We start from the raw sequence: 72,089 nt of genomic DNA on the forward strand, positions 1-72,089 counted from the left end.
ATTGATATACCCTGGGACTTCTTCTAGGTGAACCTGTAAGAAGAATATTCCCATATCTGTTCATCTATTCTCTCTCTCTCTCTCTCTCTCTCTCTCTCTCTCTCTCTCTCTCTCTCTCTCTCTCTCTCTCTCTCTCTCTTTCCATTTATCCCTAGTCTCTTTCCTGAGCTCCAGATCATAACAACCACCTAAAGGACTTTTCAGAGCTCCATAGGTATCTCAAACCCAATAGTTCCAAAACAAAATATTATCTTTCCTTTTTTTTTTTTTTTTTTTTTTTTGTTTGTCGCAAGGCATTGAGGTTAAGTGACTTGCCCAAGCTTCACAGCTAGGTAATTATTAAGTGTCTGAGGCTGGATTTGAGCTCAGGCTCTCCTGACTCCAGGGCTGGTGCTCTATTCACTTTGCCACCTGACTGCCCAAAACATTATCTTTTCCCCAAAACTTAACCCTCTTCCAAAATTTCCTATTACTGTCCAGGACATTATCATTCTTTCCGTTAAGATTCATGACCTTGATGTCATTCTCCACTCCTTATTCTCACCCATTCCATGCTGCCAATTGGTTTACAAACTTTGTCATTTCTTTCTCCACAATATCTTTCATATACAGTGCCTTCTCTCTACTCTCACCACTCTAGTTTAGCCCATCATCATTTTTCACCTGGACTAAGGCAATCAACTGATCTTTTTGCCTTACATATCTCTTCTTTCCAACTCATCCTCCCCAGTCACCAAAGTGATTTTCCCAAATTGCAGGTCTGACTGTGTCATTTCCTGATGTAGTAAAGACTACTAGTTAGCTTCCTATTATCTCTATGATCAACATGAACCTTTCTGTTTGACATTTAAACTTCACCGATTTTTTCCTACCTTGCCAGTGACTTTATGTAATATTCCCTTCCTTGAATTCTAGGATTTAGCCATATATAGACCCATTAGCTATCCATAGCTCCAACTCCTGTCTTCATGTCTTTGCACTGACTGGCTAGCTATCTCCCATGCCTGGAGTATTTATTCTCTCTTCTCCGCTCTGCCTCTAAAATTTCTCAGCTTCCTTCAAGACTCAACTCAAATCTGATCATTTGTGGAAATTCTTGACCCTCCCATCTGCACCCCTAACAGCTATAGAATGCCTTCCCCTCTACACTTACCTTGTATCTACATAGGTTATATGTAGGTATTATGTATTCATAAATGTTCATATCTTTCATACCCTTCATTAGATTGCAAGCTTCTGGAGGACAGGGATTATTTTTACTTTTTTTTTAAATATGAAGTATTAATACTTGCCTGGAACATAGTAAATTCTTCATAAATGGATGATGATGGATTGATTAGTTGGATGTTTGTGAGTTGGGAAAAACCTGTATTACTGAAACTCCCACTATTTGACAGCTCCTTAAAGGAAAAACTGTCACTACTTTCTAGCTAAGCCAACTGATGAATAAATGATTTTTTGTCCCTATTTTCTGAATAGTTTATTTTCCCCTTCATGAGGATCATAACATAGCTTGGACAACTGGAGAAGGGACATTTTAGGAAATATATATGTGTGCTCTAGGGACCTTGACCAAATGAGTGTTTTGGGATATTGATGAACATTGTAATTCAGTATAAGAGATCAGGAAGCAGGTGCAGCCCTCAACAACAATTTTAAATTGAGATAATTTGCTTCTACTGGTCTCCCACTTCTCTCTTTTCCTCTGCCCAAGTTCTTCAAAGGGTTTACTCGTGTCCATTCACGCTTTCAACTGTTTATCAACTATTGTAATCCCTGCAAAGATAATATATGTGTATTCCCACTGCCTAGCACAATGGGAAATATTACATACCTTAAAAATGTTTTTTTATTCTTGTTGAGTCATATTTTCAGTTGTTCTCAACTATTCATGACCCCCCTTTTTTTGTTTGTTTGTTTTTTTTTTTTTGCCAAAGGTACCAGAATGGTTTGTCATTTCCCTTTCCAGCTCATTTGACAGATGAAGCAATTGAGGTAGAAGGGATTAAGTGACTTGCCCAAGTTCACACAGCTAGTTTGTGTCTAAGGCTGGATGTGAATTTAGGAAGTGTCTTCCTGATTCCAGGTTCTCCCTTCTATTGATGGTGCCACTCAGCTGCCCAATAAAAGCTGCTCCTTTGAGTATTGGATTTTGAACCTGGAGGAAACTGTGATTTGGCACTTAAGAACATGGCAAGGTGTGAGTGAGCTTGTTCAGGATACTCCCAATCCATAACTCCCATGGTCTTGGATAATCTTTTGATTTTCCTTGGGGATCAATTTGCAGCCATCTTAAATTCTATGAAACAGGTTAATTCTGGGAGCTTAAAGTCCCACCAGAGTCTTTCCCTTTTTCCCCTCTGTATGCACAGACTGTGGCAGTCTCTAGGAAAGGGTTCTTAACCCAGGGTCTGTGAGTTTGGTGGAAAAAAATTGTTTTTGATCATCATGTTTCAATATAATTGCTTTTTTGTAAGGCAATTAGGTGACTCAGTGGATAGAGTGATGTGCTTGGAGTCTGGAAGATTCTGAGTTCCACTCTGGTCTCAGACACTTAATAGCTATCTGACCTTGGGCAAGTCACTTGACCCCATTTGTCTCCATCAAATGAACAGGAAGAGGAAATGACAAATCATTCCATTGTTTTTTGAAGAAAAAAATCCCCACAAAACTCATATGGGTCATGGAGACTCAAAAAAAAGACAATTTTATTTCATGAACTTAAAAGGGAAAAAGACAATTTCATTTCATGAATTTACAAACATTATTCTGAGCAAAGGACCATAGGTTCCACCAGATTATTGAAGGGGCACATGACGCAAAAACAGTTAAGAACAGCTGCATTAGGAAGCTTTTCTTTTTGTACATTCACTTCCTTTCCCTGTCCTAGATTTAAGGCATATTGAATCTGGCAAGTGATGATTAATTATGAGAAAAGATACCATTTACCAATATGAAAAATATAACTGAAAATTAGATCAGTTATCTCAGTCCACTGACCATTCTTTGCCTAATCTAAGCTCTTCTCATCCTGATTCTTGTTCAGGTTCTCCAGGTGACTCTGGGGGTTCAAGCTTGACTAAATTCTGTTCTTGGATTACTGCCAGGTTTCCATCTACATGGACCCACTGCCCATATCTCCCTAACATTAGTGTTAGTATAATTCTTTTCTGACAAAGCCACTGATGATTACCACACTTATCCTCTTCTAAATCCTTCCTCCATTAATGAATCAGCATCTGTCAATGGGCATATTCAAGGCAATAAAAATGACATGTTCATATTGTCTGAAGGTAGAATTAGTAAGTGGTGAGTTTTCTGTCAATAGAAATAATCTAGCAGAATTGATAGTTCTTTTTCAGAGATATTTGTTGTTACTGTCATCATTGAGTCATTTCAGTTGTGTCTGACTCTTGGTGATCCTATTTGGAGTTTTCTTGGCAAAGATACTGGAGTGGTTTGCCATTTCCTTCTCTAGCTCATTTTGCAAATGAGGAACTGAAACAACTGAAGAGGGGGAATTTTTCTTCAGGGAAGTTTTGGGCTGGTTAAGTTCTGGGGCTGCTTTTAGTGCAGTTATTTAAAAAAAACTCAATTCTATAACTCCACCATTCAAGTATATAAGAGACCATTTCATTATAAGCCCATCCTAGGAAAGTTTCTATTTTTAAGAGATGCCTAAAAATTGAAATCCTTCTAAAGTCAAAGGAATGAATGAATCCCTAATGGTCATTTCAGCCACTCCACCAATCAATAAGCATTTATTAAGAGCCTACTATGTGCTATTCTCTATAGCATGTGGAGTAGAAAGGCAAGCATGGAAAATATAAAGCACTAAGGATGCAAAGAAATGCAAAAGATAGTCCCTGCTTGGGAAGGCAACATATAAACAATTTTGTACAAAACAGCTCTTTAGGGGCGGCTAGGTGGTGCAGTGGATAAAGCACCGGCCCTAGAGTCAGGAGTACCTGGGTTCAAATCCGGTCTCAAACACTTAATAATTACCTAGCTGTGTGGCCTTGGGCAAGCCACTTAACTCCATTTGCCTTGCAAAAACCTAACCCCCCTACCAAAAAAAAAAAAAACCCAGCTCTTTACAGGATTAAGTGGAAATTCTCACTAGAGGGGAGGCACCAACCATTAAGGAGGAATTAGGAAAGAGATAGGACTTGAAAGTAGCCAGGGAAACTAGGAGGGGCAGATGAGGATGGGGAGAGTTCCAGATAAAGGGAACAACCAGTGAAAATGCTTAGAAATGGAGATAAAGTATCTACTTTGAGGAAAAACAATGCAATCAGCAACACTGAATCAGAGAGAGAGAGAGAGAGAGAGAGAGAGAGAGAGAGAGAGAGAGAGAGAGAGAGAGAGAGAGAGAGAGAGATTTTTTAAAAATTTCTTTTACTTTTTTATAAAATTGCCCACCAGGGGCAATGGGGGTTAAAGTGACTTGACCAAGGTCACACAGCTAGGCAGTTATTAAGTGTCAGGCTGGATTTGAACTTAGGTCCTTCTGGCTCCAGGGCCAGTGCTCCATCTAACTGCCCTGTGAAGAGATTTTTTAACCTAGTTGGTAGAAGTGTCAGAGAAGAAAAGAGAATGTACAAGAAATGTTACAAAGGTAGAAATGATCGATGCTGCCAGCTGATTGGATATGAAAGGTGAAAGAGAATGAAAATTCATGGTTCTCATGTGGGTTAATAGCCTGGATGATAGGTAGGATCTTGGTACCCTCAACAGTAATAAAGAAATTATTAAAAAGAGAGGATTTAAGGGGAAAGATCATGAATTAGATTGGGACATGAGCCTGAAGACTTGGGTCAGTTCACTCTCAAACAACAGTGATACTCATTTTGCTTTCCATTTCTGAAAAGCTGCATGTTAAATTTTGGTAGATTGAATATGGTCTTTCCTACTGGCTTCTGTTATAATCCTCCAAAGTGCTTGCTCTTTACTGCTGATGGGTTTTCAATGAGAGTAGCTCTCAAACACTTCTAACATTATGCTTCTCCACCCATCCTTTCCTTCCAGCCCTTTCCTCATATTAGCCTCTCTTAATCTCTAAAAAAGCAATGGAAAGCCTCTTGGGAACCAGCTACTTAAAGAAGCCCTGTGGCTATTTTGGAAAGTATTCCCTCTAGAATGTGGACTTTCTACCTTGAATTGATATGTCTAGAAAATTCAGAGTTTGCAAATTGAATTTTCTTAAAGTGATGGTTACCTGCCTTGTCTTATAGGAATGGGAAAGGAAGCAAGAAGAGCCTCCGGATTTTTCTCGATGAGATTTACATGCCTTTGGGCAGGAAGATTTCAGATTAGAAGAGTCATTCTAGTCCTTGGATAAATCACTTTGGGTACCTGTCTCCCATCTCCTTACCTGGAAAGCAATATAAATGAGTCACTAGAGAAGTGGATTCTTAACCTGGGGTCCACGAACTGTTGTGAAAACTGTATTTTGGTAATTGTATTTCTTTTTAATTGGGTTTATTTTATATATTTTATACATAATAAAATATGGGGAAAGGGTTCTTTATTTTCATTATATTATTATAATAATTAAAAAAGGTTCCAAACTCCTTTGCTAAATAGACATAAAATCTTTTGAAGGATTTTTGAAAGATGATTAGAGTCAGCTCTCCACAATGTTTTTTTTAATTCCTCTGGCAAAATGAACTTCTTGAGGTAGGCAGTGCCTCATTGAATTTGGCATCATTTGAGTTTGAATCCTGGGCCTGCTACTTTTTTTTTTGTTCAAACTCCACGGCTCTTTATCTGGATAGAGATGGCACTCTCCTTTGCAGACAGCCCAAAATTGTTCCCGATTGTTGCACTGATGGAATGAGCAAGTCCTTCAAGGTTGAACATCATCCCCATGCTGCTTGCTGTTAGGGTGTAGTGTTTTTCCAGTTCTGCTCATCTCAGTATCAGTCCATGAAAATCCCTCCAGGCTTCCCTGAAATCCCATCCCTCCTGGTTTTTAATAGAACAATAGTGTTCCATGATATACATATACCACAGTTTGCTAAGCCATTCCCCAATTGAAGGACATTTACTTGATTTCCAATTCTTTGCCACCATAAACAGGGCTGCTATAAATATTTTTGTACAAGTGATGTTTTTACCCTTTTTCATCATCTCTTCAGTATATATACCCAGTAGTGGTATTGCTGGGTCAAAGGGTATGCACATTTTTGTTGCCCTTTGGGCATAGTTCCAAATAGCTCTCCAGAAAGGTTAGATGAGTTCACAGCTCCACCAACAGTGTAATAGTGTCCCAGATTTCCCACAACCCTTCCAACAATGATCATTATCCTTTCTGGTCATATTGTCCAATCCGAGAGGTGTGAAGTGGTACTTCAGAGAAGTTTTAATTTGCATTTCTGTAATAATTAATGATTTAGAGCAGTTTTTCATATGGCTATGGATTGCTTTGATCTCCTCATCTGTAAATTGCCTTTGCATATCCTTTGACCATTTGTCAATTGGGGAATGGCTTCTTGTTTTAAAAATATGACTCAGTTCTCTGTATATTTTAGAAATGAGTCCTTTGTCAGAATCATTAGTTGTAAAGATTGTTTCCCAATTTACTACATTTCTTTTGATCTTGGTTACAGTGGTTTTATCTGTGTAAAAGCTTTTTAATTTAATGTAGTCGAAATCATATAGTTGGTTTTTGGTGATGTTCTTTAACTCTTCCTTAGTCATAAACTGCTCCTCTTTCCATAGATCTGACAGGTAAACTAGTCCTTGATCTTCTAATTTGCTTATAGTATTCTTTTTTATGTCTAAGTCCTGTAACCATTTGGATCTTATCTTGGTAAAGGGTGTTTGTTAGGTGTTGGTCTAATCTAAGTTTCTTCCATACTAACTTCCAATTATCCCAGCAGTTTTTATCAAAGAGGGAGTTTTTATCCCAATAGCTGGACTCTTTGGGTTTATCAAATAACAGATTACTATAATCGTCTCCTGCTTTTGCACCTAGTCTATTCCACTGGTCCACTACTCTATTTTTTAGCCAGTACCAAACAGTTTTGATGACTGATGCTTTATAATATAATTTTAGATCAGGTAGGGCTAAGCCCCCTTCTTTTGCACTTTTTTTCATTAAGCTCCTGGAAACTCTTGACTTTTTATTTCTCCATATGAATTTTATTACAATTTTTTCTAACTCATTAAAGTAATTTTTTGGAATTTTGATTGGTAGAGCACTAAACAGGTAGTTTAGTTTTGGTAGAATTGTCATTTTTATTATATTAGCTCTACCTATCCATGAGCAGTTGATATTTGCCCAGTTATTTAAATCTGGTTCAATTTGTGTGAGAAGTGTTTTATAATTGTTTTCAAAAAGTTTCTGAGTCTGTCTTGGCAAATAGACTCCCAAAAATGTTATATTGTCTGAGGTTACTTTGAATGGGATTTCTCTTTCTAGCTCTTCCTGCTGCATCTTGCTAGACATATATAGAAAAGTTGAGGATTTATGAGGGTTTATTTTATAACCTGCAACTTTGCTAAAATTGCTAATTGTTTCCAGTGGTTTTTTGGATGATTTCTTGGGATTCTCTAGGTAGACCATCATGTCATCTGCAAAGAGTGAGAGTTTTGTCTCTTCCTTCCCAATTCTAATTCCTTTAATTTCTTTTTCTTCTCTAATTGCTTAAGCTAACCTTTCTAATACAATATTGAATAGTAGTGGTGATAATGGGCACCCTTGTTTCACCCCTGATCTTATTGGGAATGCCTCTAGCCTCTCCCCATTGAATATGATGCTTGTTGATGGTTTCGGACAGATACTGCTAATTATTCTAAGGAGCAGTCCATTTATTCCTATACTCTCTAGTGTTTTTAGTAGGAATGGATGCTGTATTTTGTCAAAAGCTTTTCCAGCATCTATTGATATGATCATATAATTTCTGATAGGTTTGTTGTTGATGTAATTGAGTATACTAACAGTTTTCCTAATATTGAACCAACCTTGCATTCCTGGGATAAATACTACTTGATCATAATGTGTTGTCCTAGTGATAACTTGTTGTAATTGTTTTTCTAAGATTTTATTTAAGATTTTTGCATCTATATTCATCAGGGAGATAGGTCTATAATTTTCTTTCTCTGTTTTAACTCTTCCTGGTTTAGGTAACAGCACCATATTGGTTTCATAGAAAGAGTTAGGCAGAGCTCCATCTTTCCCTATTTTTCCAAAGAGTTTATATAGAATTGGAACCAATTGTTCCTTAAATGTTTGGTAGAATTCACTTGTGAACCATCAGGTCCTGGAGATTTTTTCCTTGGGGAGTTCAATGATGGCTTGTTGAATTTCTTTTTTGGAGATAGGGTTGTTTAGGTATTTAATCTCCTCTTCATTTAACCTGGGCAACTTATATTTTTGTAAATATTCATCCATTTTACTTAGATTAACAAATTTATTGGCATAGAGTTGGGCAAAATAATTTCAGATTATTACTTTAATTTCCTCCTCATTGGTGGTGAGTTCACCTTTTTCATTTATGATACTAGCAATTTGATTTTCTTCTTTCTTTTTTTTTTAATCAAATTGACCAGGGGTTTATCAGGCCTGCTACTTTTTATGAAAAAAAAAACACAAGATCCCAGAATATCAGAACCAGGAAGGACTTTAGAGCTCACCTAGCCCAAAGTTCCTCACGAAACCCAGAAAGGGGAAGCAACTTCCCCAGAGACACCCAGTGAATCTCTACTCAAGTGTCCCAGTTTTAGAGCTAGCAGGACCCCTTTCATTTTACAGATGAGGAACTTGAGGTCCAGAAAAACAGAAATGACTTGTTTAAGATCACATAGGTAGAGTAAATTCTCAGACTTTCAAGCTACTGCTCTAGAGACACTGTCCTGCTGACAAGCATTAAAACTGAGACTCAGTCCCAGATTTCACCACTCCACATCCAGGACTCTTTCCTTACATGCCAGGCAAAGAGGTTGTGAGATTCTATAACTGAGAAAAACACAGCAGGGCACAGTGACATCTTCCCAACACATCAAAGAGTCAGGATGCTGCAGTTGGGAAATACTACAAGATTAAAACCCTTGAAGGGCTGGCTGCCTTGGGCCCACTGGCAACGGCTTTATCATTTGCTCAGCCAATTAAAATAATATCTAAGGCAGGGGCAAGTCCTGGAAAGGGCTTACGGAGTCCTCGGCGGCTGCTGCTCAGGGTCCTGCCTCCCCTTTCCTGGCTGATCGGCTCAAATGGTGTGCTTGAAGTACTCCAAAATAGGAGTAATATCCTGAGCTTAATTATCGTTTAAATATAATAGGAATCTGATGCCCCACCAAGTGAATGTGTGCCAATCAGCCGGCAGTCAGCACCACATTCTTTAAACAAATCGTTATTAACTTTAATACGTCGCAGACGTGTAGTGAGCTGGATCCAATTTTAAGTGAAAATTAATGGCAAATTCTTGTAACCACATTAAGAGCCATCTTAGTTCAGTTGAAATCAGTTAAACATGAAAACAATATGAGAACCATCTTGTGTGCATGGAATATAAATATTTGTCTATTTCTTTGCCAGAGCCCCAGAGAGATTAAGAGATGTTGGCATGTAAGCATTCTATAAACATGCTCACAAAAGGCGGACTCTTGATGGGTTAAACTGTTTGTCAACTTTTCCATTTCCTCAGTCAAAACGTAATTAAACAGTAAGCAGATGTCAGTATCTAATTGGTTCAAGGGAAAAATTGCTCAGTGACTTGTGTTGCTTGTAAACCTTTATATATGATCTGTAAACAACCCACTGGATGCAAAAAAAAGAACTAGTCACCAAATTTGTCCATGGGGTGCTGGGAGGCTGGCTCCTACCTCCCTGGGGCTTGTTGTCAAAGCTTTCAAGGATCACACACAAGCAGGGGGGACATCCCCTCAGGAGCACTGTTCCTAGATGTAGAGTGAAGCTCTAATTTTAGGGATAAAGGAAGAAGGAACAAGATTCAAGGGGGGAAAGGAGAGAACAGAGGGAGATGGAAAAAGAAAAAAAAGAAGAAAAAGGTTAGGAGATAAAAGAATGAGAGAGAGAGAGAGAGAGAGAGAGAGAGAGAGAGAGAAAGAGACACACAGAGAGAGAGTTTATAAGCATGAATTACTATATACGACATCACTTCTCAAAACATCTAGGGATAAGGTGTTTCTAACCAGAGTCCATAAACTTGCCCCCCCATTTTGATCTGTATTTCAATATGATTAGTTTCCTCTGTAATCTTACGTTGTTTTAAAAAACCCTTTTTAAATTTAATTTTTAATTTATTTTTTAAGTTTTTTTTTGCAAGGCAAATGGGGTTAAATGACTTGCCCAAGGCCACACAGCTAGGTTATTATTAAGTGTCTGAGGCCAGATTTGAACCCAGATACTCCTGACTCCAGGGCCTGTGCTCTATCCACTGTGCAACTTTAAAAAACCATTTTTTAAAACATTATTCTGAGAAGGGGTCTTTAGATTTTACCAGACTGCCCAAGAAACCCATGGCATAAAAAATATTGAGTATACTTGATCTAGTGGAAGGCTTGATCACATATTCCCAGGAGGGCAAATTTTTTAGGCTGGATTACAGATTTTCTTTTGGGTGGGATGGGACTCTGTGTCCTTGCAGGCTATAATGTACTAGGAGAATTCAAGTTTGTAGATTTTACCAAGTCTTGCCAAGTTTTGAGAGGCTTAATGTTAGGTAATTGGTCATGAGATAATTAGTTTTTCCAGCTTCTGTAATGATGAAGACATTCTGCTAAGGAATAGGAGAATTATAGTCCATGGTAACAGTAGGGTAGTCACACTGGTGATCTCAAGGATCTTTGAAGAGTTGAAGTATGATAATAAAATGGTCTGCTATTGCTTTCTTACAAATAAGTCATATTTCTCCAAATAGATTAGAAGTACCTTGAGGGACAGTGCTGAGTTGGGGATCAATAAAAATCTTATTGTTTCCATATTCCCATTCCCTTGTCTTCTTCAGCAATGCCATTTCCTATGCTTTTTGTCTTTTTAAATCCTACCCATTCTTCAAGTTCCAGCTTAGGCACCACCTCCTCCACAAAGCCTTCTTTAATGCCTGCAAACTGCCTCCCATGAAACTCTTTAACTACTTGGCCTATATTGTCTTGACTTGCCATGTCGGCTTTGTTTGATAAGTTGCTCCACTTCTCTGGCTCCATTTTCCTCATCTGAAAAATGAGACTGATTCAGTGATCTCAAAGGTTACTTTCAGTTCTATGAATTATAACACATCTCTGGGCCTCTTGTGGGTTTGGAAGGAATGAGAGGATACTGAATCAGGCCAGAGATTTGGTCATTGGATCATAGACTTAGAGGAGGAAGGGAGTTTAGTGATCATAAAGCCCAACCCCCTTACTTCAAAGTGAGGAAACTGAGTTTAAGAATTTAAGTGATTTGTACAAAGCCACACAGGTATTAAATGGCAGAGCCAGAATTTGGAACTTGAGTTCCATGACTTCATATTCAGCTCTCTTTTATCCAGTCTGTTATCCACAAACATGGCTTGATTTGGCTCTCCTAATTTTATATTGTGAAGCTCACTGGACAGGTCAAATAGATGCTGAAGGGCCACTTCCTTCACAGAACCCTCAAGGCCACATGGTTCCTTGGGCAGTTGGGTGGCAAAGTGCTTTGACTGCCAGACCTGGAGTCAGGAAGACTTGAATTCAAATGTGACCTCAGATACTTACTAGCTATTCTTGGGCAAGTCACTTAACCCTGTTTGCCTCAGTTTCCTCATCTGTAAAATGAGCAGGAGAAAGAGATGGCAAACCATTCCAGGATCTTTATTAAGAAAACCTTCAAATGAGGGTCACAATGTTGGATTCAACTGAAACAATTCAGCATTATCACTTTGCTGCCTCTCTTCTTTGAACTCCTTTAGCACCTATTATTGTATCTTAAAATCTGAAAATGATGCTCATTGGGATTAATAGTGACAAAATTCCTGAGTTGGGAGGGAAAAAAACAACTCTGGATATATTAAGACAAGTGAAAATCATCTAATTTAATTTTCTTCCCCTTTAGTATGTGCCCTTGTGTTGATGTTTGGAATAGTTTGTTTTTTTTACCCCCCTTATCCTCAGATTAGTTTGAAATGTCTAAAATCTGCTCACTAGACTCCAGCCATGCTTAAAGGGCAACTTTGGTGATTGTGTGGGCAAATTGTTTTATATCTCTGGGCCTCAGTATTCTTATCTGTCAAATAGGGATAATGATACTCATCCTACCTCTGGCAGAGTTATTTTAAAGAAAGCACTCTGGGACCTGTAGAGTGCTATCGGATCAAAAGAACTTTAAAAATTCATGTAGTCCAACCTCCCTCATTTTATAGAGTTGAAATATGAGATCCTTGAGAGGGAAAGTATATTGCCTACCCCCATAGTAACTGGCAGAGTTGGGATTAGAACCCAATATTTCTGTTTCCATATGTATCATCCTTTATGCAGCACCACACAACTACCTAGAAATGAAAGCTGTTACTATCATCTATAGCTATTACTATGATCTAGGGTCAAATTAGCTCTGCTATATCACTCACCTTGTCTTGGTGTAGTTGTGAGATGGGGGGTTGTATGTGGAGGGGATGTGTAAGATTGATTCTAATCAGTTGGTTATAAAGGTAACTTCATCTCATTTCTCCACAACATATAACATGCACCAATCAAGTTGGTCTCCTCTTGGTCCCCTGATCACTTCCGCACTCACTGCAGCCTAGGATGCCTTCCTTTTGTTACCTCACCTTTCCAAATCCTACCCCTTCTTCAAGATCTACTTCAGGATCACTTCTTCCACAAAACCTTCACTCTAGTTTACACTGATTTTCTCTTTCTCTGAACTCCCCAAACATGAATGTTTGGAATGTATAGTTCAACCTTTGAATCTTTCTCATGGATTTAGTCATGTTTCCTTACCTAGAGTGGCAAATCCTTGAGGATGGGTACCATAGTTTTGTATCCCCCATGTTAGTTTTGGGAACTTGGTAGATGCTCAGTATTTCTGTGTTGGTCGGGATCTGTGTTGGAGCCTCACTGCTCCTAGAAAACAAACAATTATCTTAACTTGGTAGAATCAGATGCTTAGAATGGTAGGGACATTCAAATGAATCTCATCTGGGTTTCTCTGAGACCAGGAAGCCATCAGTCTCCTTGTTGAACCTTAGCTATGTATCTTTCTTTAGTTTTTCATTCTATTCTTCTAAGACTTAGAATGCTTTTATCCCTTGCCAAATAGTCAACATAAGGAGCGAAGTTTAGAGGTTACCCAATTCCAGATCAACAATCTTCAGTTTGAAATTTCTAGGGAGGTCCCCAGAGGCTAAGAGAAAAGGGTACTAGACAAGAGCATCAAATCAGGAGAGATCTGGATTCAAAACCTGCCTGGGACACTTAGTTCTATGACTCTGGGTTTATTAACTTCTCAGTCTCAGGCTTTTTTTAATCTATAAAATGAGAATATTAAAACCTTTTAAAAAAGTCAATAACTATCCCATCCTCCCATCAATTGACAGAAAGGCTAGAAATGCTTTGCAAATCTTAGTTACTATTGTTATTATGTATAACTTGCTCCTGAGCAGATGAGAAACTTGTTCTCTATCGCCCTCATCTCTTTCCCCTGGCGCTCTCTCAGTTAATTCTGGACACCTGGTCCAGCCAAGCAGGAGGGCTGTGGCCTCTGGCCAAGGGATCCATCCATCTCCAGAGATCTGGGTACAATTTACCAACAGAAATGGCCAATGGGAGAGACCATGCCATAAATCATAGCAGTCCCTGGAAATTGCTAACTGAAGAGCCTTAGCTGGAAGCATGTTACCTCTGGGGTTCACGCCTCATACTGACTCTGCGGCTGGGGATAAAAGCATTCCAAATCTGGGAAAGATGAAAAACAAAAGAAAGGAAAGAAAAAGAAAAGACAATTTTAACCAAGCTATCCATAAAAGACATTTCCCTATGTCTCATCCTGCCTTTCGAAATGTATTATTTTGAGAAAATCTCATTACTGGAGGTGGGTTTGGTGCATGATGGTGGGAAGAGGGAGGGGTTGGTGGCTGGGGACCGGAAAGCCAATGAATTTGGTATTGTCTTTACAATCCAATTTGTGGTGGTAGGAGCTCCCTAAATAAATCTGTTTTCACCGTCGGTTGCCTTTCATTAGGTCTAGAACTTCCTTGGGGGAAACTGAGCAAACTCTGTGTTTGTTAAAAAGCTACAGCCAAGGTTGATCTACACTGAGCAGTGTGAGGCTTCAAATACTCTCTACTTCATTTTGTATGCCAGATCATCAGCACCTCTTATTTGGGTATGACAGATTTTTCCTATAGTCCAAACCAATGCCTTCTTTGACATCGTCAGAGAATCATAGACTAAAATCTAAAAGGAAATTTAGAAAGCATCTGGTCCAAATCCCACACTTTATTGTTGAAAAGAGTTAAATGGTTTGCCCAAAGTTACATAAGAAGTAAGTGATAGATCATTTATCTCCAGGTCTCTTTCCAAGATATCTTCTGCTACACCACAGGCTGACAGTGATTTCTAAACTTAGAGGTGAAAGAAAAAGCATGTATTCCATGTGCTTTAAGGGAAATTGGAAAGACCCTCCTGACCCAGCTATCTCTAGGGCTGCCACAGACTTGAATATTTTCCATTAATGACTAGTTCCTTGAGGAATCTTACTTTCAAATGCAAATTTGGCAAAAACACATATTAGCAGCATGAATAAAGGCAGTTAGATGGTACAGTGGATGAAAATATGGGCTTGAAATCAGGAACAGTCATCTTACTGAGTTCATATCTGGCCTTAGACACTTTCTAAGCTGTGTGACTGAGCAACCCTGTTTGTCTCAGTTCATCGTCTGTAAAATAAGGAGAAAGAAATGGCAAACTACTACAGTATCTTTTCCAAGAAACCTCTAAATGGGATTGTGAAGAATTGGATAGGACTGAAGTGACTGAAGAACAATAATAACAGCTTCAATAAATTTACTAGCCAGTGTTCTCTCAGATTATAATAATAATTGTCCTTTATTCTCAAAGAAGACCATGTCATCAGGAAGGTACTGCCCTGACAAGCACATGAATTTGATTTGAGTGAGGGAGGCCTGTACTAAGTCACTAGTCTCACTTTTTCCTTCCAGAACTATCTGGGTCCAGGGGCAAGGACAATTGGAGATGGGGACCTGGACAGTATCAGATCAGCAAATATCTAGGAGAGAGAGAGAGAGAGAGAGAGAGAGAGAGAGAGAGAGAGAGAGAGAGAGAGAGACAGAGAGAGAGAGAGAGAGAGAGAGAGAGAGAGAGAGAGAGAGACAGAGAGAGAGAGAGAGAGAGACAGAGAGAGAGAGAGACAGAGAGACAGAGAGAGAGAGAGAGAGAGAGAGAGAGAGAGAGAGCTGAAAAGACAAAAGACTTCAAAAGGAGAGACAGGGATTCTAAATATGAACTTAGACATTTTAGTAAGTCTGCTTTGATCTGGTCTAAACTCTTAAGTAGTCTTTGGTAGGTTATAAAGAAGTAGTGTTGCTGCTGAAGCAGACCTTGGACTAATCATTTAATCCAATAAATAATTGAATACACATTATTAAGCCTACTATGGGTCAGGCAACATACTAAGGGCTGGGTAATCTCCATGAACCTGTTTCATCGTTTATAAATTGTAGAGAAATTGGATCAGAAGAATTGTAAGGTCCTTTTCAGCTCGAAATTTATAATCCTAAAAATATTTACTAGGTGTTTAGATCTAGAAGCATTATAATTTTTCTTTGGGTTGTAGAAGACTAACTGGGGATGGGAATGGAAATGAAGTACTGAGTTACCAAGAGTGGAAATGCAGTATGGTAGAACTGGACTTGGTGTCAGAAGGTTGAAGATTGTATACTGGCACTGCTAACTGGGAGACAATGAGAAAATCCTGAATTTGGGCTCACTCATCTGTAAAACAGGAGGTTTAGACAATGAATTCTACCCTTCTAGCTCTAACATCTTGCCGTTCTTCAAATCTATGGATTGGTATTGAAGCTGAACAGAACAAAGCTAGAAATGAATCCAAAGGACAAGGGTTTTGAGAGAGTGGTAATTTTGTTCTCTGGGAGGAAGGTGGCTGACAGCAGCAGTCACTTTTATGTGTTTCCAGAACTCTGATAAGCAATATGCAAAGGTGAAAAGAGTGCTGGCTTAGAAGTCTGGAGACCTAGGTTCCAATTTTGAGTCTGTCTGTCACTAATTATCTGAAATGACCTGGGAAAATCACTTCTCCTCTAGGGCCTCAGTTTTCTCATCTATAAAATGAGTGTGATAGAATCTGCCCTGCCTACCTCATCAGGTTGTTGTGAGGATTAAACCAGATAATGGATGGGAAATCTCCAAAAGGATAAAGGGCTATGCAGATAATAGAGATGATTGTTGAGAGACCAAGAGGCCCTTTTGAAACTCACAGGCAATAGTTTTAAGACAAATAAAAAACAGTCCTCTTCCCAGCTGGAAGAAAATGTATGGAACGCATTAATCCAGAAGGTGCTTCAGGCAAAATACAAACAGATTTCAAAAGGGTGCAGGTAAAATGCCTGAATGTCAGATCCCTAGTGGGCTATTTAGAGAATTAGAATATAGACATTTAGAGCTAGGAAAGACCTTAAAAATCTGATGGTCCAAGTTAGGATGTTTGCATCCCCCCAAAGTTTAGTCATATGCTGGATTTATAGTCAGATTTCAATAGTCCTGTCTCAGACAGTTTGGCATAGCGGAAAGATTATTGGTGTGTAGACAGGAGCCTAATTTTAAATCCTCTCACGGTTAGTTACTAACCTGTGTTACCTTGGGCAAGTCAACTTCTCTGCCTTTGCTTTCTTCATTTGTAAAAAGACTAAAAGGCCTCTGTCTCATTCATGTTCTAGATCTATGCTTGTTAATGGATCTAGCATGGTTCTTTGGGAAGAACAGAGTGATAGATGGCCCCACCTTTGCCAATGAACTCATCTGTGAGACCTTGAACAAGTAATTTCTTTCTGGGTATTAGTTTCTTCATCTTAAAATTGTGACCAACAATATTTGCATTGCTTTATAGGGATATCATGGGAAAAGTGTTTTGTGAACTTTAAAGTATTATAGAAGATTGAGCTGCTGTTATTACTATTATTTATTATTATGATTGGTATTGTTTTCTAGTATGAGTTATCCTTGTCTTCTATGTGGGCTTTCCAATCTAAAAAGATTCCTCAAGTTCAAGTTACTCTGTGGTTTGTAGCTACTTAAAATCATGGTTGTATTTATTTTCACTAGTCTGCCAGAGGATACAATTCTTTCAAAGCAAACTCATTTAATGATATATCATAATGAGAAAAGCAGTAATAAAATATTTCTCCCATAATTTGAGACACATATAATTAGTGAGAAGAGTGAACACAGCTAAGTAATACCCATGAAGGGTCTGCACAATGGAAATACATGTCTGGGAACACTGGTGAAGTGTTAATTCAATCCTCAAATACTACAGGACTTGGGTACCTACTGGTGATGCCACAGGCCATACCCATTGGGCATGATTCCTTGGTTTCCTGGGACATGCAGGCTCTGTTAGACATGTGGAAGTGGCAACTAGTTTTGGCTGGATCCTTTGTTACTGCTGTTTACTATGGAGCATCACTCCACTGCCTCCACTAGAACTCCCCTCTGACCCTACTTTCTAACTTTACCTGTAGTGCTTTTATCAGTTGCTATCTCTTCCCCATAACAGAAGGAACAGATTCTAACTTTTTGAAACTTATATATCATCCAAAGATGATGGCAGATGATAAATTTAGTTGTCAGTGTCTTGACTATGATTCCTAAGTAATACCTGTGGCATAAACTTGTCTTCAGATACCCTTCATTCTGCTCAGCAAATGCAAGGTCTTTGTTCTAAGCCTTCATTTGACTTAGGGTTGGAAAATCCTTGTACTATCTGCTTGATTTCTGATAGCCCAACTGTACTCCTTCAGTATCATATCAGAAGGCTATCCTTCGAACAAATATCAAAAGCCTAAGTCTAAGGTTCTCCAGTTTAGTTGTTGTTGTTTTTTTAATCCCAGACTTTTTTGGTCTCCTATATGGAGATGAGGAAATGGAAGAAATGTAAAGAATAGAAACCCCTAGAAGCATGGAAATATTTACATGAACTGATGCTGAGTGAGATGAGCAGAACCAGAAGAACATTGTACACCCTAACAGCAACATGGGAGTGATGATCCACCTTGATGGACTTGCTCATTCCATCAGTGTAACAATTGGGCACAATTTTGGGGTATCTGTGATGGAGAATACCCTCTGTATCCAGAAAAAGAATTGTGGAGTTTAAACAAAGACCAAAGACTATTATCTTTAATTAAGAAACAACTGTTATATTATTATATAATTTTGCTATCTCTTATACTTTATTTTTTTCCCCTTAAGAATATGATCTCTCTCTCTCATCACATCCAACTTAGATCAATGTATACCAATGTAAAGACTAACAGACTACCCTCTGTGGGGGGTAGGGGAGGGAAGTGAGATTAGGGGAAAAATTGTAAAATTCAAAAATAAATAAATAAATTAAAGAAAAAAGAATAGGAAACTCCTAAGTAGCACTGCTTGGAGACTTCTATCCTTTCTTTCAAATTTCTGTCTTTGTTATATACATATATACATGGTTTACCACATGCCATCCTATGTTATTATCTTTATCTCCATCACAGGTTTTTCTAAGGAAAGAACTTTGTAAGCCCTAAAGGACTCAATGAATGTGAGTTGTTGTTATCCTTCATAAAGAAAGGCAGCACGTTCCAGTGGCTAGAAGGCTGGTCTTAGGCCCAGGAAGTTTTGGGTTTAATTGTCCTGACAATGGATCTGTTGGAGAAGTCATTCTTCCTCTCAATGTCCCAGACACCCTTTAGGTTGCAGAGTAGTTTCCAATTTGAATTTCTAGAGGGAGTTTACTATACTGATGAAAAACATGTTGGTCAGTCATATTTGACTTTTCATGACCTGACCCTATTTGGGGTTTTCTTGGCAAAGATACTGAAATAGTTTTCCATATCCTTTTCCATCTTATTTGCTAGATCAGGAAACTGAGACAAACAATGACTCACCAAAGGTCACACAGTTAGTAAATGTCTGAGGTTGGATTTGAACTCAGGAAGATGAGTCTTCCTGAGTCCAGGGCTGATCTTCTATCTGCTCTATCACCTAGCAGCCCAGGATGAAAATCACAGGTCTCATTTAAAAAAAAAAAAGAATGGTTTTGCAGCTCATGAAGTATCACAGTCTCTGAAGAATAAAAATTACAAGTCACTCAGAGGGAAATGGAAAAACATACAATGAGTGTCAATAGATTGTAGTATATAAAGTTTTATCAACAAATATTTATTAAATACTTACTAGGCAATAGACACTATATTTAGCTCAAAGAGACATTAAGAAAGTCAAAAACAGTTCTTTTTCTCAAGGAACTTATATTCTAATGGGGAAATAGCATATAAATAAATAGCTACACACAAGAGATCTATGCCTAGAAAAGGTGATGGACTAGTTACATTGTGAGACTGAGGGGTTATTCATGAACAAGCAGTGAACCCATGATCCAGTGACTTAGAGACAGTCTCCCAAGACATTAGGTGATCTCCATTTGCAGATTTTATGGGAAGACATCACTAAAATTCATGGCTCATATGGTGAGATAGCTCAAGTGGGTCACCACACACATTTCCAGGAATAACTGAAATCAAGAATTCTTCAAAGTATTTGAATCCAGGTCTTTCTGACTCCAGGTCACTTACCCAGCTGCCTGGAGGGTGGAAGCTACTTATAACTGGCTGAATTTCAGACCCAGATTGAGGTTTCTGAGACAGAATCATTGTCTGGATGGTCAGTTAGGGAGGGGAACTTTTGTTATGCTCATGTCTGGATTTAAGTGGGAAAACAAGGTTTTCCTTAGACCCCATTCTAGGAAAGTATACTGATTTAGTTCCCTCTATCACTGATGGTGATAGGTGGTGCAGTGGATAGGATTCTAATGCCAGACCTAGTGTTAGGAAGACTTATCAAATTTGGCCTCAGACTCTGACTAGCTGTATGACCCTGAACAAGTCACTTAACTCTTTTCACCTCAGTTTCTCATCTTTCAAATGAGCTGGAGAAGGAAATGGCAAACTACTTAAGTATCTCTGCCAAGAAATCCCCCAATAGGGTCATGTACGACATAACTTTAAAATGACTGAACAACAAGAAATCACCAGTTACCTGCTGCCAACCTGCTTCTGCTTAGTTCATCATCCAGAAAATACTCTCAATTGTCAATTACACAGATGACACAGTATATCCTTATTGACTTTTGCTGGTTGGAGTCAGATTTGAAACCAAAAAAAAGATGGAGAGAGTGATCGCTGGAAAAGTGATTTCATTGAAAGATGCTTGGGCTTGGTTTGTAAGGCAGGCACTTGACTCTGTTCTACTTGCCAGAAATTCTTTCTTCCCTATCAGGCTGTACTACCCATAGAATCACAGATTTATCAACAAATTCATCTAGTACAACCCATACCTGAAAAAGAATCCCTTCTGCATCTTATGGAAGTTTGACTTCCAGATCAGCATGTAACCTATCTATCCAGACAGTGCTCTGGGCTTCCTCTAAGGTGTCCTCCTTCCCAGTCTCCTGTTCAGATGTTTTTCCTTACATCAAGCCTCTTAGCAAGGTGCATTCATTGCTTCTGTTTCTACTTCTTGGGACCAAGCAGAACAAGTCTATCTGGCCTCCACAGGATTGCCCTTCAAATACTTGAAGACAGCTATCCTATCCTAACACTGAGCTTTTTATTTGTCTTACTAAATATCCCTAGTTCCTTCACTTTCACAGGGTATGAACTCAAGGCCCACTACCATCCTTGTCTTCTGTATAATCTTTCAGATTTTCATGATCCTTATCTTTTTCCTGGTCCAAATGATACTTTAGTATAAGTGATGTTGAATAGGTCCAAAATGTCTGACCCTCCTGGTTCTGGTGATGGTAGATGGAATGGTAGGGAGGGGGAGAGAAAGGATTGGTTGCTATTTAATAGAAAACAAAATTTATCAAAAAGGATGAAACTCTTTTTGGTGGACTTTTTAGACTTGTACACCAGGGTAAAAATTGGCTTTAACTAGACAAAATATGCCTGAAATCACTCCTCAATGACTGTCTTTTAGTCTCCTGTATGCAAAGATAAGGAACTTAAGGAAAAGCATCAAACCCCACCCCCTCCCCACAGTCTGTTTCTAGCAAACTCTGACCTGAGTAACTACTCACTTTTGAGCTTCCATTTTCCACAACTTCTAGTTACCTTGGGTAAATTTACCATTCCCTAGTCACAGGACCTCAGCTCCAGCAAATACTTGTTTTTTGGCCATCTTTGTATACAAACCCTTCCCTCTCTCCATCTCTATGTTGTTCCAAGATGGCATGAATGCCAACCCCCTAAGACACTCAGGCCTTGAGCCCCTTTCCAAGTGCATTAGTTCAGCCTCCCCTTTCCTCTTCTCTTTTTAGTTTCATAGCAGGGACTGTTCTCTCTTGCTCTGTGATATGTTGACCTTGCTTAGTTCTCTGCGTGGGTTCACCTGACTGGGGCTCTTGCCTATTAACATTACTCAGAGCCTGCCATTTTCTTTGGGGCCCTTTTCTGTCAGGTCATTGCAAAAGCAATAACAATATAACTCCACATTCTCCACCTCCCACCTCCATTCCCCACCCTCAACCTGACAGGAAAAGGATTTAATTTACACAACCATTGGGACAGTTTCCCACTGCCTGTGCAGAACAGAATGGTAGGGGTGTGTGTGTGTGTATGTGTGTGTGTGTGTGTGTGTGTGTGTGTGTGTGTGTGTGTGTGTGTTTGTATGTGTGTGTGTGTGTGTGTGTGTGTATTACTTTCAAGTGAATGGAAGACATTATGTTATTAAATCCCACCCTGCTTCTCTAGGTGCTTTTAATTTGTATGTTTAGGTTTAAATTTCTTCAGGAGTGCCAAGTCTTATATTTGTTTTCCTCTGGCTGTTTTCATTAAGGGTTTTGCTTAACTGTCAGAGCTAGAGGCTTAATTGTAGCTCGGGAGGTTATCTTACAAAGCAAAAACTTCTACTCCTGTCATGTCATTGGAGCCAGACCTTGACTACCTATCTTTAAGATGGTGCCCCTTTGCTTCCTGTAATTATGTTCAGAGTTGAAGCTGATTGTGTCTCATTTCATTTGCCCAGGGCTGCTGTTTGGATGGTGCTCAAGGCATGCCACAATTTGTGCTTTTAACCTCTCTGGGTCTCAGTTTCTTCATCTGCAAAATGGGGGGCGGGTGGACTAAAGGCAGTGCTAAATCTAGGATCCAATGATTCTCCCTTTTCTCCTCCACTCCCTGACTTAATTTCTTCACTTACCTTTCCATTCTCTACTTACAAGGATTTGAAACTGGGAGGGTTCTTGTTGGTTATCTAGTTTCATCTTCCTGTTTTCTGGAAGAGGACTAGGATGCTCTTCATCCTTCCCTTTTTTTTTCATGGACACCCTTGCCTTGTCTGGGATTTTTTTTTTATTTCTATTCACATGGCTTTCCTGACCAGATCCTGAACCTAGAATGTTCCCCCTCCTTCCCACCAATATAAATCCTACCTATTCTTTAAGAAACAACTATTATAATCCTTTTTTGCATGAAATCATTCTTAATCCTTAATTGATTATAGGGAAGCCTTAGTTTTTTTTATTTGTATTACCGTCTTCACAGGGCTTTTTATGAAGAGGTAGTGAGGAAGAATTAAGGGAAATAATTTAAAAGCACTATACTCAAATCACTTCAACTTCTGAAATTTTAATTCTTACATATTTTAGTTATTTTTTGTTACTCCATTTCCAGTAATATCTCCCTCTTTTTTCACTCCTTTGTGACTTATCAGTTATTTAGTGATTAATCCTCAACTGTCTTGTGGCATGTCACATATTTTTTATTTTTATTTTTTAGATTAGATCTCCTCATCTCACATAGGTTGGGAATGCAATTGCTCATGAACCTATCCCACTTTCACTTCTCACCTTGAGTGGTCCTCTCCTCCTTAGGAAATCTGGTCTGACTTTTGTCTTTCTACTGGACTTTGATTACTGGAGAAGAGAGTGAAGCTGACAATTTTGCCTAGCCCTGCCTCATTTATGAAGGACAATAAATAGCAACAAGAACAGAAGCAGCAGCAACAGCAAACAAGAACAACCCACCATGTTCTTGGGTGACTTGCCATATTGATATTGAACTTAGTGTGGACAGATTACCTTGGTTCTTTATAGCCTCGGTCTCCCTGGTAGCTGGGATTACAGGGATTCATCAAACTACTTATTTTATTTTTATATTGTTTTTGTATTTAACTTTTTCATATTTATTTCTTATTGATAGGATCATAGATTTAGAACTAAGAGGGACCTTAGAGATGATCTATCCTAACTCCCTCATTTTACAAATGAAAAAACTCATAAAATGACTTGTGACTTGTATAATAAGGTCACACATCTGATTAATGGTAAATGAACTACTAGAGAACCCAGTTATGCTGATATCATTAAACAGTCAGTGGTCAACTGCAGGAAGTTCATCTTTGCCTAGGAGGAGCAGGGAGGGAATCACAGGATCAGGCATGGTTAAGGATCACGAATCCTATCTAGCAGGCAGAATCAAGAGGTCAGGGATCCAGACAAAGGGCTTGAGCAGTGGAAACTTAGGGAGAACTTTGGGTCAAAGAATGTGAGCAATGAGAAATCCAAAGTTCAGGGGGTTAAGGCCGGGAGGGCAGTAACAATGGCACCATCAAATAGGGTTAAGAACTCTGAAGGTAGGACAGAAACCTTTTGATTTATATTCTTCTGTGTGCTCTTTGCTAGATGGGGGCAACTCTCACCCACCATTGTTGATTATGATGTGAAAGAAGACTGAAGCCTGTAGGTGACCATAGCAATGACACCAGTGTAAACCTAGCTTTACCCCTGGCTTTATCCCTAACTAGCTGTAAGACTTTGGGCAAGTCATTAACTCTCTAGGTTTGGTTTCCTTCTCTACAAATGGAAAGCTGTGCTTTAAAATTACTTCCATCTTTAGCACTATATGATTCGATGTGTATTTCTGGTTAGGATTCAGCATTAAATTGGGAATCAGGTACAGTGGAAGCAGTAATCAGGGAAGGATGGGGAAATTGAATTACCTTTCATATCTACTCTATGCTCATCCTTGTGTTTAGTGCTGGGAAGGATAGAAGGTATGGTAATAAGAATCAGCAAATTTATAGTGCTTTAAGATTTGTAAAGTGCTTTATTTGCATATCTCATTTGACTCATAACTCTATGAGGTACATGTTACTATCTTTACTGTCCTCATGCTTCAGACTAGCCACCCAAAACTCAAAGATGCATTAGAGATAATATGAATCTGGAGTAAGATTTAAAACCAGGTCAGCAATTCCACCTGCTATGGGGGTCATCTCCAGTCCTCTTGATGTATGTCTAGCCACTAGACTCGGATGACCCTGGAGGAAAGAGTGAGGATAATGACTTTCCCACTTCAATTCATTTGCAAGTCAAGACATCACCCTCCTGATAAAATTAGTCCTCTTTGAGAACAAAGGAAAAAAATAACAAAAATCTACTCCATATGCTTTTCCACATTGATTCTTGGAAAACATAGTCCCTTCTCTCTGAAACTTAAATGTCTATCAGGAGAAAAATACACTTGAAATGATTAAATAATGCTAGAAAACGGCATTATCATCCTTTTTCCCAACTGAGTTGCATTACCTTCTAGAGATTCTAACCTTAGCTTTACTACTGAATAGCTTTGTGATCTTGGACCAGTCTTCTCTCTTTTCTGGATTTCATTTTTCTCATCTATAAAATGAGAGGATTCTATTAGATCATGCCCAGGGGGCCCCTTCTGGTCAATGCTTGTGCTGTCCTTACTTGGAAACCTCAGTGTTGACAGTGACAAGCTATACCCAGGATTCATTCTGGATTGGAAATCTTTATCAGACATTGAGAACTAGAAAGGACCTTAGGGATAATCAATTAATGGAACTATAGGGTAATACCTTCAAAGTTAGAAGAGAACTCAAAAGTCCTATAATCCTTATTGTACATATGAGGAAACTGAGGATGAGGGGATAAAGTGATTTACTTACTCAATTCAACTAGTAAGTCTCAGAGTTGGACCTTGAATCCTGCTCATGGCTGTCATAATAATGTAACTTTTCTCATTATCATGATAATGTGACTATATTTAGCCTGGTTTCTGAACTGAGGAGTCTGGAGATACATGAGTCCTCAGGCTGATTGTTCAAGGGGGGCCCTTACATTAAATGGAGAGAGTATTGTGAAGAAAAGTCTTCTTAAATATGAATCAGTGGGAAAAGATTTCTAATTCCTTACCCAATGAAATCTTTGAAAGAGAGACAGAGAGAGTGACAGAGAAAGACAGAGACAGAGACAGAGACAGAGACAGATAAAGATATATAGAGAGAAACAGAGACAGGAAGAGTAAGATTTGGTATCCAAGGGGAGTGGGAGAGACAGACAAGAGATTTAGTTTCAGTTTATAACATGTGGCACAATACTGTAAAGTTCAAAATGGAATATTAAGCAGGGGGTGGGGTGGGGGTGGGGGTGGGGGTGAAACTGAGTGTGGCTCTGATGGGTGATAGTTGAAGCTTTTCTAGAGCAAACTGGGGGTGAAAAAAACTAAACACTAGTCCATGGACTAGACATCAACTTGAGAGTCACCACTCTGAGTCTCCCCCCTCTCTCTATGCCAAACACCTCTTGGCTCAGAATACAGTTGGTGCAGAGATTTCAGAACAGACATCACTCTCAGTTCCAGAACCATCTCTGTACTGATCATACAGAATTGGCCTCTGCCTATTTCTGAGTGTCCACCCTGGGATGAAAAAAATAAGACTATTGTTTGAGGCTGCTGAACTAACTTGTAGAAGTAAATCAATAGACTGATCAATCATTTATTGGAAGGCAGGGTGGAAAGAAAGCTGGTTTTAAATCCCTCCCCTGAGGGATTTACTTCAGTGTTCTAGAGCAGTTCTTAACTTTTCTGAAAATCAATTTTCTTATCTATAAAATAGGAATAGGGACTAGACTTGTGCTTTTGTTACTATGGATGAATGCCCTCTACCTAGACAGGTAGACACCTCTGCAAAATTTACTTACTTAGTTCCCTAGAATACTAAGAAGTGACCTACCTGGTAGCTCATGACCAGTGTGTATAAGACCCTTGAACTCACATCTTTCTTACCAAGATCAGCTCTCTAACTAATACTACAAGCTAACTATAAAATAGACACCCATAATATTTTCTCTCACTACCCTCTCAGCATTGCGAGAATAAAGCTATTGGAAATCGTTTAGTGCTATATTACCTATTGTTGTAGTGATTATTCTTCTTTCTGCAGATATAACTATACTAAGAGAAGGTGAGACTTGAACAGGCATGGTTAGGATTTGGATAGGTAGTACCAAGAAAGGTAGGTTGGGTTAAATTCAGTAAATCCAGGGCAGGATTATGGGGCATGCTTGTCTCAATATGGTATATATATATGTATATATGATTTTCTCCCTTTCTCTTTATAAATGACTTGACCAGGCTCATGCAGTTGATAAGTAAATGAGGCTTGATTGAACCCAGGGCTGGTGCTTTGTCCACTGTACTACTGAACTGTCCTTAGTGTGTATTTTAGGATGTAGGAAGTGGTTGTGCCTATGGTTACTTCAAGACCTTTAGTTTGGTTGATTATCTTGCTAAAACAAAATGTAAGATCACTGGCAGCTCTAGCTTCAATTTTAGTTGAACATTTTTACTTTTCTACAAAGAAACAACTCAAAGAATTGGTACCCAATGGTGATCTCCTTTTTTTAAAGTTTTCCTGAGTAAGCCTCATTAGACCTTTTTCTCCCCTACTTCAAAAATTTTTTTTCCTGCTCAGGTAAGCAGAGAAGGAAGACAGAAAAGGAACAGAGTATAAAGGGGAGAAGAAAAGGCAAAAGAAGAGGTAGAAAAGGAAGGAGAGAGAGAAAGAAAGTAATAAAGAGGGAGAGGGAGAGAGAGAAAAGAATACAAAGACCTAGAGAGAGAAAGGGAGAGAGGAGGAAGGAACAGACACAGAGAAAGAATGAGGCAGAGAGAGATGGATGGATATCTAGTAATTCTTTTCAATGACTAATGCATCACTTTTGTCAAAGATGCTTAGGCAGCAATAGGAGTAGACAGTATTTGGGATCTCACACAAAAATGTCAGCTCCCTTTCTCTTGGTAAATTTCAAAATTAATAACTTCCTCTCCCCCTTTTCTGTTCTTCTTAAGTGGCACTGCCACTGATGCCACTGATGTAACTACTCAGAAGATTATGTTGCTACTCTATATTGCCTTTTTTGCATGTATGACACAAAATCAGACCTAGATAATTAGCCTTATCAATCTGAACCCTTTAAAAATTAGTGTTATTTTTGTTAGCAAAGAAGCATTCCCTTTGAATTGAAGTTTACTTAAAGTCTATAGATCAAAGTAGTATTTGCTAGTGTGTTAGGAAGACTTGAAAACACTCTAGAAATGACTGCCATGATACTGGATGAGCAGGTAGTTAGTGACCATGGAAGGCAGACTGACTCCTGTGACTTCCAGGCTCATAAATTTCATGGGACTGCTTAGATGGTGCCTCTACCAACCACCCATGATAGTTGAGTTTTTTATTCTGCCAAATGATGGAGTTTGCAAGCTCTTTTGTTCCCATAATCCTATCCAGTCCCTGTAGAGGTCCTCATTGAATCTGAATATTATTCTTCTTGGTTCAGGAACAGTGGGAGTCTTGGGTTATTAAATATGAGCCTTTTCCTTCTGTGAGGCATGGAGCCTACAACTCCAGGCAGATATTGTGGAAAGGCTAACCAATGGTTACACAGGAAGACTGCTAGGGGAGAGAAGTGTGGTAAACATATTTCAGGAAGAAAGTAGGAAGGAAGAAGGGGTAAGGAAAGAAGAAAGGAAGGAAGAAATTATGGAGGGGAAGGGAGGTAGCACTGGCTCTGAAGTCAGGAGTACCTGAGTTCAAATCTGGACTCAGACACTTAATAATTACCTAGCTGCGTGGCCTTGGGCAAGCCACTTAGCCCCTTTTGCCTTGAAAAAACTGAAAAAAAAAGAGTGAATGTGTATGATGAAGGTGATGATGATGTTTGTCCTTCATCCCCAAAGACTATGATTTCAGGGAGGTGATATCATGACACGCATATGAATTAGATTTGAGTGAAGGGGGCTGCACTGAACTACCAGCCTCACTTTCTCCTCCAAAGCCATCTGGAATCCAGTGGCCAGATATGGATCATGACTGAAAATGGCTCTGGATGCCAGGCAGTCAGGGTTGAGTGACTTGCCCAAGGTCACACAGCTAGTAAATGTAAAGTGTCTGAGGTCACATTCGAACTCCAATTTATCTGTCTCCAAGGCAGTGCTCTTATCTACTGACCATTTAGCTGCTCTGAATGTGTATAAAGATGGGAGGAAATGGGCTTCAGGAAAGGGGGTTTAAAGATCAGACTTCTTTTGGGATGAAAAACTCACCAATCTGCCTCAGGAGAATAAGAAAAGGCATAGACTTTAATTCACAGGTTGATTGAAAGTATGTAAGTTGCTATATATATATATATATATATATATATATATACATATATATATATATATAGAGAGAGAGAGAGAGAGAGAGAGAGAGAGTGTTCACAGGTTCACAAAAGGCTTGCAGGTAAAGTAATTTGGAGAAGCAACAAGATAGTGGGCTTCAAAGAAAAGGCTGAGGTTAAAAAAGACTAAAAATGCTTAAAAAGGACAAAAGGAAAGTAAAAAACTTTAGATCAACATAGAGCCAACTGAATGAAGCTGGGGCCATATTGTTTTAGTAGCAAGACCAGACCATGAAGATCTAGTTTAGAGAAAAGAAGAGAGGACGACCTTCCAGAAGTTCAGGAGAGAAGGGAACCCTGACTTAGTGGATTTTTGCTTAAAAGCTTTTCATGGTGGGTGGGACAAGGGTACTGCTTGAAGAATGGTTTAGCACCCGACTCCAGGTATTCTCCAATCTGTATGTCACAGAAGTGGTCCCCAAGGAGTGGCTAAGACAGCATTCACTGTGTCTGTCCACACACCATGGCTTCTCCTGCTCCAAAGAATGTGACCAAAAAGTAATGGAGTTTGAACTCCACACACTGTACAGCTCTATGTCCAGAGTTCCACATGTAGACCAAAAAGAAGGGAAAGCCAGGCAGAAAGAACAAGATGGTAGATTAGGATTAAAAGGGACTGGAGAGATTATCTAGTCCAAAATTCTCATTTTACATATTTGAAACTGAGATCCAGAGAGACCACACAAGTTATAGGATCATTGATCTAAAGTTGGAAGGCTCATAGATCTAAAGCCAGAAGTATGGTAGAGATGATCTAGTCTGCTCTGCCCCCTCTCTCCCCTGTCATTTTATAGATGCAGAAAAATGGTATTGGAAGTGTTGGAGGAATGAAGTGGTGACAAGGAAGGAGCAGAGATGGCAAATGACTTATCCTGGATCACAAAGATCCTAAGAATAGCTGAGTTAAGTTTTTAAAGTAGGTCCTTTGGTCTTTTATCATCCTATTCACTGTACTATGCTGGAGAGGTGGAAGGAGGGGTAGTAGAGATAGGGGGAGAAGGGGAGGGAAAGGGAGAGGAAAAAGGAGGAAAGACAGGTGGGAAATTCAATGAAGCAAACAAGCCAGAGAAAGCCAATTGCTTCCTTCTTTAAAAAGTTATTTGAGCAGGGGTGTGAGAATGCAGGCTTTGGCAATACTTAGGTTTTTTTGATCAGGAGTTCACAAGTCACTTGAGTCCAAGGGTCTTTGTTGAATAACCAAGCCTCAAGTACAGAATGCCTGTTAAATTGTTTAAAGGCTCTTGTTAGGGAATTGCTGGCTGAGATCCAAGCCTCTGAGGCTTGAATGGTTCAGGAGCCTCCCACAGGTCTAGGGGAGGCAGGACTTGGGATATCTCTAGCAAAGCTGACCTTACCGGTAGTTAGAATAGGCAACCATCTCCATAGGTTGATTGCATTCATCTTTTACTCCCCCAGAGATGTTTGCAATTCTGCTTTCTGAGCTTTCTTCCTTTGACTTAAGGTTTTTGTTCCAGCTGTTAAGATGCACATACCCCTAGGTAAGGATCATACCTTAAGCCTCCCAATCATTTCTACCTCAGTGTGAACAAATAGATCAGATCCTGTCTTGAGAGCAGATTTTGTTGAGAGGAGGGCTTCGAAGGGAGAACATCCACTAAAGACCAGCTGCTGACTTAATCATTTTGGGGTCCTTGGTCTCTAAGCAGCTCATAAGCACAGTTACATTTCAGTTCCCTCCTCACTTGTCTCTGCATTGCTTCAGAAAATCTTTCCTGATTAATTCCACTGACTTCAGCTTTTCCCCTGCATCTCTTAAGAGTTTACTTTGTTGTCTCTTCCCCTGCCCAGGCTGATAATCTGCTCTTAAGTGTTCATCTGTTGTATATATGCTTCTGTGTATGGAGTCTACTTCCATCTTCATATTTAGGACAGTAACACTGGGACAATGAAGGCTTTGCCCCAATGTTGAATTTAGAGGACCTGGTCAGCACTTGGCTGAACTGAGCTGGGAGTATGCCTCCTCTCCTTTTGTGAGTATAACTCACTCACTGCCCCTATGCCTTTCAGTTCTCTACTCAGATTGGACCATGGCCTCCACACAGCATGATTGCCCCTGTGCCCTTGCCTAAGGCAGCTCCTCTAGTCTGACATCATTATGTTTTTGCTGTATTTCTTATTGAAATGAAATGACTGCTGTCTCTCCTTTTGTATATATCTGCTGCCTCCTTTGAGTCCAACCTCCTCCTAGGGACTAGGGGGCCAGGGACATCAGTTGAGTCATGAGAACACAGACTAGAACAGAGGGATCAAGCAGATGCTAGCAGACTGCATCAGCCATCCACACTCTCAAGTAGCCCAAACCAGATTAACATATAATTGGAAAAATTCGTCAAGATAAATAAATAGAACATAGATAATATTACTATACAGGCATCTAGGGACAAAGTGGATAGAACAGGGATCTGGAGTTAGGAAGATGTTGTTGGTTAGTCATGTCCAACTCTTTATGAGCCCATTTGAGGTTTTCTTGGCAGAGATGTTTAAATAGTTTGCCATTTTCTTCCTCAGTTCATTTTACAGATGAAGAACCTGAAACAAACAAGGATAAGAGATTAGCCCAAGAACAAATAGCTAGTAAATGAGCGAGGCAAGATTTGAATTCAGGAATAGGAGTTTTCCTAACTGTAGGACTCAGGTGCTCTATCTACTGTACCACCTAACTGGTGCTTACCCATGGTCTAGAAGATCTTCTTTTTAATCTAATTCTATAGGTCTTTATGCTTTTCTAATCGACATCTTTTTTTTTCCCCCTGCAAGGCAATGGGGTTAATCGACACAGCTAAGTAATTATTTATTAAGTGTCTGAGGCTGGATTTGAACTAAGGTCCCCCTAACTCATAGGTTGGTGTTTTTTCTACTGGTGTTCTTTCTAGCTGCCCCCTAACACACATATTCTAATTTGTATTCTATTTGTCTCCCTATATTTCTTACTCCTCCCTACTGGACTGTAAGCTAGGAACCTTGAATTATTTATCTATTTCCCCAAGTACACAACACAATGCATTTCAAAGAGTGGGTGGCTAGGTAAATGTCTGTTGAATGAATGAAAAAATGACTGAGAAAAGGTGAGAATTTCAGGGAGGGAACATAGGGTTAATAAAGGCATGGAAGAAGCAAAATGTCAGGCATACCTGTGAGACCAGGAGGAGATCAGCATAAAGGGAGCAGGCAGTCTACCTTAAATATTTAGGGGGAAAAACGGCAAGTAAAATTGGAAAGATAGCCTAGCAATGATGAAAAATTTAGATGATCAAGCCAAGGATTTGAGACTATGTTGCAGTCCCTGGGGAAACTTTATCACAGTTTATATTGACTTCTTCTGATAGCTCATTTTGGTGTGAAAGTGAATGTGGATTCCCAATGCTAGCTGAAAACCAGTCCTACCAAATTTAAAAGAGTTCATGAGTTCAAATCCTGACCTGGTAATGTGATAATGCATGCCCATTGTCCAAGGGCAATTTGTCTAAGTTCAGAGAAGTTCATCTCTTGAAGGTTGGTCACCTGGCGATACCATTTTTATTGAATTGTCTACTAGGGTATGAAGGTACTAGATAGCTAGATAAAGAATTTATTAAGTGCTTACTATGGACTGGGTATATAAATACAAGTCCAAAAGTTAGTATAGGTGTAAGTCAGCACCCTTTCCCCACAAAAGGGGAAGATAACAAATAAAAGGGAGCTGAAATAGTGGAGAGGGAGAAGCTACCAGTAGAAGCACAGACATGAAGTAGGATGAGTCTGAAGTGAAGCCAGAAGAAGAATATGGATGGGTTTTTCTTGAAATGGTGGTCTAGGTATCAAGGGCATCTATATTGGTAGAGGGAAAACCTTCATGGATGAATTTGCCAATCTTTTCAAGCTTTAACATATATACCATCATACCATTCATTCATTCATCAATCCATCCTTTCATTCATCAACCCCCCCCATTCATTTATTCATTCATTACACAAATACTAACCACTAATAATGTAAGTTACTATGCTCTCTTATGTAGATGATTCTAAGTAGACTGTGAGTTCTCTGAGGGGACAGACTGTACCTTATATGTCTCCACTGCCATGCTTTTTTTTTTTTTAGCAAGGCAAACGGAGTTAAGTGGCTTGCCCAAGGCCACACAGCTAGGTAATTATTAAGTGTCTGAGACCAGATTTGAACCCAGGTACTCCTGACTCCAGGGTTGGTGCTTTATCCACTAGGCCAGCTAGCCGCCCACTGCCATGCTTTCCAACTCAGTACAGGACCTGTATAGCAAGCTTGCCAGATTGATTGATTGATTGATAGAACTGTGTCATCCTTTGTATTTTCCATTACAGCAAACCTAACCCTGGATAGCTTTCAAATTATGCAATGGGTTGAAGCCCTCATTCCTCAAAGACTGAAAAGATCCAGGTTGGGGAGAGAGCAAGGGAGGAGAACAAGGAAGACTCTGGCTCATTTGTCCCAGCCCTGGGCTCACCCTGCACTCCACCCCCTCAGCTCCCACCCCTTTCACCTGCTGAAGGCAATGACTATTGTGTTTGGAGCCAAGGATCTCTGTCTGTGGTCTTTGAACATGCATAGGCAGCTGTCTGATGAGTATTTTAGGCCAGCAGTCCACAACTCTCTCATCAGGCTCTCTCACTCAATAGCCTGAGGAGACAGGTGAAGACAGAACATGAATATTCCTTTCTTCCTCCTCCTCCTGCTGATGCTGCTTTCATATTATTTATTACCCCAGAATGGCTCTTGTACATGTTTCCTTGGTGCCAGGCAAGATGATGGGTGAGCTGGGAGGTAAGTGAGAAATGCTCCCTATAGGTATAACTTGCTTCCAGGGAACTGAGAGGATGCAGTCAATTCAACTTCAGGATCCTGTGACCTCTTCTTTCTGCACCACTTCTCATTGTCCATAGCACTGCCCTGGTACCTACAGATTCAATTACTACCACTTGATTGCCCCAGATACTCTAACGTAGTTCCATGCCCCGCCTGGGGACATGATTTCCCTGACAATCATTTGACTTGTCTTCATCCTACAAAACACCCCAGTCCAATTTTCCTTTTGGATGTTGCAGAGAAACTGTGGTAGATATAACAAATTAATTCACAATTGAGTTGCTAATGGCTTCTAACATCTCCTAAGGGGAGGCTTTGTATTTGAAAAGAAGACAAATCAATAATCCCCCAAAATCAAATTCTAATGGCAGAATTTCTGGCAGGTGATAATGAAGATGCTTATAGGTAAGGATGGAGCCAATATGGGAGAATAGAAATTGTACTGGCCCTGGAGTCTGAGGACTTGTTAAACTCTGCTCTGACACTCTTTGCTTTGATGTTAGGTAAGTCCATTCATCTCCTTGTATCCCAATCATCATCTATAAAATAATGGAGTTGGAATAAATGGTGTCTAAGTTCCTTCAAAGTCTAGATTCCAGTGGTGGTCCCTCTGAACCACCTATCTATGACAAAAACCACTCCATCTTTCTTCCCAGGTACGTACCTTAAGATTACTGGGCCTATTGCACTGACTGTAGACAGAGTTATCTGTGATGTAGGTCCTACTTATAGGGAATATCTACTAAACTTTGAAGAAAAAGAAGTAGGAATCTGGTCAATGAGTATTTTTTTCCTTTCCAGTTTGAAGCAGCTGAGAGGAGTGAAAGTGTTCAGAGGACAGCTTTCAGGAATTGGTAAGACTAGATAAGCCCCAAGATTCCTGTTATCTTTGATTCTGTGAAGAACTCAAGTTTAATGAATAAGGGGGAATGGTTGACCAAGGTTGGCCTGAAGTCTAAGGTTGGTTGTTTGGTATCAAAGGAGCCGAGGATTAGGCACTGAGTCTGGAGTCAATAAGTCCTGAATTCAAATACAACCTTAGATACTTATTAATTGTGTAATCTTGGGCAAATCAATTAACTTCTGCTTGCCTCAATTTCTCAATTATAAAATGAGGATAATTATAGAACACATCTCTGAGGGTTGCTGTGAGGATTAAATGAGATAACATTTGTAAAACTCTTAGTAGAGTCCCTGGTCCATGGTAAGAACCTACCTACCTTCCTTCCTTCCTTCCTTCCTTCCTCCCTCCCTTTCTCTATTCTCCCTTCCTCCTTCCTCCCTTCTTCCCTCCCTAATAGGCAACAAATCAGGACTTGATTTATTGTTTTGTTGATTGTCTAAACTTTGAAAAGTGATGATGACAATGTTAATGATGCAGATTAAAATTAAGTTTGTCAGGGGGCACATTTCTTTGAGAGCCAATTATTAAACATTTACCAACACATTCCTCCAATCCCCTCCTGCCAATCCAGAAGCCTCAGTTCCCATCTCAGATTCTTTATTCTTTCCCCAAGTCACTGTCTCTTCACTCTTATCCCCCTCACACTGGACCTTTTCCCAAATCATATTTGTAGGCTTTGATAGGTCTCTGATGTGATCATAATGAGTATCACCTCCATCCCAGCTCATTCAAAGAAACATATAGATAGTATTCCATTCATATTCTTCCATTGGGTGTGATTCATCTGAAATTTCACTTAAAGAGTTTCCTAGTCTTCTGGGGGTTTCCTCTGTCTATGAAACTTGCATCTGAGAATCAGATAGTCCTAGAATATTAGACCAGGAAGGAATCTTAGGGATCATCTAGCCTAATAATTTAATTATTACAGAACAGGAAACTGAGGCTTAGAGAGGAGCCATGATTTCTTTAAGGTTGCACTGCTAATTAAGTCACACAGATTGCTTCACTCCTAGTCCAGTGTTCTTTCCATCATATCAGAGTATCATGGCATTGTGAGTAGAAGGTTACCTTGGAATTAGGAAGATATAGATTCAAATCCCATCTTTGATAATTACTAGCTAGGTGACCACAGGCAAGTTCTTCAGTTTCTTGGTGTCTCAGCTTCCTCATCGGTAAAATGGGGATAATACTACATTATAGGCTCCACCTTTCAGTACCGTTATAAAGTTTAAATAGATTATGAATATGTTAGTATTAATATGCAAAATAATATGGATAATAGATCTAGGTCCTGAAGGAAACTTAGAGGTATAGATTCCAACAGGTGAAGAAACATGGGCCATACCACTAGTATGTGTTGAGACATGATTTGAATCCAGGTCTTTCTGAGTCCCAGTCCAAGGCCTGATCCTCTATATTAAATTATTATGTTCTCTATCTGTATCCATATCTACACCAATTTTTATATCTGATTCATATCTATACCTGCCATTTTATATACAGTTATACCTTTCACATTGTGACATTACCCATTGTGGTTTCAATACATCATGCATTGACATAAGAAATTAAATGGAAATTTGGGGGGGAGAGTTTTGTAGAAACCAAAGGCAATACTGGGAAGCCAGCCAATAACACAGAAAAAAGTTTAGAAACTCAGAAATGCATTTTATATACATACATACATCTATATTATTGTATAATATCAACATATTTTATCTTTTAATTCCATTATAATTCAGACTTCTTCTCTGGCACAAAAAAAGAAGGCCAAAATTTTTACATAGATTTTCTGGGTCACCATGGGGGAGGGGGGAATCCTGTACTCCTAACCCCCCAGAGATGTAGAAGAAGGGAGACCATTATCTCCATTATTTCAAACCTTCTTGGGACCAAACTTACTTTTCTTATCAAGATGACAACTAAACTTAGAAACTAACCTGTGCTAATATGAAAAAGCTAGAAGAGACTTTCATGTAAATTCTGCTTCTATGAGGTAACACATGAATAATTTTCACATGTAACTCCTGGAGTTAATGCCTTTATTCTCATCTGTCTCCCTCAAAGGAATGTCTTGAATGATAGGAATTTCCAGACAGATAAGCAGAGAAGGGAGATACTGTAGTAATTAATGAAAGTTTTGGTACTCCTGGAATCCTAATGTGAAGCTGCCCTCACCTAGTTTTGGCTCCTTAGCATCCTGGTACCCTTCCTATAAGTCTCCCACTGCACAGATCTTCACAAATCACCCATCAGGAACAGATATTTTTTATTAGACATACTCTGATAATAGACAAATGGAGGAAAACATGAACCCTGTAAATTTCCTTGGGGAGACAGGACAGAACCAGAAAACAATTCCAAAATTCTTTCTGGTCCCTAGACTGGGAGTCAGGAGTCCTGGTCAGAAGTTCAGATGAGTCTCTAGTTAGGTGGCCTTAGACATGTTTTTTCATCTCTCTGATGACACTTGGATTGGATGACCTCCAAGGTCCCTTCTATCTTTAAGATAATATAGTGAATAAGGGGCAGCTAGGTGGTGCAGTGGATAAAACACTGGCCCTGGAGTCAGGAGTACCTGGGTTCAAATCCAGTATCAGACACTTAATAGTTACCTAGCTGTGTGGCCTTGGGCAAGCCACTTAACCCTGTTTGCCTTGCAAAAACCAAAAAAAAAATAACCCCCAAAAAGATAATATAGTGAATAAAACACTGGATGTGGAAGCAGGAGCTCATGAGTTGGAACCTTAGATGGGTTACCCTGTGCAATTGATTTAATTATTCTGGACCTCTGTTTTCTCATTTGTAAAATGGGTCCATACAGGTCTAAGTCTAAGACCTTCTTTTTGCTGAAGGGCTCTCAAAGGGGAATAAGGGTTCAGAAGGGGATCACCTTGAGCTAGAGTGACCAAGGGAGGCTTAATGGAGGAAGTAAGTCTTGTCTATGTCTTTGAAGAATGAATAGGAATTAGATAAATGGAAAAGAGTAAAGACTGGAATGTCTGACCAAGAGAAAATGTCAAGCAAAGGAATATATGTGAAAATTAAAGATCATTGATACAGAACAACAAGGGATCTTTGTGGTCATCCAATTCAGTCCCTTATTTTATAGATTAAGAAAACTGAGGTCCATAGAAGGTGAGTGATTTGTCCAGTATTATCCAAGTGGTAAGTAGCAGAACTCAAATTTAAGCACTGGTACTTTGATTCTAGACCCAGTATCCTTTCTGTGCAATCTTTTTTTGGTGAGTCGTGCCTTGGGAAGATCTGTTTGGATACAATGAAGGGTTCTAATGTGGAGGGTGAACATCTCTTTTCCAGCTTACAAATTTCCCCTCCTAGTAGAAATGAAGGAATTCACTTTTGCTGCATCGGCGTTCTTGGGAGGGGTCCTGGCCATGCCCCTAAATCATATCCCTGACATGAGTTTTGTGTTGGGGAACAGGCTGTCAGCAGGCCTCCCATGCTGTGATGTATGTCCACAGTCCATCATGACCGCCCTGACACTTTGATGCATTGTATGGGAGTGTAATCAGAGTGATGGTGCCCTGATCTATTAGGGGTGTACATCATCAGAGGGTTGGTACCTTGACATATTACCTTAGCATGCTGTCAGCGGGACAGCTCTTTAATGTATTTCAATAATACATCACCCGGGCAATGGTGGGCTTAGGAGGTGTGCTGGCGCCAGCTGGCGAGAGCCCTTTTAGTAGGCTGGAGAGTGTTTTTGGTCTCTTAAAATATTTATCAGTGTGTGTTTTGTTTGTGAGTGTGTGTGTGTGTGTGTGTGTGTGTGTGTGTGTGTGTGTATGTATGTGTGTGTGTGAGAGAGAAAGAGACAGACAGGCAGACAGACAGATAAACAGACAAATGACAAAGCCACAGAAACAGAAACATCTATCTACTTCAGAGATAAAGGAGAAAATGCTTTTTTGAGAGAGCCCCCTGAGCTCCCTCCCAAAGTTCCCATTCCCCCATTGTTTGTGTCTTAGAACAGGGCAGCTCAGATTACCCATAGATTTGTTTGTTCAGATCTCCAAATTCAGGCCTGCCCACCTGATCTCTTAATTGAAAATCCTCTCTTTCTTCTTGGAAAATGGGAAGGATCTTAGAGAATGATGTCACTTAGGGATCCCTGCCTTCTCCTCTTTGTGGGGAGGGGAGGGAGTCTGGGAGTTGATGTTTTGGTTTTTGGTAAAGGGCTATGCTGAAGTCACTGGTCAACATCTGGAACAAGTCCAGATGCTAGCTCCAGGGATGACTGAAGCTAAGTATCTGTTGTGTGTGCTCTAAATCTACCCCCCACATCCTGCCCTTTGCCTCTAGGGCACCCTGTGGTACAAAAAAGAAGGAATCTGGCCTCCCAATGAAGGGGTAAACTGGGGCAGACCCATAATTGGATGATGCTTCATTACCTGTGGCTTGCCCACAATGTAAATGATTTGCTTCTATAAATAATTTATGATGCCATTCATTATCTCTAGTAGCTATCTATATGTACTCTAAGCAAATTAGACTCAGTTCAACCCAATTCAAACAGTGCTGACTCCTATGCTAGGTACTATGTAATAGAGGAAAAGGCAAAATCTCTGTCCTCATGATGTCTACAGTCTCATAAAGAAAATAATTAAGTTACCCATGAGTAGTTTAGTAAGATCATTGATTCCCAAGAGGAACCTGAGATGTCATCTAGATAATATTCTCTGTCATTTTATGGATGAAGAAACTGAGGTCTAGAATGATTAGGTGACTTGCCCAACTGCAGAAAAATAGATAGTAATGTTTTTTGTTCAGTTGTCTTATGATCCTATTTGGAAATTTCTTGGCAAATATACTGGAGTGGTTTTTCATTTCCTTCTCTATCTCATTTGGCAGATGGGAAAACTGAGGCAAATAACATTAAGGGAATCTTCCAGAGTCTAAGCCCAGCATTCTAACCACAGCTGCCCCTTATCTCTCCATCCCTAATAGCATAATGAATATTACTATCTAGTCATCCGGAAATCATCTTGATCTCTTCTACTCAGAAATCATCAGTGGTTACCAATCATCTTTAGGATAATGTCTCTTTTGGGGATATCCAAAAATCTTTGCAAACAGGCTTCCCTCTTCCTTTCCAGTCTCTTTATATATTACTCACCTTCATCTTTCTCCTTAACTTCATATTTCTATTCTGACTTAGAGTTTAGAAATACCTTACTATTTGATTACATTTACTTAGTATTATTATTATTATTACTCCCTCTTTAAAGATGAGCAAACTCAGACAAGGGCAGCTAGGAAGAGAGTGGGTAGAGTATTGGGTCTGGATTCAGGAAGACTCATCTTTCTGAGTGACTGTGTGAGCCTGGACAAGTTATTTAACCCTGTTGACCTTAGTTTTCCTCACGTGTAAAGCAAGTTGAAGAAGGAAATGGTACATCAGTATCTTTTGTCAAGAAAACCTCAAATGGTGTTTATAGAGGGTCAGACACAATTGAACAACAATTATATGAACTACAGCATTAAAAAGATACTCAAAAACCCTTCATGGCTATTGGAAATTTGAGGGGGGATATAATAGCTGTCCCCTTTGACTCTACCCTGCAAATATGATTAGAAGCTGGGAGAATAAAGAGAATGTGTTGCAATAGACTGTTAGAAATAGGCAATGTATGCCTATTGACAATTTGTAGAAATTTGACAAAATCTCTCATGATCAGAGAACCTGGATTTAAATTCTATCTATGCCATTTTGTGACTTCGGACAAAACAATCCTCATGATTTCCTTTGGGCAAACCTCTGCTTCTTAATGTCCTCATCTGTAAAATGAGGGGGTTGAACTACATTATCTCTATAGAGCCTTTCAGCTCTAAATCTCTGATCTAAATCTATAATCCTGTAGACAAAAAGAAATATGAGTTGAATAGTGAGATAAATTTGTAATTGGTTAATGACCACATTCAGGATGTCAATAGATTGAACTCATTCAAGAGGATATGTTTAGTGGAATAATGCCAAAGATTTTGTCCATCAGCATGTCAATCAACAAGCATCTATTAATTAATTCTTGTGCTTTAGATACTGTGCCATGAAGTGGGAGGGGGACAAAAAAACAAAATTCCTATCCCCAAGGAGACAATATGTACCCAAATAAATACTTGTAATACACATATGGAGTAGAGAGATTGGGGTTAACTTTAGAATGGAAAATGCTTGCAGCTGGGGATGGGATTGGGGACTCCTCACTTTTACCTATCAGAATTCCTTTATGATTACTGAAGGAGGTATTTTAGCTAAATTATGAAGGAATTCTAAAAGAGGTGGAAGTAAGGAGGGAAAACATTGGAAGCATTGCAGAAATCATTGCAGAAACATGAAGATTGGAGATAAGGTACTATGCAAGAAGAACAACTAATGGCTGGCCATGTAAAATACATAGAGGGTAGCAATAATAAAAAGAGTAGAAAGATAATAAGGGATTGGGTTATAAAGAGCTTAAATGTCAAACAGAGGACTTTATAATTGATAGGTAATGGAGAGCTACTGTATTTTATTGAGTAGGAAGGGTCAGATCTGCCTTTTAGGGAAAAATGTTGGCAATGGTGCCAATGATACATTAGAAAGGGCAAGAGATGAGGTAGGGAGACCAGAAGAGTATTGCAGTACCCCATATGGGAGTGAAGAAGATAATTTCTTTGTGAGTGGAGTAATGGAGATATAAAAAAATTTGATGAGTGATTGATCATATAGGATAAATGGAAATGAAGAGTCAAGGATTAGAACCCAGGTATCTGAGAGGATGGTGGTGCCTAATAGTAAGAGGTACATATAGAACAAGGATAAGTTTGGAGGAAAAGAGGGGTTCTCTTCTGGGCAGGTTAAATTTGAGATGTCTACAGAAAATCTAATTTGAAATGTCCAGTGGGTTACCGGTAATTTAGAACTAGAACTCAGGAGAAAGACTAGCCTTGGAAATATAAATCTAGTAATTATTAGCATAAAGATGATAATCAAACCAATGGGAGTTGCTGAGATCATCAAGGGAGGGAGCATAGAGAGATAAAAAAGAAGAAAGTCTGGGGTGGGGACAATCTCTGGGGGGACGACTATGGCTATGAGGCATGATATGAAGATTCAGCAAAGACTGAAAAGAAGTAGGTTTTGTTATTGCTCTTGCCCTTTTCAATGTTATTATCAAAGACAACATACATAGAAGATATGCTTATCAGATTTGCATATGACACAAAGTTGGGTAGATAGCTATTATACTGTGTGACAGAATTAGGATTCAAAAAGGATCTTGGCAGGTAGAAATGCCAAAGGAACAAGATTAAATTTAATAGGGATAAATGGTAAGTCTTGTACTAAGGTTCAAAACAATCATCTGTCTTTTAGAATGGGGATTGACCATAACAAGGACAGTTTATGTGGGCTAGGGAAAAAACCTGCAGTCTGATTGATATGTTGGTATGTTGGTAATTTGGCACAACTACCAAACGACAAATACAATCTTTGCCTGTATTAATACAAATGTAAATACAAAAGAGATAATAGTCCTATTTTACTCTATCCTGATCAGAGAAAAACTGAAATGTTCTATTCCATTTTTAGGAATTCATTTTAAGAAGGATATTGACCAACAGAAACTTCTCCAGAAGAAGGAAATCTAGGAGGTGAAGAGTTTGAAAATTAAGTCATACAAGGAATGATTCAATGATTGTAAACTTCTTTCTATTGAAGTATAATTATCTTCTCAGTCACCAGTGTTCATGACCTTGGAGTCATCCTTCAGTCTTTTCCCATCCCTCATCCTCTCCCTTGTATGCACCCATATCCAATCAACAATTACTATGCATTGTATCTTTACAATATCTTCTCACTTTAGGCTTTCATCACCCGTTACCTGGACAATTGAAATAATCTCCTTATTGTTGTTTTCGCTTTCAGTTTCTCTACTCTTCTCTTCATCCACAATACTGCCAGAATAAGTTTTTTAAGACATGGGTCTGACCATGTCACTTTCTCGCCCCCCAAACCTTCAGTTGCTCCCTATTATCTTTTACTTTTTAGGTGTTTTTTTTTTTTTGCAAGGCAATGGGGTTAAATGGCTTGCCCAAGGCCATACAGCTAGGTAATTATTAAATATCTGAGATCAGATTTGAACTCAGGTACTCCTGATTCCAGGGCTAGTGCTCTATCCACTGTGCCACCTAGCCCCTCCTCCCCCCGCTCCCTATTATCTTTAGGATAAAGTTCATATTCTGGCATTTAAAGTCCTTTACAAATGCCTTCCAGAGCAGCTACATAGTTAAGTAGATGGAAGGCTGGGCTTAAAAATCTCACGTGTACATTTTTATGAGTTCAGATCTAGCTTTAGATACTTTATAATTGTGAGACCTGGACAAATTGCTTAATCCTGTTTGACTAAGTTTCTTCATCTGTCATGTGAGCTGGAGAAGGAAATGGTAAACCACTTCGTTTTGCCAATAAAACTCAAAAATGGGTTCACAAAGAGCCAGATATGTCTTAAAATGACTCAAGGACAAAAAACAACTTCAGTCTATTTTTTTCAGGTATTTCACATTAGTCTTCCTGATATAGGCTATGTTTTAACCATCATATGTTGCTTTCTTTACAGAAGCAGAAAATCATAGTCACTGAATTTGAGAAATAGAAGGAATCTCAGTGGCATTTTGATCTAACTCATTCATAAAAGGTATCCTCACTGTAATATATGTAACAAATGGCTGTTTGGTTTTTGTTTGAAGACCTCCAAGGAGTGGGAACCCATCACTTCTTGGAGACAGGCCATTATTCTTTGGGATAGCTTATTGTTCAGATGGTTTTTTCCTACTTATAATAAGCTCAAATTATTCTCTTTGCAACTTATTCATAATGCTCTGGGTTTTGTCTATGGTGTGTTCTATCTAGCCCAGACATCTGTATTGGCACAAGCCATCTTTTTTACTCAGCATGCATTCTAGCCTCATCTTTGCCCTTCAGCATCCTTATCCTCCATCAGCTCAGCTGAATGGTAGCTCCAATAATGAAATGACAGTCCCATAAGCTCACTCAAGTACCACCTTCCTCTCACCCATCCCTCCTCCCAAGTTATTACTCCTTTCCTCAAATTTGTATTTGTAAAGCCTTATATTTACTCTCTAGGAGAATATGAGATCCTCAAAGGCAAAGGAGTGCACCTATTTTTGGTTTAAGTAGCACAGATTTCCAGCATAGTGCCTTGTAGTAGTAGTAGTAGTAGTAGTAGTAGTAGTAGTAGTAGTAGTAGTAGTAGTTTAATATATTATTTTTGTGGATTCACGGAACTGGAAATACTTAACTTTGAGGAGACAGCAGGGAAGCGTATAAACAACCTTTAAATTCTTTAAGTGCTATCATTTGGAAGGAGACTTAAACTGCATCTGTGTGGCCTTCTCTTTGTTTTATCTATATTGTACATATACTTATAGGTGTATATATATATATATATAAAATCTTCCTATTAGAATTCAAATTACTTTGTCAGGGATTATTTTGCTTTAGTTTTTATAGAAAAATCCCTGCAAAATGGTAGATACTTAATAAATGTTTGCTGACATTGGCCCTAGAAGGTAGAACTAGGATCAATAAATGGTAAAGCATCAGAAAGAAGGCAGGTCCAAAAGAAATAAAGATTGAATTGTTGTTTGTTTTAAAGCATTAGTATCTTGTGAAGGAGTGAATCATTGGAAGCAGTGACTAATTAACCACTGTCATTTGATTTTTGAAATCATCAGGTTCTTCATTCCTAAAACAAAGAAACTGGATTAGATGATCTTAAGATGTCCTTCAGCTAAAAGAATAGGGAGAGAGCCCTGTGATTTTATTGGTATAGGAGTTTCCCTTTTCCAACAAAGTAGGTTAATACCTGCTCTACACTTATATTATTAGATAGCTACTTTGAGTAGAGAGTAAGTGGAATAACAGACCTGGAATCACACAGCCAGTATGTGTAAGGGGCTATCAGAATTCAGGTCTTTCTCATTTCAAGTTACGCTTTTTATCTACCATGCTATGATGAATCATAGCAGGAATTCTTAACTCTTTTTTTTTCTTTAGATTCTTAACTCTGTGTCATGAATCTCTTTAGTGATCTGTTAAAATCTTTGGACCCTTTCTAGGATTTTTTTAAATGCATAAAATAAAATACTTAAGATTACAAGGAAAACAAAACAAATGATATTGAATTATTTTTTTGCTCTTGAGTTATATCTGATTCTTCATATTCCCATTTGGGGGTTTACTTGACAAAAATACTGGAGTCTTTTGCCATTTCCTTCTCCAGTTCACTTGACGGATGAGGAAACTGAGGTAAACATGGTTAAATGACTTGCCCAAGGTGACACAGTAAATATCTAAGGCTATATTTGAACTCAAAAAGATACATCTTCCTGATTTCAAGTCTAGTGTTCTAGCATCTGCACCACTTAGCTGCCCTGAATGGCAGGGCAAAAGATTGAAGTTAGTGAATTGGTTTCACAATAATTCTGCAACCCCCTCTACAATTTAGTTGAGTGGAAAGAGTCTTGCATTTGGAATCACAGCACTTGTGTTCAAATTCACTGGCTACTTCCCACTTGTATGATTTAGGAAAAATCACTTCACCACTGTGGACCTTAATTTCCTCATCTGTTAAATGAGAGTGAGGGACAGGATGACTTCTGAGGTCTTTGTCAGCTTTAAATCTGTTGTTAAAGGATCATGGGTATCCTTGGATGCTGGGATTCCCTTAATTCTGGTGTAATAGCTGGACTTTTCCACTCCTGGTCACAATCTTTGCTCCAGACTTTTCCTTCCCTCACTCTTCTCATTCTATCAAAATTGTTCTGTTTTTTTTTTGCTCTCACCCCAATCTTTGATATGTGACTGGTAGAATTAATTTGATTAATTAATTCCCACTAAGATATGAAGAGTTGTTAATAACTGAATGGGTTACTCATCTGAGGGAATGTGTTAATATTTTGTCAGGTCCTTAGTTTAATGCCAAAGAGTAACCCTAATGGTAGAATTTCAGGATTGTAGAAAAATAGTGGGGAGATACTTGCAGGGAAGCCATTTGTGCCTTTCAGTGAACCTAAAATCACACCAGAGAATGTGGGTTGGTTGTTAAAAGGATGGGTAGAAAAATTTCCCTATTTCCTTCTTGGAGTTTTGATTATAAGGCAAGATGAGAGAGAGAGAGAGAGAGAGAGAGAGAGAGAGAGAGAGAGAGAGAGAGAGAGAGAGAGAGAGAGAGAGTCTGGTCCAGAACAGAGGGATACAGGGATACTCAAGTTCCCCTCTAGTGCCCTGACTTTACTGGGGGAGGCTGGGAAAAATAAAGAATTCTAGGGCTCCTTCCAGTTTTGCTTGTCTTGCTCCTCTCCTCCTCTTGCTCCTCCCCCTGGCTCCCAAGCGTGCTACTTCTCTGCCTGCTGAACAGCTGTTTCACCAACATCATTGCCTGATTATCTTTCAAGTGGCTTCTTGGAGCAGATGTTCCCCCAGTCCTTCCCTCTCCTAAAGTAAACAAGAGCTTGTGTTGCCATCCCGTCTAGTCAGGAAATTTTATGCTGCTCCCGGGGAGTTTTCTTCTCAAGAGGCTCTGGGATAGCTTGGTGAGTGTTTGGTCCCCTATTCACCATGGATGTGACATCTGACTGGAATTTTCAGGCTACATTTTCTTTTGGGAGACAATCCACTATGAAGTTTCTAAGGGATATTAATATTCTTTATCAAGAAATGGAAGAGACTTTAAACTAAGAGATCACAAATCTCAGAGAGTGATAAGACTAAGGGGTTCTGCCCATTACTTGTGCCTTTGTTTAGGACCATGATGGAAGTAACTACAGGGGACATGTCTGTGCTTATCTATATGTAGAGCAGTCCATTTCCTATAGTTTGTGATTATTATTTAAGTAATTCCAGGAAGACACATTCTTCTTGCAATGATATTCCCCAGTCTAACTATATTGAAAACTCTTAACATTGGTCCATGCATAATTATTTATTTTTTTAGTTTTGTTTTGCAGGAAAATGAGTTTAAGTGACCTGGGCAAGGTCATATAGCTAGTAAGCATCAGAAATCTGAGGCTAGTTTGAACTCAGGTCCTCCTGACTCCAGGGTCAGTGCTCTATCAAATATGCCACTTGGCTGCCTTTAGTTTCAAGTTTATTTAAGATTCAATAAATCTAGTACACCAAGAAGGTCAAAGATAGAAAGATCCTATATATGCCTGAATAATTATAGTAGCTTTTTTTGTATTAGTAAGAGTTAGAAAGAGATCTATTGCCCATCTATTGGCAATAAATTACATGGATATAATAAATAGAGCCATAAGTAATGATAACTATGAATTAGCAATACTACTACTATTATTATCAATATTATTTTGGCAGTAAGAACAGCTGGAAATAAAGTGGATGCTTCTCCATTGGGGAATAGTTAAACAAGTTGTGACACATGAATGTAATGGAATCATTAGAAATGATAAATATTAAGAATTTGGAAAAGCATGGGGAAACGTATGAACTGATGGAAAATAAGGTAAATAGAACAGAAAAAATAATATACCCAATGACCATAAGAATATTATAAATGGAAAGACAACCAAACCTGAATGTCCTGTTATAATGATCAAACCTAGTCCCAAAGAAGAAATGACAAAATATGCTTCCTCTTTTTTCTTTGTGTAAGTGGGAGTTGGGAGCTGTGGGGATGGAGAGGAAATTATGGGTGTGAAACATCACGTATTTTGTTAGACTTAGTTGCTTTTTTTGGTTTGTCTGTGTTGCTTTTCTTTTTCTTCTTTGTTTCAAGGAATGGATGGGTCAGAAAAAAGGATGGGAGAGGGATATATTTGAAAATAAAGGATACCAAAAGATATCAATACAAATAAAAAGAAAGATTCAATAAATATTAGGGATCAATTTTGTAGAGAGCACTGTGTTAGGTAGGCCTTGGGGGAGAGCCAATAGTTTTGTAAGAGAATAGTGGACGGTAAGTTATAATACACTAATGTTTTGTGATAAGTGTATTAGAATAACACAATCAACTTTATGAAGTCTGAAGAATAAGGTTTCCACTAGTGGAGGGAGCTTCATAAGAGGATGGCATTTGAGTTGGGATAGGTAGAAATTTAGCAGGTGAAAACTGAGAAGAGAGAGCTTCCCAGTTTAGGGAATAGTGTGGATAAAGACAGAGGATGGAAGAAGAATGGAAGAAGAGCATGTTTGGGGGCAAACAGCAATCCACTTTGAATGGGATATAGAGTGCATAGAATGGTATATAGAGTGCATAGAGGGGGTAAGGAGAAGAGAAAAAATAAAATAAGGATTGATTAAATATCTCCTAAGTAATTTACAAATATTATCTCATTTGATCCTCATAACTATCATGTGAAATTGGTGCTATTATTATCATCACCATTTTACAGTTGAGACTGAATTTGACAGACTAAGTGATTTGTGCAGGTTCATATAACTAGTAAATGTCTGAGGCCAAATTCAAACTCAATTCTTCCTGAATCCAGGCTCATATGGAATAAAACTGAAAAGGGTGATCAGATCATGGAGCTAGGCAAACTTGAACTTTACACAATAGACTTGATCAGTGGTTTCCATTCGGATTTTTTTGAAGATGCATTCCTTTCATGTATACATTTACTTATTACATAGACTATTATGGAATCATATAGCATGGATCATTCCTACATATACTATTATAATTATATACATTCTAAATTTACAAATTTTGAAAATTATAAAGATAGATTAGAATTGAGCTAGATAAGTCAGGGAGATTAGTTAGGCAATTATTGTAATAGTCCAAGTAAAAGGTGATGGGACCTTGACCTAGTGTGATAGCTCTGTGGAGGTAGAACCTACAAGATGTGGCAACTAACTAGATATGTTGCATATCGATTGAGGGATTGTAAGAAGTTAATTTCTCAATGCCTTGGATCAAAGGATAGATGGTATGCACATTAGATTTGCAGAGAGATACAAAGCTGGAAAGGACAATTAACACAATGGATGACAGAGACAAGATCCAAAAGGGTCTTGACAGATTGAATATTGGACTGGATCAAATAAGAAGAAATTCAATGAGGATAAATTCATTTTTCACTTAGGAGCAAAAAATTAACTTCACAAGTATAAGATAAGGGAGTCAAGGATAGGCTACAGTTATTCTTTTTTTTTAGGTTTTTTTTTTTTTTGCAAGGCAAACAGGGTTAAGTGGCTTGCCCAAGGCCACACAGCTAGGTAATTATTAAATGTCTGAGGCTGGATTTGAACTCAGGTACTCCTGACTTCAGGGCCGGTGCTTTATCCATTGCGCCACCTAGACACCCCCAGCTACAGTTATTCTTAAAAAAAAATCTGAAAGTTTAAGTGGACAGCAAGCTCAGTATATGTATTGTAGTGAGATATAGCAGCCAAAATAATTTTATGTGATCTTAGGTTGACAGGGGCAGAGCAACAGGAATAGGAGATGAGATTCTTCTTGTATTTTGTTTTTAGTCAGATTTCACCTAGAATGTCTTGCTCAATTTTTTGAGCTGTAATTTTTTAATTAATATTTTATTTGTTTTCTAATTACATACAAAAGTAGTTTCTACCTATCACTTTTTATAAGATTTGAATTTTACAATTTTTCCTCTACCCTCCCTTTCCTCCTCCATTCCCCCATAGAAGGCAGCCTGATAATCTTTACATTGTTTCCATGCTATACATTGATCAAAATTGAATGTGTTGAGAGAGAAATCATATCCTTGAGAAGATAAAATTTTATAGATAGCAAAATTATGTAGTACATAAGACACTTTTAAAAAAATTGAAGGTAATAGACTTAAGTCTTTGTTTAAATTTCACTGTTTTTTCTCTGGATACAGATGGTGTTCTCCATCACAGATACCCTAAAATTGTCCCTGCTTATTGCATTGATGGAATGAGCAAGTCCATTGAGGTTGATCATCACCCCATGTTGCTGTTAAGGATGTATAATGTTCTTCTGGTCCTGATCATCTCATTCAACATCAGTTCATGCAAGCCTTTCCAGGCTTCTCTGAAATCCCATCCCTCTTGGTTTCTAATAGAACATTAATGTTCCATAACATACATATACCACAATTTGTTCAGCCAATCCCCAAATGAGGGACATTCACTTGATTTCCAATTCTTTGCTATCACAAATAGGGCTGCTCTGAATATTTTTGTACAAGTGATGTTTTTACCCTTTTCCATAATCTCTTCACGGAATAGACACAGTAGTGGTATTGCTGGATCAAAGGGTATGCACATTTTTATTAATTGTTGGGCCTAATTACAGATTTCTCTCCAGAAATGTGGGATGAATTCACAGCTCCACTAATAATGTATTAGTGTCCCAGATTTCCCACAGCCCTTCCAACATTGAACATTGTCCTTTCTGATCCTACTGAGCCATAATTTAAAAAAAAATAAATTAGGTTTTTTGTTTTGTTACATTTTTAAGTTCCAAATTTTCTTTGGGACAATTCTTTGGGCCATGATTTAAAGACTGATAAACTGGAGACTATCCAGAGGAGAATGACTTATAGTCAATCTTTTATGTTGATCAGTTGAAAGAACTGAGTTTGTTTAGCTTAAAGAAGAGAAGAGAGAGGGACTGGGGTGAAGAGGAAGTAGGGGAGCACTTGATAGCCAAGTTCTGGCTTTCACTAGAAGGTCAACTAATGAAGCTGAAACTGAAATGAGAAAATAGAACTCATTGGAAAAGACCCTGATGTTGGAAAAGATTGAAGGTTAAAGGAAAAGGGGTGGCAGAGGATGAGATAGTGTCTATGTCTAGAAATAATGAATATGAACTTGAGCAGATTTTGAGATATAGTGAAGAAGTGCTTTATGGTTCATGAAGAGTTGGACATGACTGAGTGACTGAACTGTAACATATGGAGAAAGAATTGGATTGGTTCTGTTTGGTTTCATAGAGTAGAACCAAGATAAATGGAAAATTTAGTCTTGATGTCAAAAAAAAATTGTAACAATTAGATAACTTCAAATGTAATGAATTGTCTTGAGATATGGTAGTTTTCCCATCCTTGGAGGTCTTCAGGTAGAAGCTAGTAGACAGCTTGTTGGCTCTGACATAGTGGAGAATTCTTTTGGGTATGGACTGGATTAGACATCCATTGTTGTCCCTTCTAGTCTACAAATTCTGTGGTTTGAAATTATGAAGATTGTGAAAATCTTGGTGATTGGAAATATGGCAATAAGAGGAGCTTTCTTTTTCATTTTTAGAAGATGAGTGGACTGAAGGGGAAAGGATAATATATGTGATCCAAATCACAATATATCACATTAATTTTGTGTGAATCACTCTATCCTACCCTATAGATAAAAATAGAAGTAATGTCTTTATTCACAGTCCACTGTCTCTGAGCTCAAGCTTGCCTAACAGTCAAGAAGTGATCTAGGTGACTCAGTGGAATTTTTCCAAGAGTACTTACTGTGAGTAGCCTTGAGATTATAAATACCCTAAGGGACCAACATTGAGGAAAAGTAAGGGATCTTAAACAGCAGAGGGAGAAGGAAGGTAGAGGTGTATTGGGGGGATATTGGTAGGTGTGTTTGTGTTGGAGATGAGCTTCATGATTGACCATCTATTTTTTTCCACCCTTTGATTGGTTGATAATATACTTGTTGGGGTCAGTTCATGGTTCCTCAAGTTGATATAATAGTCTCTCAGGTACTTCTGTTCCCTCTCCAGAGACAACAGAACTAATTGTCTTTTAAGATCTCTTCTAGTTCTAGTTCTATGGTTCGACAATAGGGTACCATTAAAAGCTTTTGATGAGAGGGGTGACATGATCAGAACAAAATGAAGGGTGAATTGGAAGAATCAAGAACAAAAGCATATTAAACAATTTGGGCAGGTGAAATTGAATTCCTATTAGGGTACAGCAATGATTAGGGACAAGTCACTTGATCCTGTTTGTCCCAGTTTCCTCATCTGTGAGCTGGAGAAGGAAATAGCAAATCACACCAGAATCGTTGTCAAGAAAACCCCCAAAATGCTGTCACAGTCAGACAAAACTGAAATGACTGATCAACAAGGTATACTTATAAGCACCATAGGGGTTCAGAGAAAGGACAGAAAGTTTTCAGTCAACTGAGTTATCAGATAAGACTTCATGGAAAGAGCTGGTCATTGAACTGATTGATGAAGAATGGGCACAATTCAGATGGAAGAAAGGAAAGGAGATGGGATATCAGGTGGGGCAACCATTGTAAGCAAATAAATGACCATGGCAAGGATAGGGAATAGTGAGAAGACCAGTCTATGACATAAATGGAGCATTAGGGTATATGAGAGATAAAGGTTGATGATATACCATTTTCCTTTTCTTTAGCACTTCAAAGATTTCAAAAAGACCTATGATTTCATCAGTTTTGTACTCTCTTAACAATGTCATTTGCAAACCCTCCAGGCCTTAGTATATGATTTCTTGAGTTATGAAGTCAAAATGTTCATTACCTGGTGGTCAGTCTTCAGATGGCAGATATCATCTATCATTGAGTTCATACTTTACCAATTTGACTGGTCCTGCCAAAGATGACATCTCATTGGTATACAGACTCTCCTCTAACCTAAAATGAGACATGCAGATCATAACAACTCATTCTACTTAATATATTCATTTCCTTTATAAGCCAAGAAGAGAGACAACTAGATAAAGTAGATAGAGAGTATTGGACTTGGAGTCAGGAGCAATGGAGTTGAAATTCTGTTTTTGACATTCAGAGGCTGTGTGACTAGGGCAAGTAATTGGATGTCTCTGTGTCTCAGGTAACTCCTTGTACTTTTAAACTAAATCATAGTGGGTTGTTATGATCTGCATTGGTGGAGGGAATTCCCACACTGTAAAGTGCCCTTAGTTCAGGAGGCTGTTCCAAACTTCCTCCTCTATAAACAGGTTACACCTCTCTTCTTTTTCAGTTCCAGTCCCTTCACTCTCAGCTGAAAATTTTACCATTTACTTTACTGAGAAAATGAAAGTCATTCCTAGTGAGCTCCTATTCTTGATTCTTTTTTCACTCTCCCCCCATCCCTCCTACTTCTCCTACTCCAACTGCTAGGGCTGGCACAAATTATCTCATGTTTATTTTGCATATATTTATATGTGACAATGGGCAAGGCTAGGTGGTGTAGTAGTTAGAACACCAGGTCTGGAGTTAGACCTGAGTTCAAATGTGGACTCAAAAACTTACTAGGTATGTGATCTGGACAAATCACTTAATCCTGTGTCTCATTGTTTCTTCATCTATCAAATGGGTTGGAGAAGGAAATGATAAACCACTCCAGTATCACTGTCAGGAAAACCCCAAATGGAACATGACTGAAAAATGATTGAACAATGACAACATATGTGACCATATTGCTTCTCCCTATATATTGTAATCTCCTTAAGGGTCAAGGGTTTTTTTTTTTAGGTTTTGTTTTTTTGCAAGGCAAATGGGGTTAAGTGACTTGCCCAAGGCCACACAGCTAGGTAATTATTAAGTGTCTGAGACTGGATTTCAACCCAGGTACTCCTGGCTCCAGGGCCGGTGATTTAGCCACTGTGCCACCTAGCCACCCCTGAAGGGTTTATTTTGTTGTTGTTGTTGTTGAATTCCAGTACCTAGCACCTCATTTAACATATTTGTTAATTGATTGATTGACTTCACAATTTGCTCATATCTAGTCTTGTCTGTGGCTGAGATCTTGGGGGAGAGAATATAGTTCACTTCTTTTTGCTATTTTTTCTTCAAGCAGGTTCATAGATTTAGAGCTAGAAAGACTCTTGGAGAACATCTAGTCCTTTGGTGTCAAAAATTCAAATAGAAAGAAGAACCATGAACCATATGTAAGGATTCCATATGGTCACATATTGACTTCTTGTTATTATTTGGTTACATTTGACTATTCATAATCCTATTTGAAGTTATTGGCAATGATGCTGGAGTGGTTTGCCATTTGCTTCTCCTGCTTATTTTACAGATGAGGAAACTGAGGCAAACAGGAGTTTGTGACCTGCCCATGGTCACACAGCTAATGAATATTTGATGCCAGATTTGAATTTGATTTCAGGTTTTTGATTCTAGGCCAGGAGCTCTATCTACTGTGCCACTTAGTTATGTATCAAATTGACTTAGAAAACTAAAAACTAACATTATCTTCATTGTATTGTATTTTTATTCATTTTGTTAAATATTTCCCAGTTACATTGTAATCTGCTTTGGCTACACTTGGAAGTGTGACAGGTTGACCTGCAATTCAAATCCCTCAGTTTACAGTTGAAGAAACTAAGGTCAAGAGAAGGTGCATGATTTGACCAAGGTCACATAAAAAGTAGGCAGTAGGGTAGGGATTTGAAATCAAAGTCCTCTGATTTCAAATCTCATGTTCTTTTTTCCCCAGTGTATCTTGTTTTACTTCCTTTTAGAATCACCCAAGACTCATGGGACCTGAAGAAACTGTCTATTCCAGTACTTATCCTGCTTCAGAAAGCCACTTTTCAAAAGCAGGAAAACATTGTGCTTTTCCATGTTGTTTTTCCTGTTTCCATTAAAATATGAGTTGAGGGCAGGCACTATGCTTAGTGCAGGAAAGATACTTTATAAATGCTTGTTGACTAACTGATGCCTGGAGATTAGCAGTTATATTAAAAAAAAATATGGGTATGTACTAATTACCAAAGAATTGAGAACATCTTTTTAACATTGAAAGAGACAGCAAGTCTATCAGATCCACCCTATTCCAAATTCTGACCATTTCTGTGGTTGGTCAAGTATCCTTTTCATGATGGTAGGAGAAGATAGGTTTTGTGTTATTAATAAACAGAATCAAGAGCTATTATTATACAGAATATCCCAAATCTCAAACAACACCAAACAGCTTAGAATTGTTTTCAGCTGATGTAATGAATTTACACTATAATTAAGATTTTTGAAACATCCTAAATTTGCTTTTCTATCTTCATCTACTGTATTTCTTATATAGTTGATTGTTTTGTAAAAATATTTCTTTGTATATTCTCATAACTTCATGGTATTTGGCACATCAAAGGGATTTACTAAATGCTTATTGCTGAGTGACCAACTATCTACTCATATTAGCATAGGTTTAGAGTAGGAAGGGACCTTAGAGATTGCTAATACTTTTATTTTACAGAGAAAGAAATTGAATCCCAAAGAACTGAAATGACTTGTCCAAGGTCACACAGATAAAAAGTAAAAGAATTTGAATTCTTAAATTTCCTTTGAGCAAAGATTGAACTAATGACCTAAAGACCTCTATTGAATCAGATGTTTCTTTTCTCCATTCTACCAGCTGAGCTATCAAAAAGCATATTCTTCTTTGCCTATTCAAATCCTAGCCATCTGTCAAGGTATCACCTTCTCCATTATGCCTTCCTACCAAATCTATGAAAAATTATTCAATTCTGTTCTCAATTTCCCCCATTAGTTACTATACCATACCAGTTGTGTTAACCATTGATCCTTGAACCATATGTGGTCCACAACATTGCATAGTGTGACTTAATCAGATTAAAATATAGTTCCTATCTGATTTTAATTTGTTGATTTATTAATAAAAAAGGAATATAGACATATTTATAGCAGCCTATAGGGATCCTTTAGTAATGGTTCTTTTAGATTTCACCATCGGTCTACACCATGTAATGAGTTCTTGATTCTATATTATTTTACACTCTTCTTTTGTTGTTTCATGTCCCCTCTCTCCAATTAATTTTTAAACTCTTTGAGAACATTAATTCTACGTCAAATGTTTAGAGTCTAATTCAACCTCTTCCTCCCAGTTTTTGGCTTTTCTAGATAACCCACATAATTCACCAAACTATCTTTTTCTCTCCTCTTCACCTCTCTGTGTAGTGCCATTCTTCAAGGCCTATCCTTCCATACCACCAGACAGCAGGACCCAGTACACCTCCTTTAGGAAGCCTTCCCTGATTACCTCAGCTCACAGAGAATTCTCTTTCTTCTGAACTTCTCTTTCATTGTTCCCCTCATTTGGCACTTTGCACATTCTGTCTGATGGTATTAATTAACTTTTCATGAGGCCAAAGCTTGGTTCTAACACCAAGGACAAGGATAATTTTTATATTTCTTTTATACTTTCCTCTGACAATGCCAACTGCTGTAGTAATGCCATGTACTTTGAGGATGCTCAGTTTGTTGGTGGATTCATTATCCTATCTTGCATCCCCTGTGCAGATTTTCAGTAATTATTTCATGAATTGATATTGGGCAAAACACTTCTGTTTTCTGTGCCTCAGTTTCTTCCCCTGTCAAAAGAGGGGATTATATTAGATGATTTCTGAGATCACTACCAATTCTCAATCTTCTGTTCCTCCAAATTTGATTAAAAAAAAACAGACCAGGAGGTGAGACAGACAGCAGGCAGCAGACCTTCCTGAGCTGATCAGATGGTGTAGGTGTCGGCCCTGGTGCTGATGAAATTCACACTGGGTCTCCAAATGTATTCAGAATCAGGGAATTAGGAGACAATGAAGGAGGCTGCCAAAAAGAATTTATCTCAGAAGTGGAGCTCAGGGAATAGCACTAATATTTTCGGAAATTGAAGCCCCAGCCATGAAATTGCCTATCATTTATCATACACGGCTTCACAAAGGGGAAATGGAGAAGTATTCAGTCTTATTGCTTTTTTAAACACATGATCTCAGAGCACCCCAATTCAGGCTGAGTTTTTCAGATCACATATCTCTTGAAAGGTATTGACTGAGTGGGAAGGATGCTAACAGTTCCTATAAGCTACCTTTTGCTCAAAACTCTCAAAAGAGTCATACCTGCCAAGAATGGAAAAGTCGGCATCTGAGAATTCTTCAGGAAAGCTTTCCAGAAAATCCTGGGATTGGGACTAGTTCGACATAAGTAAATCAGGAATTATTCATGTGATATGGTATCATTGGTGCCTGGAAGAGTCCAAGGTTTTTCTTTCATCCTTAACCCTTAGCACTGATTGACTGATGATTGAAATTGGAAAATTTATCAATTAAAGATGCATCCTTTCAGACTAAGCCTTGGATAACTGTTGAGAAGCAATATGTCTCCCCCCTCATCCTTAATTGTTTCAGATGTTACATTCAAAGCAGTTGTTCATACTTTTGCATAAAGAAGACTAGGCTATGGGAGGTAGGGAGGGGGGATGATTACTTTTTTCAGTGTTTAAAGTCAGAAGGAACAATCTAGAGCTGCCAGGAACCTGAGTCAATGACCAGGAGTCCAACTCCTCCCCTACCCCCAATTTGCATTTTTAGAAACTTGGATCTAGGGAGTTTAAGTGAATTGTTCAAGGTCAGATATTAGAGTATGGAGTTAGAGATGGTAGAAACCTTGCAATAATACTTTCCATATATTTTCTCACTGTATCTCCATAAGAATCCTGTGAAGTAGTTATTGTTATAGCCATCCCTGCTTTACAAATGGAGAAATTGAGGTTAAATGACTTGCCCAGGGGGGCAGCATGATACAGTAGAAAGAGTGTAAGCTGTGGGGTCAGAAAACCTGAATTCAAATTCAGACTCTAAAGTTTACTACTGTATGACCTTGGAAGAAGCACTTAACTTCCCTAGATCATATATAGAAATATATAGAGATTGAAAAAGATTGAAGTAGATGACTCTTAAGGACTTGTCCAGCTCAATATCTAAAACCTTTGTTATTTTTCAGTCATGTCCAACTCTTCATGAATCCATTGGGATTTTCTTGGCAGAGATACAGGAATAGTTTGTCATTCCTTCTCCAGTTCATTTTACAGATGAGGAAACTGAGGCAGGGTTCAGTGACTTGTCCAGTTAGTAAGCTTCAAGTGTCTGAGGCTTGATTTGAATTCATTACCTCCTGAATCCAAGTCCAGTGTTCTGTTCACTGCACCACCTAGTTGCCTCCAAGATGGAATTTCAATTCAGGTCTTTTCTCACTCTGAAGTCCAGAGCTTTTTTCCTCTGGAGTAGTGTCACATTTTAGTCATGTATTTGATTTCAAAGTGCTTAGGATGAAAATTATATAGTTTGAAATGTCTTGAAAGAGTTTGAAATGTCTCCAAGAGCTCATAACATATCATAGTTATCTTTAAATAGTTATAATGGGGAAGAGGATGGGGGTCTTTAAAAATAGCTATCAAAGAGCAAATGAATCTGAGATATTTGCTATGAAAACAATTAAATGTAAATTTTATTTTTAGTTATTGATTAGTAAAACAACAGAAATCAAATCTTATACTCAAATAGAAGAAAATAGATACAGATAAAGATTTAGTTGTCAAGAAATACTCTTGAAAGGACTTTACATCTGTGTGATTCTATTCAGGTGTGAACACATCGCCACATAGCTGTTTATCTTCTCATTTCACGAGCCAAGAGAAGAAGACAGGAAGTAGTCAAAGGGTATACCAAAAGGGACTTCTTGAAAGGTCCACTTAAGGATCTCCCTATCATTAACTCTACCAAATTAATTAGTGAGTTTATAAGCTATAAGTACAGCCTAGCTAAGGAGAAGAGACTCCCACTTTAGTGAAACATAACAATAAAACATGTGGTTATTGTTGTTAAAATGTTTAGCTGTGTCATATAGACTCTAGTTGTCAGTGGGAATATTTAGAGAATAAGATCAGTGTGACCCAGTTCAATCTATGAGGGCTCCAAAGAAATGACAGGACCAGTTTGAATGACAGAGGTTTGGATAAATGGAGAGGATGGGGAAAGAATGATGGCTCAGAAGCTTCAGAGAAGGGAATAAGCAAGGCAGAAGATCTTGAGGAGACCAGTCAGTCAACACAGAAGCAATAGAGAGTGGAGCTGGGAAGGAGTAAAGAAGTATAGAGCAGCTTTGAAAATCAGGCAGAGGAGTTTATTTTATGACCTTGGCAATGAAGAACCACTATTTAGTCTTAGGTAGAGGAGTGATATGAAACAAGTGGTATTTTAGGAGTGTTGCTTGGGCAGATCTATGTAGGATGGATTTTAGGGAATTAAAAAACCCCCATAATATATTGTATATGCGCCTTCTATCTGGTTATCCTGTTGTTGGAAGCAATGTCAATAAGTAAATTGGTTCCCAAACTTTTATATTTATTTTTGTTTATTTCTAGTCCTGTAATAGGTGCTGTTAGTGACACAGTAGAAGGAGCCTTTATGATCCTTGTCCTCAAGGAGTTTTATACAGTTACCTATGATCAGAAACTCTGCTCTATGATTCCTACAATAATAAGTGTTATTAGTGTTCCTATCAATTCTCCTGCTCCTCTCTCATGAACCAAAGAAGACCCTGAATTCTTGCAGACTATGTCAACTTTCTGTTAGGTTCTACCAACCTTGCAAATGCTTAAAATGCAGTTCTGGTAAAAGAAAAAACATGTTACATGTGGACTAATCCAGATAAGTATGGAAAATTCACTTGTCTCTTGTAGTTTGGCAATTAGGTGTTGGAATTATTGGTCATGGTGATCACTGCAAAAAAAAAATTTTAAATGTTCCTCAGTCCCATGTAAAGTTGTTCTTGCTTCTGAAGAAATAGTATCAAAGTGGCAGAAGAGATTAAATAAGGATCTCAAAATCACAGCTTTTAGATTAGATTTTAGATTATCTGTAAGAATCATTTAACTATTGATACTCTTAAGTATTGATACTCTGAAGTTTAGATATTTTGAACACATAATGAGAAGATAGGACTCATTGGGAAAGACCCTGATATTGTCAAAGATTGAAAACCAAAGAAAATGGGGATGGCAGAGAAAGAAATGGATAGATAGTGTCATGGAAACAAGAAATATGAACTTGGATAGACTTCAAGAGATGGCAGAGAATAAAAGGATCTGGAGTGCTATGGTTCATGGGGTCATGAAGAGTCCTACACAACTGAATGAACAACAAACAACACTAAATGTGAGTAGTCAAAGAAGTGAAATACTCCTGGAAGAAATGAGCCATGTCTATCTTGATATTCTTACTACAAATAAGACCAGAAAAGATAATAAACTTGAAGCTGAATAGAAGGATTACTTATGGGTTCTTTTTGGAGAAAAGGATAAAGACATTGGTAGAGTAGGTTTCATTATATGCCTAAAGGCAACAGGAAACATAATTTCATAGGATGCATGGTTATGTCACCTTGCCATACTCATGATAAGTGTAAACACATAGATACCCTAACAGGATGAAGAAACTGAAAAATCCTATGAATAACCTGAGAAATACCTCCAAACTGAGTCAACATATATACTTTGCTACTTGGTGACACTTCTGCAGACACAAGGCACAGGAGAGGATGGTGAAAAATGCTAGAGATTATGTCTCAGGATTAAGAAATGAAAGAGACTTGATGCCTTGTACATTGTGAATAATTTATGAAGAGTTGGAAAGTGCTAAATGTGGCAAGCATAGAATAATATCACAAAAACAATATAATTCACTCTCTCTCATGGTCTGTGATTTTTATCAGTGTAGGAAACTCCCCTGTGTGAAAACACCTTCCACTAATGCAGATCAATAATTCCCCTGGAATTGATTGTCTTAAAGAGTTGTCTGGGACTGTGAGAGGTTAGGTGGATTGCTCTTAGTCAAATAATTGGTAGGTGCCACACCTAGTTCTTAACTGCAAACTCAGTCCATCATTCCTAACCCTATTTTGCCTCTTAACTGTGGCTAAATAAGAAGTAGATGGTTACCTAGACAGCAGTCATTTCACAATCTGCTGTCTGTGCAGTCAAATCAATAGTGTTCCAGGTGTGCCTAGCCACATTCTAATGATTCCCAAAAAAGATTGACTTTTCATTTTAATTTAATTGAATGGTACACTCTATTAATTTTAAAATATGGATTGTTATATTGTGCAAAAGGCATCAAATTGTATAATATAGATGTTATAGAAATATATAAAAAGTCTGTCTTCCCTGGCAGTATGAAACACTGAAGCACTGATGCTGATGACTGGTCAAAGGGATCAGGGTAGTTGTTCAGTGAGGTAACCATGTGGTGGACAATTCATTTATTGTGTTCAAGTGCAATGAATTAACTATTCACTTTTTTAGATATAAAATGAAGTTTAGTTAGGTTAGTTTCTTAGATGAATAAAAATTATAACTCTCCTCATTGAGTATTCAATCAATGCTTATCCTTGGTGTACACTTTAATGGAATATGTTGTCCTCATCTATGAGTAAATTATGAACTGACTAGGGCAAAGGTCAGAAATCAAAACCAAATTAAAAGAAAGGGTAAAGACAACAAGAGATAACTGCATGCAATTCCAACAGCTCCAGTCCAATCTTTTAGAATGAATGGTTGACTTAAAAACTGGGAAATGGATAAGTCACTGACCCATGATCATCATTTCTTAGAGGAGTTTAATTGATGGAAAACACTATCTATAGACTGAGTTAGCCAAGATTTGATCTCCCTGATAAGGGGAGAGACCTGACAGCCAAGAGAAATATCAGCTTATCAAATGAGCTCATTCATAAAATATCATAAGGGACACGGCTGTGAACTTATGAACAACATAGCCTTACAAAATAATACAAAGCAGAATAGGGGAAAATGAGCCTATAGAATAATTCACTAGCTTTGATCTTTAAGCAGAATGTTGTGCAGGAACTATGTGATCTCACCTTTTCTTTCTCCAAGCATCCTGTTGTTATATCTCTCTAAAAGGTCTAATTCCCAAAGTCTTGAACTTTGGGTCTCTCAAAGCTGGTGTTTCATGGGAAATCCCCCTCCTTTGACTAGTACGTTATGTTCCAGAATTAAACTATTAAAGGAATTAAAATTCACTGTCCTCCATGTAGAAGTTTAGGGTTCATGAATTATCCATGTTCTAACCTTTAAGGTCTTATGAAAATACATGTCTACTACTGCCATGATCTTCTCCTGTGTACTACCTACCAATTGGTTGGATAAGAAACTTTACATAGATGTTGGTTCTTCTGATTCTTCTACTCCTCAACACAGGACTTTGGCTTTACATTGATCTGTTTTCTCAAACAAATCAAGAGATAGATGAAGTTTGATCTGCTTTCATAGCTCATTTGATCTAGATCACAAAGAAGGGCAACTCCTTTGAAAGAATCTATCTTCCTGAATTCCTATCAACAAATCATCTTGATTGCAACACTAGTCACAGGACTTAGCTACATCCTCTAAGAAGGAAAAAGGTGGGCCAGTCCACTTTAGTTGGGAAATTTCCCCTCAGGATCTTGCCAACAAAGGGCCAGGTCCTGTCATGCTGAGTTGATTGAAGGAGTAGCTAATAGAAAGATAACTTTATTTATTGATTAGAAACTCCTTCTTTACAAGTATAACCAATGAATGGGAAATAGAATTCAGAATAGGCAAAATGGGAATAGAAATAAGGAGGACAAAGTAAATAAACACTTTTTAGAAAAGGGTGCTGCAAATGAATTTGTTTAAAAATGTGTATGGTTGGGGGGGAGGAGAACTTTGAGTCATTCCTATTTGGGTGGGAAAAGAAAGGGGTAGGAAGAAAGGGGAAAAAAGGAAAGAAATGAGAAAGTGAGCACAAAGAGAAAAAATGAATAATTTAAGCAAACCCAAGGAATCTGGGATACATCAGATTAATGGGAGTGGAGGGAAGACCTTTAGGAAAATATTAGGATCAAATTAACATAAGCAAAACTGATCAGAGGGGCACAGTGTGGAACAATAGAATAAACATGAATAGGGAGCTCAACTCTGCTTATTTGCTGCATATATTCAACTCTGCTTGCCTGGGAAAATCCCTTCCCCTCTCTGAGTCTTGTTTTCCTCTTCTATAAAATTGAGAGATCGAATGAGATGAACTCTGAAGTTTATTTTATTTTAGGTTTTTGCAAGGCAATGGGGTTAAGTGGCTTGCCCAAGGCCACACAGCTAGATAATTATTAAGTGTCTGAGGCCAAATTTGAACTCAGGTACTCCTGACTCCCCTGAAGTCTATTCTGGCTCAGAATCTGAGAACCTAATACTCCACTACCTAAAAAGATATAGGAAGAAGTAGAAATGGCACTTTAAAATCCTGAAATAGGAATTATAAAATGATTCCATCAAATTTATACAGAAGAAATCATTATTGATAGAGCACACTTAAAGACACTTAGGAGAGATTTCAAAGAGGGGAAGAGATTCCCCCAAAGTGAAGGTATTGATGACACTCTTCAAGGCTTCCATGATCTACTCAGAATTTAGAGTCCTAAATTTAGAGCCCAAAGAACTGAGTTTGAATCATTTAGCTTTACCACTTACTATCTTTGTGACTTAGAGCAAGTCACTTAAAATCCATGAGCCTCAATTTCTTCAGCTGAAAAATGAGAGGTTTTAGACCAGGTAATTAAATTCCTGCACCTCAACTCTACCCCATTGATTCTAACTTTAAATTAAACTATTAAAGGAATTCAAAATTCACTGTCCTCCATGTAGAAATTTGGGATTCATGAATATTGTCCATGTTCTAACCTTTAAGGTCTTATGGAAGTACATATCTATGTACTCTTATTTGTATATCAGTGGAGTACAACTCACTCCTACCTTTTCATTGCATGTTATTTTTGTCCATATCATTACATAAATCCCTCCTAGGGGAATTTTTCCAATGTTCTAAATATCTCCCTCTTTTTTTTTAAAATATTTTATGGATACTAGTTTAGCATTTGAATTGGACATATGGTGCCCATCCCTCTTGCTCTATGATGGAACTACCTCCTTTTCTGGTCCAGTGTGCCTTTGATGATATATTTTATAACACTTGTTTGTAAATCATTGTTGACAATATGTTGCATACTCACATCATAGCTGTGGGTTACCTGCAATTTTGATTCCTTCAAGATTTTGTTGCTCCTTGGTTTATAGTCATTTAGCATCACCAAAAGAGAATAAAAACATTTAAGAAGATGCTTGGTTGGCAGGAGCAGCTTAGAAGCATTAATAGTGTTGTACAATTTCTCATGTTTGTTCCAGGCTACCTTCCTCCATCTATTGAATTCTGAGTCCAACTGATTTATCTGCAGATACTGTCCAAAATAGGTATGCTGATGGAGTAAACCAATAATCCAAGTGTTTTCATGGTCAATATAATAACAACTGCTTGTGGTTTTTCAAGTAGCAATATATAGTTATGAGAGTTGGACTTTAAGGAAATCTGAGAGTCATAAAATTGACACTTTCAAATTGTGATACTAGAGAAGACTTTTGAGAGATCCTTGGCCAGCAAGGAGATCAAATCAATCAATACTTAAAGAAAACAATTCAGGTTATTCATTGGAAGGCCAAATACTCAATCTGAACCTTAAATATTTTGGTCACATCATGAGAAAATGGGATTCATTGGAAAAATTCCTATTGTTTTTTTCTTTTTTTAATTTTTATTAAAGATATTATTTGAGTTTTACAGTTTTCCCCCAATCTTGCTTCCCTCCCTCCACCCCCACCCCACAGATAGCACTCCGTCAGTCTTTACTTTGTTTCCATGTTGTACCTCGATCCAAATTGGGTGTGATGAGAGAGAAATCATATCCTTAAAGAGAACAGAATTCTCAGAGGTAACCAGATCAAACCATAAGACATCTGGGTTTTTTTTTTCCCGAATTAAAGGGAATAGTCCTTGTACTTTGTTCAAACTCCACAGCTCCTTATCTGGATACAGATGGTACTCTCCTTTGCAGACAGCCAAAAATTGTTCCCAGTTGTTGCGCTGATGAAAAATTCCTATTGTTGGGAAAAATGGAAGGCAAAAGGAAAAGGAAGCAGCAGAGGATGAGATGAAGATATAGAATCATGAATATGAGTTTGGATAGATTTTGGGAATAGAAGGGCCTGACTTGGAATGACAGAGTCAAATAAGACTGAACAACTGAATGACTGAACAATAACTATTTATGTAAGTGCCTTAAGATTTAAAAATACTTTATACAAGCTATCTAAATAGATTTTTTTTTTACTTTTTAGGCTTTTTGCAAGGCAGTGGGGTTAAGTGGCTTGCCCAAGGTCATACAGCTAGGTCATTATTAAGTGTCTGAGGCTGGATTTGAACTCAGGTACTCCTGACTCCAGGGCCCATGCTCTATCCATTGTGCCACCTAGCTGCCCCTTGACCATGCCATTTCAATGCCTACTTTTTCATCTTTATGACATTCTTATAGGAAGAGTCTATATACCTAAACAAGAGTCTCCTGGATGAAAATGAGAAGATGGAATGGGCAAGCCTTTTCAGATCCTGTTTTGTAGCAGAGTACATTTTCAATCAGTGGAAGGGTTATTCTAGGGGTTCCATGTCACCTATTCTCTATTTGGTATTCAAAGCCCTCAATCACCTGGTCTGCCTTTCCTGCCCTTGCATTTTCCTCCTCACTATAGACTCTTCCATCCAATGACACTGGTCTCTATGTTGTTCTCTGAAAAAAGACATCCCAATTCCCAATTTCAGGCATTCTCAGTGACTGCCCCCCCCCCACATGCCTGGAATTCCCTCCCTTCCCAAATCTCTCTCCTGGTTTCCCTGGCTTCTTTCAGCTAAATTTCTAAATTTCACTTAAATTCTAAATTTCAGCTAAAATTCTATTTTAAAATTCTCCCCATCCCCCTTATTATTATTGCTTTCTTTCTGTTGATTATTTCCAATTTTTCTTGTGTATATATGGCTTGTATGTGGTTATTTTCATGTTGTCTCCCCACTAGACATTGAGCTCCTTGAAAGTGGAGACTGTCTTTTGCCTTTGTTTGTATTCCCAGGGCTTAATAAATGATTATTAATGGACAAATAAAATATATAGATTATATAACAACAATGTATTTTTCTTTTTAGTTGCAAAATAAGTACTGGTCTTGGTAGAGAAAGACTATCTTAAAGGTTCTCTTTCAGCAAGTCTATCATGTGAGAACATGTAAATGTGTTGCTAGAAGCAAACACAGATATTTTGCTAATGATCCTCTGAATATCAGTATCAAGTTAGGCATAAAATATGAAGAGATATGCTTGACAAAAGTGTTTGCCAGTTAAATGGAGAACATACTGTATAAAGTATGAATGTGAGAAGAATTCTCTAAAGTCCTAAAGATGACTCTTTTTGTAGATGATAGACAAGCTATATAAAGCTCCAGAATGCAGAGATTTGTAACCTGGGATTCGTGAACTTAAAAAAAAGAAGTTGAAATCTATTCTTTTGTCTTTTTGGGGGCAAGGATTACATAGCTAGTAAGTGTCTGAAACCAAATTTGAACTCCAGGGTTGGTGCTTTATCTACTGCACAACCTGACTACCTCAGTTTTGATAATTATTTCAATATAAGTGAATTCTCTTAAAATCCTATAGTCCTAAATATTTTAAACATTTAAAACCATTATTCTGGGGAGTCCATAGGCTTCATTACATTGCTGAAGAAGGAACCTTACTATATAATCCCCTAAAAAATTATGGCTAATAAAAAGTGATTTGCTCAGTAATTCACCCAGTTAAAAACAAGGTAAAAAATGAAATATCCAAATTATGCCATATAGTTGAATGGGTTATTCCATTAGTACCTATATCTTGGGGAGATGATGCAGAGTCAGGAAATGGATTTCATCATCCAAATAAAATCTTGCTGGATTGTCTTTGGGAACTTCTGTAGGGCTTACACTAATCCAAACTTGATCCCTCTCTCAAAAACCCATCAATAAAATTAACCAGTGTCTTCTCAGTGATGCTATCTGCTTATACATGAAGAAACATTATGCTCTTGGGAGAATCTCAATCATTGTTGAACCAGGGGGCAAAGAAAGATGTATGGCAGCAGTAATACCACCATTGGTGCTGAAAAATACTACTCTCTTGTAGCTCTACTCCCTATTCCATTAACTTTCCAAAGCAAAATACCCTCTCTGGTCAATGATACGTGTTGTTTCCCTCTATTAGAATCTGTGTTTTTTGAGAGCATGGATTGCCTTTGCTTTTGTATACATAAATACATACACACATATATGTATATATATATATATATACATGCATAATATATCTTCAGTGTCTGGAATATTGCTCTTAATATACTGTTTTTCATTCATTCATATTGGATTTGAGTAGGTTATCGCAAATTGTTATTGAAGCATCATAATCTAGAACTGGGATTAAAGACATTAGAGATGAACTTGTCCAATTTTCTCTTTTTATGGATAATGAAACTCAGGTCCACAGAGGTTACAGATGTAAGAAGTGACAAACCAGGGAATCAGACTCAGGCCCTCTTTAGTAAATGACTTGACTTCATTAAGGACACACTCATCTGGAAAAGATGGTGGACCAGTCATATAGTGCAAGCAAGGAATAATAGACATCTGGAACATTTTGCTGGTACTTATGAATTATTAAAAGACAGGAAGACCCAAAGCTGGTAAATTCTCTGTGTAGGATTTATGGAAGAAGGATGATGAGGCATGGGTGGACTGTGACAGCACCAATGGAGAGGGCCCATGAAATAAGAATGAATCTATCTACCTACAGAAGTTCATAAAAAGGGTATATCAGGATGATCTGGAAAGATGTTAGCAGAGATTTAACAGAGAAGGTAGGTCTTGAATTGACCTTGAATGACTAGTTTGATTTAAAGAGGATTCATTCCAAAGACAATGTCCTATATCTATTTTACCTTTGTGGCCTCTGTATGGAGCTCAAGACTTTGTTTTTTTAATCTCTCTATAAATGCTTATTGTTCAGTATAATGTATTGTGTAGTATAGCTTTATTATTTGTGTTTTTATAAACACAAACTCCCACTAGCTTGTGAGATCCATAGAGGTGGGGCTATACTCCATCTAGAATTTATATCTCTCACATTTACTCTTTGCTTCCAAAGCACTTATTCACATCTGAGATCCAAGATCACATATTCAAAGCTGAAATCTTTAGTAGGCCAAAGCAGAGGTTTTCAACCTTTTAGCCCTTCTAGGCTCTATCACCCAAGTTGGGTGATGTGACCCAGAAGAGCTAAAAGGTAAGACCCTTTGACCCAGACCTTCTCTTTACTTGTAGAATTCTCTCCTTCCTACCCCCCCCCCACTTACTAAAACCCACTATAAAAGTTCAGAGTAACTAACAAGATCCCCACCTGGACCTCCACCCCATCCAGTCTTTTGTTTGTATTTCTTTAATGCTCTAATTATATACCATTGTGTATTAGAATCATCTTTATGTAGCATATTCACCCTGTAGACTGGAAGATCCATTATGTCAAAGATTATTTTTCCTACTCCTGAACTTTTCTCCTCCAGCATGGTGGCCTGAAAAATGTTGGAAGAATGAATGAAAGTACTTCCAGCTCAATTCATGTGATTGGGTGGTTAGAGGGTTTAGTTTCATTGATGCATCAGTTTTGGCTTCCTCAAGGTCACACACCTAGCAGTCTCCCAGGATAGCAGGTGGGGGCAGTTCTTGGTTCTAGTATAAGGAGCCAGTGGGTGGTTAATTTCCAGGTACCACATCCCTGACAGTTGGCAGCTTCCTTGTTTGATTGACCTCTCAGAGTTGTAGCCTCCGCCCTCCACGCTGTTGATCATTTCTGCAGGTAAGAGATTAAAAATTTCGAGGGCTATTGAGCACTGGAAACATGTTTCCTGGATTGGCACAAGACCTCTTTGTGCAGGTGTTTCAGTAATTGTGATATATGGGGAGAATTTAGCCTATGGCTGAGGTCCTTGGATCTCTACCTGGGTGTCTGATAGAGGAGATAAGAATATTCTGGATCTTAGGAGAGCAGTCAGATGAGCAAAGGTTGTGAAGGAAACTGAAATCTTCAGAGACTAAGTGATTTGTCCAAGGTCACACAGGTAATAAATAGGAGAGTCAGGTATCAAATCTAGGGCTTCTGCCTGGGCCTTTTTCCATTTTACTATTCTATGACTCTATCTAGTCCTCCCAAACTTCAGGCAGGTTACCTTTTTTTTTTTTTTTAGGTTTTTGCAAGGCAATGGGGTTAAATGACTTGCCCAAGGCCACACAGCTTAGGTAATTATTATGTATCTGAGGCTAGATTTGAACTCAGGTCCTCCTGACTCCAGGGCCAATGAATAGAGATTCACTGTGCCACCTAGCTGCCCCCCCCCCAGGTTACCTTTTCGCAAAGCAATGGGGTTAAGTGGCTTGCCGAAGGCCACACAGCTAGGTAATTATTAAGTGTCTGAGGTTGGATTTGAACTCAGGTACTCCATAGCTGCCCCCCCCACACACAGTTACCTTTTAATTATCCTATTTTACAGTGTAGGCAACTGAGGTTCATAGAGATTAAGTGATTTGTCAACATTCCCAAAGTTAACAATGAAAGGGTACAAGAACTCAAGTCTCTTATTTTCAGGCTTACAGTTCTATTCAAGTGTCCTCAATTTGTGTATAACAAGGGTCAGTTCTGGTTAGGAAGGGGAGAAAATAATGAAGACCGGAATGATCAGGTGAGGCTTCTTGGAGGAGTTGGCAATTTAGCTGGACTCTGATGATGGATGGACAAATAGCTGGAGAGCAAGAGAGGGTAGAACATTACAGGGGTGAAAGGAATAATGTGAGTAAAAACATGGAATCTAGAATGAACATGGACTTTTGGGGGAACAGTATGGAAACTGGTTCCTCTCCTTTGGGTGATTAGTATGGACTGTACCCTCTTCTTTGGGGCAGTGTGGACTGATCCCCCCTACTTTGGGGGGCCAGTGTAGATTGGCCCCTGTACTTTGAGGGGCAGGGTAGACTGGCTCCTCTATTTTGAGAGGAATGGTGTGGACTGGTCCCTCTACTTTGAGGAGAACAATGTGGACTAACCCCTTTACTCTGAGAAGCATATTTTCTTAATCCCAGGAAATATTATAAAATTAGATATGGAACTTTGCCTTGGGCTCTATTTGGCTCTATTTGTCTTCACAACTTAGATCAGAAAGTCCTTGAGGGTAGGGTCTATTTATTCTCCTTTGGTTCCTTCAACTTCTCCTGCAGTCAGGGTCAATGCATTTGTTGTTGTCCTGTCTGACTCTCTGTGACCCATTTGGAATTTTTTTTTTGGCAAGGAGTGACAAGGTTTGTCAATTCCTTCTCCAGCTCATTTGATAGATGAGGAAACTGAGGCAAATGGACTTAAGTGACTTGGCCAGAGTCCTATAAGCTAGTAAGTATCTGAGTCTGGACTTGAACTCAGGTCTTCCCAACTCCAGGCCTAGCACTCTATCTGCTGTACCACTTATCTTCCCATGCTCTATATATAAGAACCTTCAATCTAAGTCTCTGAGCAGCTGTCTCTTGAATACAAAGAAATGGGAAAATTAGTTCCTGCTGGGATCACTTCAAGGAAAATAGTGACCCTTGCAACACTGGTGAAAGTGATAATTACAAACCTTATTTAATCATTTATTTAGCTTTACAACCTGGATGCATGAGCAATTCACTTCCCTTGTGGTAGTCTCAGTTTCCTAATTTGTCAGGTGAGTGGGTTGGCCTTGATGATCTCCAAAATTCCTTCCAGTTCTATTATTTATAATCTTAATGTCCCAGGATTCAATTCATAATTGAGGCCTAGAGATATGCAGGCAAGGCTATTTTTCTACACAGAGTACAAAAAAATAAAATATTTTTATTTATAGATATAGTTAAATATAGTTATTTATGGATATAGCTTTTATTTATAGAGTACTTTAAGGTTTACAAAGCAATTCCCATTTGATCTTCAAAACTAATGTGTGAATTAGAACAATTATCATTGCCTCTATTTTATAGATGAAGAACAGAAAGGCAGCATGGTATAATGAAAAGATTATTGAATTTGGAATCAAGAGGAACTGTATTGGAATCCAGGCCCTGATTTGTTGAGGGGCTGCTAGGTGGCTTATTCAGTGAATAGAGCATCTGCCCTGGAGCCAGGTGGACCTGAGTTCAAATGCCACCTCAGGTACTTTTTAGCTGTCTGATCCTGGGCAAGTCACTTAACCTCGATTGCCTCCAAGAAAAAGTTGCTTAATTTCAATCTAGTCCTTCATTTGTTCCTCCACAATCTTAGAGATTAAATGATCTTATAGGTCTTCTCCTATTCTAAACCCTAAGATACTGAATGATGTTCAAAATCATATAAGTTGGGGGTGGCTAGGTGGCCCAGTGGATAAGCACCGGCCCTGGAGTCAGGAGTACCTGGGTTCAAATCCAGTCTCAGACACTTAATAATTACCTAGCTGTGTGGCCTTGGGCAAGCCACTTAACCCCATTTGCCTCTCAAAAAAACCAAACCAAAAAAAACCCTAAAAAAATCATATAAGTTGGTACAAGTGAAGGCAGGATGTGAAGCCAGATTTTCTGAACCCAATTCTAGGGGCTCCTGCCATGTTCCATTCCTACACTGCCTCTTCTCTATGATTAGAGAAAGATTAGAATCAGCTTCAGCATCCTGAAAGTGTCTATAATCCCCTACTAGAAATGCATTGTTTAGTATAAAGATCATTTTTTTTATTCTGAAGCTCTTGAATATTTCCATTCCTGTGTCTATTCCAAAAAAAAATGTCTGGCAACGAGTCTTCTGCTTAACTTTCCTCAGTACCCACATCTGTCCAATGGGAATAATATTGAGCCCTGCTTACAAGGTTATGAAGATGAAAGGAAATCATTGAAGTTAAAGTGTTATAAAAGGCATCAGCTGTGGCAGGAATCCAAAACAGTGCCATTATAAAAATGCAAATTTTTTTCGAGGGGTTAACACATGAAACTATTATCAGTCATTAACACCTAAATGTGAATTAATCTATCGGCTCAATTTCCAAGCATGACAGCTGACTAAGGGTATCTTTTGATGGGTGATTGGGGTTGGACAGAATCCAGAAAGAAGTCCAGGTAGGTCAGGTCTTTGTGGTACATGGTTAGGGAAAAGATATTTTTGGAGTTAATAGGGGAGATGAAAACAACAACAGGAAAATAGTATTTGCCTCCCTGAAAATTTATCCTGGGGAGAGGCATCCTTACTAAGCCTTCTTATCAAGGAAAAACTTCAGCAAACATTGCCTTAGCATCAAAAGGGAGAAGGTTTTGTCTGTTAACAAAGGAGATCTAGGCATCATTAGATTCAGAGGTTCATAGATTTAGAGCTGAAGGGGACCTTGAAAGGTATTTTATCCAACTGACAAACTCACTGAACAAACAAATTTTGGCCAACTCATTTCACAGATGACAAAATTGAGACCCAGATGAGGACCATCCTAGCCAATATCAAGATAGGCTGCCTTCAGTTAAATCTAGTGGCATGCTCATATTTTTCCTCCAGTAACCACTAACCTCTTCCTCTAAAGGAAATCTTTGAGTCTATCTATCCCATAAAACTCCCTCAAGCCTCAGGTACTTTGTCAAGTCTTCCTTCATCACCCCTGTCCAAAATGATCTCTACTTCCACTAATTCTCATACTCTTTCAGCACCTAGGACTCATAGCTCTCACTTATTATATTTCATGTCTAATTTATCTCCCCAGCCAGACTGTAAGATCTGTGAGGGCAGTGCCCTGAGACACCCTCTATATTGCTCCTTGCACTTAGCATGATGCTTAATGAGAAGTAGCAGCCT

The sequence above is a fragment of the Macrotis lagotis genome, chromosome 4, assembly GCF_037893015.1.
Source record: "Macrotis lagotis isolate mMagLag1 chromosome 4, bilby.v1.9.chrom.fasta, whole genome shotgun sequence".
Classification (NCBI taxonomy): Eukaryota; Metazoa; Chordata; class Mammalia; order Peramelemorphia; family Peramelidae; genus Macrotis; species Macrotis lagotis.